The sequence below is a fragment of the Patiria miniata genome, unplaced genomic scaffold (assembly GCF_015706575.1).
Source record: "Patiria miniata isolate m_02_andy unplaced genomic scaffold, ASM1570657v1 HiC_scaffold_8, whole genome shotgun sequence".
Taxonomy (NCBI): Eukaryota; Metazoa; Echinodermata; class Asteroidea; order Valvatida; family Asterinidae; genus Patiria; species Patiria miniata.
In genome coordinates, this window is record NW_024037075.1 from 14,466,065 (window position 1) to 14,528,564 (window position 62,500).

At 38.3% G+C, this 62,500-nt stretch overlaps 1 protein-coding gene and 1 long non-coding RNA gene across 2 annotated transcripts; one reads left to right on the forward strand and one right to left on the reverse strand.

The window, feature by feature from the left end:
• The first annotated feature begins 9,648 nt into the window (after positions 1 to 9,648).
• On the forward strand, positions 9,649 to 12,880 carry LOC119719811. Its single transcript, XR_005270000.1, has 3 exons — positions 9,649 to 11,018; positions 11,282 to 11,347; positions 11,780 to 12,880. It is a non-coding gene; the product is annotated as an uncharacterized LOC119719811 (long non-coding RNA).
• A 4,423-nt stretch (positions 12,881 to 17,303) lies between these two features.
• On the reverse strand, positions 17,304 to 25,214 carry LOC119719544 (small subunit processome component 20 homolog). Its single transcript, XM_038189007.1, has 15 exons — positions 25,189 to 25,214; positions 24,952 to 25,076; positions 24,499 to 24,643; positions 24,019 to 24,135; positions 23,505 to 23,675; positions 22,839 to 22,970; positions 22,425 to 22,535; positions 21,808 to 21,957; positions 21,161 to 21,307; positions 20,618 to 20,812; positions 20,172 to 20,328; positions 19,502 to 19,844; positions 18,703 to 19,120; positions 17,957 to 18,102; positions 17,304 to 17,335 (listed from the first exon to the last, which is right to left on the reverse strand). The coding sequence occupies exons 2-12, from the start codon at positions 25,011 to 25,013 to the stop codon at positions 19,729 to 19,731; spliced, it is 1,503 nt and encodes a 500-aa protein (XP_038044935.1). The 5' UTR covers positions 25,014 to 25,076; positions 25,189 to 25,214; the 3' UTR covers positions 17,304 to 17,335; positions 17,957 to 18,102; positions 18,703 to 19,120; positions 19,502 to 19,728.
• Positions 25,215 to 62,500: the final 37,286 nt, after the last annotated feature.

Here is a 62,500-nt window from a genome sequence, read left to right on the forward strand (position 1 = left end):
AAAATTGATGATTTGGGCCAAAATCTTTAAAATATTGGGTGTTTGAATGCTGATTGATGCTCCTCTCACCTTTAAAAGTATTTCTGCATAGTTTGGAGAAAAGTCATTTTTTGGCCAAATTTCAAAAAAAAGTAAGGCTATAACCCCTTGTGTTTTTTTTTCAATTTTGGCCAAAAAATGAAATTGCTTAAAATTAGCTGGAAAGATGCCTAAAGGACTGTAGAACACCTTCCGATTCGATTTCCAGACAGATCAGCTTTTAAATAGGATATTTTGACAAAAGTTTGCGGGGAAAAAAACAATCTAAAATATCTTTTTTTTCCAATAAAAATTGATGATTTCAGCCAAAATGTTTCAAATATTAGGCGTTTGAATGCTGATTGATGCTCCTCTCACCTTTAAAAGGATTTCTGCATAGTTTGAAGAAAAGTCATCTTTGGGCCAAATTTCATCAAAAAAGTAAGGCTAACCCCTTGTGTTTTTTTTTCAATTTTGGCCAAAAAATGAAATTGCTTGAAATTTGCTGGAAAGATGCCTAAAGGACTGTAGAACACATTCCGATTCGAAATCCGGACAGATCAGCTTTTAAAAATGATATTTTGACAAAAGTTTGCGGTAAAAAAAACAAGAGTGTATATAATGATTAAGTGCCTGGCTTAAGGGCACAAACGGCGGGCTGGCCACGAGCGAAGCCAGCTGTTTCCGATCATTAGTTAGAGGGCACTATATCTAAAAACAAATACTCCAATCAAAGAATGAGGGCGCTGTTGCCTGTAATTTGAATTACTTAATATACACGTGGCGCTTTATATGGCTGCATCCGAATCAACTGCCTAGAGCTAGGTCTAGGTCTGTGCCCTTTGAAAATACGCGGAGACGCGCTGACAATAGACGTAGCCGTAGCTCTGGAAGCCCGTTTCGGACACGGCCATAGCAATTAAGCGGCCGAATCAACGGGGCGCCATTAAATGAGTCGAAGCATGCGTATATGACGATATACAAAATACAAATTGTGGATATATCCTGTCGTAATTCGATCAAGCACATAAACTTCCCTTCATCAATTCGTCAGAAATTACGGAAGCGTTAAAGGGACATAATACAAACTAAATAAATAATAATAGTTATAATTATGAATTTATATGAAGTCATAATCATGAGATTTAAGTCATTATGATTGAATAATTGCTAAGTCGTAATTATGAGATAAAAGTCATAATTAAGACTTAATACTAAGTCATTATTGTAAGTACATGTATAAGTCATAACAATGTCTTAATGATAAGTCATAAGTATGATTTTTTTAGTTTGTATTTTGTCCTTTTAACACCTCCGTAACACTGGTGAGAAATAGAACTTGCCGCGTTTTTTTTTATGTCAAAATCTGGGAACCAGACTAATAAAGTAATAGTACATAGTAGTACACCATAATGACGTTCGCCACAGACTTGGGCATTTTTTCTCAACTTGGATGATTATTTTGCGCTACAAAAATCCTACAAATCATCTCTCAAAAGGGTTGACTGTTTTGACCAGAACTCGAGGTGTCCTAAAGATAAAGATTACCGACTTCAGGAGTAACACCAACGAATCGGTTCCTCCCGCCACTGGCACGGGACATGGACTGGCCCAGCGGAGTCTGCTTGACGAGCCGGCTGAGACTGCATTTGTGACTTCAACCGTACCGTACCTCCCGACAAGATTCTGTCAAGTTTTACGTGCATGAAAAAAAACAGTGAACTGAGATTTGACGGGTCACTTAACTTCCTCCATTCAGACATTTTGCATTTGGAACTGGAATGTTGAACATGTTGAATCATGCTAAATCTGCAGTCTGCACTGTTGTGTTGCAGTGCATGTGAATAAGGTGAGTGAAACATTGATAACAATGATATACGCGCTCCTATTTTCCTATATATTGCAAGGCGTGCATCCTAAAAAATGACATACTTTCACTGGGGTCGTAATCTTTGATGCACGAACCTTACTGCAGCAGCCGAAACAAATCACACATATTGCTTTACCAGGAATTCAGGCAAAAAATGAAGGGAAAAAAAGTATGTTTTTTACAGCTATTCCTGCAGAAATCAAAAATATGACAGATAGTGACCTTTCTTGGTCTCCCACTGTCGTCAGTATTAAAGTTAATGTTTTGGAATTTTTTGGTCATAAGTTGTAAAATCCGACATCTTGAAAACTGTCTCTGTTGATTGGGATGATCATAATAACAATATTATCGGGATAGATACATTTCCTAGGTAAATATGTATAACATGTATTTAGCCTAGGCCTTTTGTATAAATTACCAAAACGAGGATACTGAACATAATCTGGGGAAATTACGAAAAGTGTATTGGCATTGAAAAAAGAAAGTAAAAAAAAAGCTAAAATATGTTTGAAAAGCTCAAGGAAATATATTTTCCTAAAGCCAAGAAGTCTAAGTTATAAAAAAAAAAAAATGTGTATTGAGTTACATGACCCGTACAGCACAGATTTTTCATGAAGCGTCCCCTGTCTACAACGCCAAAACTGCACGCTTTGGAATTCCCTGCTTTTTTTGTGGCAGACAAATAAAGAGATTTCGCTTTGTTAATTGGTATGGTGGAAATATTTTTCAACTACATGTACATGTAATTAAGTACTCCAAATTTACCATTTTTTCCCAGTCCAAAGTTTGTTTGCTAAGGACTACCGAAGTGTGACATCATTTAAAACTGGAAAATGAAGTGCAAACGAATGGAGTACGCGCGCGTGTTGGTTCACGGGCTGAATCAGGCGCTTAATGACTTTAACACATATTTTGTGTGCGTGACGTATTCACTTTGGTTAACTCCATTGGTTACAACATGTTCATGAACGGGAGCAAGCCACCTTACAATTTTCTGGCATCTATAAATTTAGTATCCATTTCATCTTAAGTGGAGTCAGGGAACCAGACTACCTTAACATTTTTGTTTTTCTTAGTTTTCTCAGCTTTTTGAACACAAAACCTCAACCATGTCTGTGAAATAATATTTGATCTATTGCAATATACTAACCCTTCAAATAAATCATTTCTGAAACTACAGCCAAAGTCAATGATGTACATTCCCTTTAATATGTATTGTATTAAAATATGGAAAATATAAGTATATTAATGTATTAATATACTTTACAGTACAATAAATTATTTTGTTAAAAAAAAAGCATCTTTTACGGTGTGATAAATTTCAGTAAATGTTCTTTGTACACATACAAGTTATTTCTGGCTTGATGACGTCAATATACAAAAATGGGAAGTAAATACTGTATTTACCTGTGTACTCCATCTCACCAATTATCTTTGCCGGGACGTGGAGGGTGACGGAGCAGGGAGCTGCGCTACCCGCTGGTTCATAAATGCTCCCTTTTTATGTCGAAGGATTTGTCCCAACAGGCCCTTGAAACTATTGACTGTTTTCAGTGAGATAGCTTCAGGAGGTAAACTGTTCCATGTCTATGATTCTCTGAGAAAAGCTGAATTTCCGGATGTGTTTGTAGATCTTGAATTGATGTCCCTACTTGTTGAGTTGCCGAAGGAGAAGAAATCACATGCCCTTAGTCGCTGCATGCCCTTCACAATTTTGAAGACCTCAATCAGATCTCTTCTGAAACGACAAGTCTGAAGGCTTGTGAGTGAGACCCAGCCTGTCCAGCCTCTGTTCGTACGGTAGGGGGCCTAAGTGTTGGAGCTCTGGAATTATCTTTGTGAAGCGACGCACAACTCTTTCCAGGACATCTACGTCTTTCTGTAACTATAGTCTCCATTGCCTGCATGGGAATTTGCTCAAAATGGGGCCAGATGAGTGACTTGTACAACTTCAGCATGATGCTTGCATTTTTGCATGAGAAGGTACGCTTGACCAAACCAAGGATACGATTGGCTTTGGAAGCTGCTGCTCCAACTTGCTTGCTGACACTAAGAGACTGATGAATTATTACTCCTACATGTAGGTCCTTTTCTTGTGATATAGATTGGACTGGATCACCCCCATGAAGTAGTCAAGATTTCGGTGCCCGAGAGAAAGACATTTACATTTCTCAGCATTAAACAACAAATGCCACTCCGAAGACCAATGATGCATGATATTAAGATCCTCTTGTAGGTTGTTAGCTTCCATTGCAGATAAAACCTTACGAAACACTTTTGTGTCATCTGCAAACTTTAACAAGTGACTGTCAACTTCCTGGCCGATGTTGTTGATGTAGATGATGAACACTGTTGGCCTAGGACAGAGCCCTGTGGTAACCCACTTTTCACTCAACTCCAGTTGGAGCTGCAACTGTTGATTATCACACGCTGTTGACGGTCAGACAACCACGTTTCAATCCATCTCAGGACATTAGATGAGATACCTTGGGCTTGGATCGTCTTGACAAGATGAACATGAGGGACCTTGTCAAACGCTTTACAGAAGTCAAGGTAAAGAATATCAACCGGGTTGCCTTCATCTACATCATTTGATATTTCCACCTAAAATATCAACAGATTAGTGAGACATGATCGACCGTTTGTGAACCCATGCTGAGACTCCTTGATCAACTTGAAATCATTACATGTAAGATGGTCGCAGGCGCGTTTCTAGAGCCGATATTTTTTAAGGGTCTAACAGGATGGATCCAGAATTATTTCCAGGGAGTCATGCTGAAATGTAGACCAGTTATTTTCTCCGGACGCTTAGACCTCCAAAAATCAGGGAGGGGGGGGGGGGGGGGGGGGGGGGGGGGGGGGGGTTGGCTCGCGCCATATTTTCAATGGGGAGCGCTCATAAAATCCTATAACCAGGCACACACTGCACACAACTGTATATTAACTTAAAGTGTACAAATGCACCCTTCTTACGACTATTTATTTTAATAGGGAAGACCGTTCGCTTGTATGTCACATTCTTACATTTTGCTAGTGCAATTTTTTTATGGATTTTTTTTTGGGGGGGGGGGGCTAGACAAAATAAACGTAAGCCCCCCACCCCCCTAGCCCCTAAGACTCCATAACCTTACTCAATTGTGATGTCAGGCTAACTGGTCGACAATTGGATTTACAACTCCTGGAACCCTTTTTAAACAACAGGGCTGCATCAACATGGCACTTCAGAACTTTTGAGGCTCTCGTTGAAGTTAAGCAACGTACTATGTTTAAAAACATGCAAAATATAAGTGTTTGTATTCATAACACCTAACATCCACTTTGATGATGTCACAGTATTTGGAAGCAAAAGGTGAACATTGTAATAGATCTATATCGCTATTTGGGCTACGAAGATATCAATATATATGAGATGGATTGGCATTTAAAAAAAACAGGGCCTCCTCCTTCCTTTTTTTTCAAAAGGAAAGATGCTAAACTGTTTCTTTTTTTCTTTGGCCTAATATTGATATGGTCTCCATCACTGTCATTTTACTAATAGGCAAATTTTAGAAGAAAAATTATCAAAAATCTCACCTATTTCTGCGACTATAGAAATCACAATTAACATACCTTTTTCTCTTGCGAAAATCATGGATTGCTTGGTCTCAATCAAAAGAGTGTTCTTTTTTCAACAATATTGACCCTCTATTGTTGAAAAGTGTACACCTCATGATGGATTTAATGACCCCAAAAGAAAACAGAAAACTAAATAAATTTTTTTTTTCAAATAAAGCTCACAGGGAACTGACTTGAAGATGAATTTTCAAAGGATATTTTCTACAACTTTTTCTTGGAAAGTAGACAAACCAAGCTTGCAGGAGCAGTTTTTTTTTTAAACTGCACTTGGATTTATTTATCAAGGATTGAAGTTTTGAGAAATAGAAGTATCATTTTCCTCTATTTTGTGATGGAAATTTGAGTTCCCCTCTGTTACGGTTCTTATGCTTCAAAGATTTTGTTTTTGGTTGACTATGAGGTCTTGTGTCGTTCCTATCCACCACTACAAATTTTCAAACCAAAAGATGAAACATCAGTCTTGCACCATTTTGAAAAAAAAAGATGATGAAATGTCCTGTCTGTCACAAAAACACATGTAAAACTTGTTTAGTTTTTACATGAAAAGATCTTTGTTCAAATTTGAATTATCTATCAAGGTGACTTCACCTAGACAGTAAAATGAAAATATCCTTTGAAGTATAGTCGATCTCATATTTCATTCATCTCAAACTCTGTCCTGTCTGTCACATGTTACCCATTTGTTAAGTATTTTTGTCCCGTCTGTCACAATGTTTTCAATCACCTGTTAAAAAAAATAGAACATACATTTTTGGAGACTCTTCTGGTTTTTAATATGCTATACATGCACATGTACATATGCACATGTACATGTCCTCAAAATAATAAATGCTTGTTCCTACATTTATTCAGCATATAAAAATGTCCCGTCTGTCACATCCCGTCTTTCACAACATTAATGAGTCTGTCATTTCCAGTTCTCTGTTTTGAATTACTAAGTAAAGTGTTTACTGATTATTGGCATAAAAGTGATTAATTTTAAAAGAAAAAAAAGTTTAATTTAACAGGGGAACAGAACTTTTTTCAACGAAAATCATATTCAAAATGTGGAGTGTAATTTCTGTCCTGTATGTCACGCTTTCACTTTTTCACTTATAATATACAGCCACTGAATCCCCTTGTTTCATGGATTGTTTTTTAATTTGAAATATAGAGTGTTTACGTGACTTCATACGTAACTTAGGTAGGCCTTTGAGAAAAATGGTAGTGTAAATCTGTACTGTCTGTCACGCCGGAATTGGCCAGATCATACACTGCTAAAAAATTATTTCCTTACATTTCTTAATACACATGTATAAAAAATAGTTTGTGTTTTAAGAAATATTTTCTTGTGTCACTCCCAAGAAAGTGTTCTTTGAAATTTTTTTTTTCTAGTTTAAGAATACCATTTTAATGTTTTCTTGAAAACATTATCCTGACGTCACAAGTTATAGAGCTCCCTTCTTTGTTAAACTGTCAATAAAAACAATTTTTAGAAGTTTTGAATTCCCATGAAGCAACACTATTGTGAATAAACATTAAGGGACGTAAAATTATTCAGAACAGAAAATGATTGCTGTGACCCATTTTAAACATTACCCATATGGGATACAATATAATATATTTGCACTTTTACAGATTTGGGATGATGATTTACATATGTAAGTACTGTATATTTAAATTCATCATGACAAGAAATGCAGTGGTCTATAATTATTGTCGATAAAATCTGTTCCTTAGAAATTTAAGTGTGGTGTCTCAAAAAATGTGTTGTTCTTTTTCAAGAAAATTGTACCTGTTTTGAACAGTTTGCATTTAAATACAGCCATTCTTTTAAGCAAACCCCTCATTTCTACATCCTGTCTCCTTTTTGTTCTTTGTATTAACAGCAAGGTAGCAGTCAGCCGGCCGGGGAGCCAGCCAGCCAGCCAGTCGGGGAGCCAGCCAGCCGGGGAGGGAGCCGGGGAGCCAGCCAGCCAGCCAGCCAGCCAGCCAGCTGGAAACAAGTCAGCTAGATGTGTTCACTAAGGTAGGACTAACCCTTTGTTTCAGCCATTAGCGCTCAAATTGAGCCAGTGAACACCCAAGACCCAGGATCTCAAGACCCAAGTACAGTTTGCAAGTGGAGTCGTTCGATGGATTACTCAGAGTGAGCCAGATTTTTCTTGTTCCCGTTCCATTATTGTGTGTACAACTGAAACCACCCTTGAGAAATGTAATTGCAAATCTTCTACGACATCTCTCATGAGTAGGGTTTACACTTTATAAACCTCTAAAGTACGGTTGAAAACAAATCAAAATTTTCATATGCTTTCAGAAAAAAAATTAACTCTCACTTTTCTCTTGTAGTGTGAGCATATTTTGTTTTGAGGATTGAAAAATAATCGTCATATAAAAAAAATGTATTGGAATTCTATTTTCACCGTAAGAATTTGACATTAATTTGACAAAAAATTAACTCTCACTTTTCTCTTGTAATGTGAGCATATTTTGTTTTGAGGATTGAAAAATAATCGTCATATAAAAAAAATGTATTGGAATGCTATTTTCACCGTAAGAATTTGACATAACATTTTTCCAGTGTGGTTCAGATAGGTGTTGTGTCCATGTGGGTTCAGTCATGTGGTTGCTAAGGCAAAGCTTCTGCCGTTGTGAAGCAAAGCTAATCTACTTAAGTACTTAGACGCTATAGCAGAGCAGTGAAATTCATGCACCACAAAAAAATCATGGCCTTTGGAACGTTGTGTTTCTTATGCAAAGTATGATTGAAAAGTTAAATGATAATGGAAGAAGAAATTCTTAGCTTCATGTCAGTAAAAATATTGCCGTTTTCATGGATGCCAAAACGTCAATACTGGTGACTGGTATAGCTGACCTTCGAAAACTTCCCCAAATCTCTGTATCTTTTTCTCTAGGAATTTCTCAAAATTGTTATTTCGCGAGAAGTTGAACACTTATATCATCTAAGTATATTCCGAATTTCAGCTTAATATGTTGTTGCAAACGCTAGTGCTACAATTTGAACCAACCATCTCCATGGAAAATATCGACGATGATTTCTGCCAACCCAAGTAACATGCATCGTTCAGCAAAGCTCCTTAGGTGCTACGGTTGACCGATTTTGGCCAAGCCACGCAATTTCGTATTGTAGATTAGCATATTCATCAGTGTCTCTCTGCGTGTTTTGGCACGAGTCTCGGTATCAACCAATGGAAGCTGGCGAAAAGGGTGATATTTATCAATTAACTCGTGAAGGAGGCTTTTCTCAAAATTTTGCTGCACACCATAATGATTAATATTCGTGAGGCTTGAAAAGAACAGCTGTTACAAACGTCAGTGTTACAATTCTCAATGATGCACGTACTTAGCCAGGACTATTTATCCAATTTTAACGAAAGTTATGAACACATCACAACGATTTTTAGCACATACTTGGATCATTATGAGTAAGGTAAGCCCTGAAAGTTTCATGAAGATACGGTTTTCGAAACGGGAGAAATCAATTTTCAAAGATGAAATGTTGTGTAACCTTAGAAATCGCCCTTGGCAACCACATGACTGGGTTGGTGGTGGTGCATGTATGTGTTTTGGGGTGGTGGTTTTTCCACAGGTCGTCGGCTCAAATTGAGCATGTGTCATCGGCTCAAATTGAGCGTACGCTGCAAACACTCCAGGATCAAGATGGATTATGGGATCTGTATATCCCTACATCCAAACGCAACACCAGCAGGACTATGGGATCATCTATATCCCCGTGTCCATCTAGGGGTGGATCTTGGGTGGCAATCGTGGGGGGGGGGGGGGGGGGGAATCTACTCCATGGGAAGCAAAATTTGATAATTTTTGGCCTCAGTACTATTAGTGGGAAACTTGCCCCCTGGATCCGCCCCTGCTGCAAGGCTCCAATAAATTTTACTTAATTAGCTTGTGCACTGCCTTTTTATGGCATAAACATTCTTTAGAAGTAAACCCCTCATTTTAGACTGTCATCTTCGAATCGATAGCAAGACAACAATCAGCCAAGCCAGCCGGGGAGCCAGCCAGCCAGCCAGCCATCGGAAAATGTTTTTTTTTTAAAATAAATTGGATCACCAATTAGTGAAATGAAAATTTCACTCCCTAAATAGGGTTTTTTTTTAGTTCAGGGGATCTGCTATATCCCGCTGAAAACTTATAAGGCTATGGGATCTCCTATATCCCTATGCCGTTAGGGCTTAGGGTGGTGCGGCGGTATCGATTACTAATTGGAGTCTGACTGGGTGCTTCAATTGAGGTGCGGCGAAAATCCAGCACAGATTCAAGGGGCGAGTTGCGTCCGCGTGGTAGGTCCGCCTTCCACGTGGGGCGTGGGTCCTACGCAGCGGCCTGGAAACCCTAGGATGCCGTGCCATAAAGGAGCAGGTAGTGCGTCCCTCTTTATAGGGGCGTGGCCCTGTATTCACAGCCGGCAAACGCTGCTACTTCCTATCAGACCGCATGAACCCGTAAGGGGGATGGACTTAGGGGGGCACGCATATAGGTTAGGGTGCTTTCCTGGTCCTTCGGGGCTGGGCGGGCGGACCGGACAGTCGATAACTGTGTCTGGCCCTCCGGGGCCTACCTTTTATCCAGCAATGGGCCTGACGATACTGAAAGCGTGTTGGGGCTGGTATCCTGGGACCTTCTCGTGGTGGCCCTGTTTAAACAGACCTTACCAGGATATTTGACCTGCTCAGTGAACAGGAATCAGTTAATCACAATTTGAATTCGTCATTGTTGGATTAACTTTAAAAAAAAAAAAAAAAAATCTGTTTTCTAATAACAAAAGATATAAATCTCTGAACACTATACCATTTTGGTCCAAATTTGGCATTTCCATTTCATCCTATTTGAAACCCATTTGAAAAATTGCTCCAAAAAGTTGTTTTCAGTAATTCTGAATCATGTTCACTGCGCGGATCACATCAATTCATATTTTATTTCCAAAAAGGATGGAAGATTAGGGGCTGATTGCCTTAAAACACCAAAAACTTTAATAAAAAAAAATTCAATTCCATGACAAGAGGAAGTTTTGCGAAAAGAAATTCAAATTTGCAGTCAAAATCCAATAAGATCTTATTAGCGATGAGATAACTGTGCTTCAGTTTTAAAAAATGAAATATTAAGAACATGGGAAAAAATAACCGGAAAAGAAATATTTGCAAAAGGAATTGAATTAAGAAAGAACATTAATTGTTGCTTTGAAAAAAAAAACATGCTTGGATCATTGTGCCAATTGGTGCACTCTTGAATATGGAATAGGGTTTGGTGTTGAAATAAAAAAGGATAAACAGTGCAAGAGAACTACCTAGAGTTGAAGAACATCTATCAAACATCACCGCAGAATTGTTTTTAATTTAAAAGACGATTCTGGTTAAAACATTTGGTAAAATTGTTGTATTTATTTATCTATTTCTTGAGGTAAATTTCATCTGACAGCACAAATGCTGGAGGCAGATGGCATCAGAGTCTAGAGAAAATTGTCTCATCAAAACTGAGCAGAGTGAACATCTTAGTGGTAAGCATAAGAATGAACAAACTTCTTTTTAACCTGGCTGATTTAATTAACAACTTTCCAAACCTAAAATCTAAATCCAATGTTTTACCACCAAAATTAGATCCTCCCAAGCTTACTTTTCTCCAAAAAAAGCCTCTTAAAAAAACAAAAAGAAATTAGCGCTTGAGAACCACACCTTGCCTTAATGTGTAAGAAAATACAATGTATATTGCAACTGTTAATTTGCATTGCTGATATTTCTTGATTTATTTTTGTATTTTCAGCAGGTGTACTGACTACGAAAAGGCAAAATTATGGAGACCTTGGAACAAGATTGTATGTTTACTGAGGTAACTATTCTCAGTTGTTGTTGAATTATTGACTGAAGCAATCTTAATGAGACAATTTTCACTTGTGACTCGTTCTTGCAAAACCTGAAGGTTCTTGTAGGCCAAGGCAAGTAAAACACTAGTGCACTTTAGACCATGGAAATGGTGTATAACTGCTCAAAATGTTTGTTTAATCAATTTTGATACAGTTGCATTTCTACACTGGATGGGGTGTTTTGCAAATGAATTTTCTAAAATTGCAGGAAGCAACCAAATTTTCATTTGTTTTTGAGACCTTTCAATAATGTATTTCCTTAAAATAATGTCTTTCCAATATATCTCTGGCAAACAGTTGAATTGACACATCTAGATTCAATTTCAATATGGGAAAAAGTGCCACAGATATTTTATTATAAATGATACTTAAAAACCGTTTGCGTTCTTTTCTTGAAGGTTTTCCGAAGACGTCTTCTGGCAGAAACATCTTGGAGGACATTGGCCAAGAAGGAGGTACAAACTACATGAGGCTACAACATGAAGCTTCACTCTAACCTATGATGTCTACTTTTGGAAATTTTTCATTTCTCTCAAAATGCTTCTCAATTTGGAAAGGCCTTTGTCTATAAAACTAGGAAACAGTCAAAATCAGGCACAACTGAACCCCCCCCCCCAATGTTATCATCTTTGCCCAAATATTCAAAACTGATTGGTAATGAGTGATATTAAATGTTTGACCACAAATCTCGGTAAAATGTAAAGTTAACCCCTTGTCATTTTTTGGCCAATTTTGCGTAATGAAAGTGAAATTGCTGCAAACTCACAGTGAAGATGCTCAACCTGAAGCACGTTTCTACACGTCTCCTGGATAGATAGGACAAAATCAATCAGTAATGAAATGTTTCTTCAAAAATCATTTACTTTTGTGCAATACATTCAAGTTGTTTATTGATGAATACTTAATGAATCTCCTCTTGCATCAACAGGGATTTCCGTGTCGTTTGTAAGAAAGTAACCCTTTGATCAATTTAGTGGAAAATGTAAGGTTAACCCCTTGCTATTTATAATTAAATTTTGCTACAAATCGCCTTGTCTTTATTTTAACCTGATATCAGAGGTGTCCTTGCTCACGTTTTGTAACCTTTGGAAAAGGCACTTTATAAATTATTATTACCTGTTGAAGATAAACATGTTTTTCTTCTCCAATATCTGATTAATTCAGAGATTCAATAAAACAAATATGATGAAAAAACAAGTATATTTTATACTGATATTCATTTGGCGTATTCTGAATGACAAGTTTGTTTCGTCAAAGTTACTTGTATGACATTCTTAATTCTTTTACCAACGGAAGTTGAAAACAAGTTTACTTATTGGTGTGTCAGAAGTTGAGTTATGCTACAAAACATGTACTTGTCCGTGTAAAATTTAAATCTACCTATTTTTATCCGACTTTATTTAATGAGTAAGATATTGAATAACAGCTGTTGAACTGTTTTTATTTAATGTTGAGAAACAAGTACTGGAATAAATACAGTAAAACTGATTTAAAGCCAATCTTTGGAGTCTTTATTATGAATGAATAATACAGTGAATTTAGCTCAAGGGGTGGTTGGGTTGAAAGACTTGGACACTGTTGATTGCCCTGGGAACAAGGTTTATGCCCTGGGAATGAGGTTAAAAGCCCTGGGAACAAGGTTGATACCCTGGGAAGGAGGTTAACAGCCCTGGGAACAAGGTTGATGCCCTGGGAAGGAGGTTAACAGCCCTGGGAACAAGGTTGATGCCCTGGGAAGGAGGTTAATAGCCCTGGGAACAAGGTTGATGCCACTGGGGATGAGGATGAAATATACTCACTAAAATATACAAACTTGTTCAAAACTCGTTTTTAAATTCAATCATTTATTTGTACCATAACGCTTGTATAAACCAGATAAAGAATTAATAAAACGGTTATCTTGCATTAATAAGTATTTCTAAGTTGTTTGCAGAAAAGTCAATTTTTGGCCCAATTTAACAAAAAATGTAAGGTTAACCCCTTGCAATTTTTTTCAATTTTGGCCGAAAAATAAAGTTACATAAAATTACACTAAAGATACCCAAGGGTCCCTTAAAGGGAATATACAACATTTGCAAACATCGAAAAATAAAACTACCAAGTTTTTACAAAATACCTTACCAAATGTCGGTAAAAATGTAAGGCTAACCCCTTGTTTTTTTTTCAATTGTGGCCAAAAAATAAAGTTGCTTAAAAATTACACTGGATTATTTTTGCCCAATTTCTCAAAATTCTCGATGTTTGAATACTGAAATGTGCTCCTGGTGCATCAAAAGGTATTTCTGAGTCGTTTAGAGAAAAGTCAATTTTTGGCCAAATTTCAGTAAAAATGTAAGGCTAACCCCTTGTTTTTTTTTCAATTTTGGCCAAAAAATAAAGTTGCTTAAAAATTACACGAAAGATGCCCAAGGGTCCCTTAAACACATTCCTACACATTTCCTGGACAAAAAGTGCCATTTAGAAGAAAGAATGCATCAATATTTTAAGCAAAATAAGTCCAAAATGATAATTTTTGACCAAAAACTGGATTATTTTTGCCCAATTTCTCAAAATTCTCGATGTTTGAATACTGAAATGTGCTCCTGGTGCATCAAAAGGTATTTCTGAGTCGTTTAGAGAAAAGTCAATTTTTGGCCAAATTTCAGTAAAAATGTAAGGCTAACCCCTTGTTTTTTTTTCAATTTTGGCCAAAAAATAAAGTTGCTTAAAAATTACACGAAAGATGCCCAAGGGTCCCTTAAACACATTCCTACACATTTCCTGGACAAAAAGTGCCATTTAGAAGAAAGAATGCATCAATATTTTAAGCAAAATAAGTCCAAAATGATAATTTTTGACCAAAAACTGGATTATTTTTGCCCAATTTCTCAAAATTCTCGATGTTTGAATACTGAAATGTGCTCCTGGTGCATCAAAAGGTATTTCTGAGTCGTTTAGAGAAAAGTCAATTTTTGGCCAAATTTCAGTAAAAATGTAAGGCTAACCCCTTGTTTTTTTATCAATTTTGGCCAAAAAATAAAGTTGCTTAAAAATTACACGAAAGATGCCTAAGGGTCCCTTAAACACATTCCTACACATTTCCTGGACAAAAAGTGCCATTTAGAAGAAAGAATGCATCAATATTTTAAGCAAAATAAGTCCAAAATGATAATTTTTGACCAAAAACTGGATTATTTTTGCCCAATTTCTCAAAATTCTCGATGTTTGAATACTGAAATGTGCTCCTGGTGCATCAAAAGGTATTTCTGAGTCGTTTAGAGAAAAGTCAATTTTTGGCCAAATTTCAGTAAAAATGTAAGGCTAACCCCTTGTTTTTTTTTTCAATTTTGGCCAAAAAATAAAGTTGCTTAAAAATTACACGAAAGATGCCCAAGGGTCCCTTAAACACACTCCTACACATTTCCTGGACAAAAAGTGCCATTTAGAAGAAAGAATGCATCAATATTTTAAGCAAAATAAGTCCAAAATGATAATTTTTGACCAAAAACTGGATTATTTTTGCCCAATTTCTCAAAATTCTCAATGTTTGAATACTGAAATGTGTTCCTGGTGCATCAAGAGGTATTTCTGAGTCGTTTAGAGAAAAGTCAATTTTTGGCCAAATGTCGGTAAAAATGTAAGGCTAACTAACCCTTGTTTTTTTTTTCAATTTTGGCCAAAAAATAAACTTGCTTAAAGGGAATATACATCATTTGCTTTTGCTGTAATTTTCAGAAATGGATGGAATTGGGGGGTTGGAAAAATATAGCAAATATAGTTACACTGACTTTTTTGAGGTTTTGGGTTCGAAAATGCTATAAAAACAATCATTTTCCTGTAGTCTGGTTCCCTGACTCCATTTAAGAAGAAATCACATATATGGGGAATTGTAAGGTCAGGGAACCAGTCTAGCTGGCTTGTACCCGTTCATAGGTGTGTAATCGATTGCAAACAAGTGCGATGGTCAACTGGGGCCAGTATTTGGAAAAAAGCCAGTTTTTTCCAACGCTGATCGGCCGATCAGCGTTGGAAATTGATACAAAAATACCACTTTTCTTGAAAATGACAGTATACCAGGTGCCATGATTTTACAGGATGCTTTACACTGTCATTCACTAACAGTCCAGCAAGGTATTTCAAAATGGTTTGGTAGTTTTATTTTTTGATGTTTGCAAATGTTGTATTTTCCCTTTAAAAACTACACGAAAGATGCCCAAGGGTCCCTTAAACACATTCCTACACATTTCCTGGACAAAAAGTGCCATTTAGAAGAAAGAATGCATCAATATTTTAAGCAAAATAAGTCCAAAATGATAATTTTTGACCAAAAACTGGATTATTTTTGCCCAATTTCTCAAAATTCTCAATGTTTGAATACTGAAATGTGCTCCTGGTGCATCAAAAGGTATTTCTGAGTCGTTTAGAGAAAAGTCAACTTTTGGCCAAATTTCAGTAAAAATGTAAGGCTAACCCCTTGTTTGTTTTTTCAATTTTGGCCAAAAAATAAAGTTGCTTAAAAATTACACGAAAGATGCCTAAGGGTCCCTTAAACACATTCCTACACATTTCCGGGACAAAAAGTGCCATTAAGAAGAAAGAATGCATCAATATTTTAAGCAAAATAAGTCCAAAATGATAATTTTTGACCAAAAACTGGATTATTTTTGCCCAATTTCTCAAAATTCTCGATGTTTGAATACTGAAATGTGCTCCTGGTGCATCAAAAGGTATTTCTGAGTCGTTTAGAGAAAAGTCAATTTTTGGCCAAATTTCAGTAAAAATGTAAGGCTAACCCCTTGTTTTTTTTTCAATTTTGGCCAAAAAATAAAGTTGCTTAAAAATTACACGAAAGATGCCCAAGGGTCCCTTAAACACATTCCTACACATTTCCTGGACAAAAAGTGCCATTTAGAAGAAAGAATGCATCAATATTTTAAGCAAAATGAGTCCAAAATGATAATTTTTGACCAAAAACTGGATTATTTTTGCCCAATTTCTCAAAATTCTCAATGTTTGAATACTGAAATGTGTTCCTGGTGCATCAATAGGTATTTCCGAGTCGTTTAGAGAAAAGTCAATTTTTGGCCAAATTTCAGTAAAAATGTAAGGCTAACCCCTTGTTTTTTTTTTCAATTTTGGCCGAAAAATAAAGTTGCTTAAAAATTACACGAAAGATGCCCAAGGGTCCCTTAAACACACTCCTACACATTTCCTGGACAAAAAGTGCCATTTAGAAGAAAGAATGCATCAATATTTTAAGCAAAATAAGTCCAAAATGATAATTTTTGACCAAAAACTGGATTATTTTTGCCCAATTTCTCAAAATTTTGATGTTTGAATACTGAATGTGTTCCTGGTGCATCAAGAGGTATTTCTGAGTCGTTTACAGAAAAGTCATTTTTGGGCCAAATTTCAGTAAAAATGTAAGGCTAACCCCTTGTTTTTTTTTTCAATTTTGGCCAAAAAAAAGTTGCTCAAAAATTACACGAAAGACACCCAAGGGTCCCTTAAAAACATTCTTACACATTTTCTGGACAAAAAGTGCCATTTCAAAGAAAGAATGCATCAATATTTTAAGCAAAATAAGTCATAAATGATAATTTTTGACCAAAAATTGGATTATTTTTGCCCAATTTCTCAAAATTCTCAATGTTTGAATACTGAAATGTGTTCCTGGTGCATCAAGAGGCATTTCTGAGTCGTTTAGAGAAGAAAAAAAACCATTTCCTATTGAGAAATAATTTGCTTAATTTAGTGATGTCAAAATAGAAACAATAATCTCCATGTGCGTGCAACTGGTAAGCACAATTCAAAACGTACCATGACAATGGCATCTAGGTTCCATCTGAGAGTTTCGCCTTTTTGACAATATGGTACGTGGGTCTTAGCTGCTGTAGTCGTCTCTTCTTGGCTTCCTTCTTGTTCTGATGCTTCTTCTCTTTAGGTTTTGCTGCTTGGACTGGATCAGCAACAGCCTGAACATGAGAGGGGGGGGGGGAGAACAAGACAATCAATGAATGAGGAAAACAGAGGAAAGGGGCAAAATCTGACTTAATCTTACGTCATGCAAGAGCGTTTTGGTAAGACATATGTGTCAACACACAGAACAATGAATACAACCAAACTGACCTTCACAAATTTTCAACAGTGTTTCTGTGTAACAGCTTTGTCATTCCCAAGTCTGATAGTTTTCTGCATCATTTAAAAGTTGAATTTAAATCACTTATTGAAAATTATTGCTGTGCTCTTTATTCTTCACAGTTCACAATTCACTTGGTTACAGTTTATTTGAATAGCTTGTGACTTGACTTGAGTCTGGATGACTTGTGATGACATGTGATGACTTGTGATGACTTGTGATGACTTGTGATGACTTGTGATGACTTGTGATGACTTATGATAACTTGTGATGACTTGATATGACTTATGGTGACTTTAATATCATCATATTAAAGTCCTCACAAGTCTAGAGTCCCTTAAACACGTTCTTACATGTTTCCTGGACAAAAAGTGCCAGTCCAAAGAAATAATGCATAAATTGATATGACTTGTGACTGACTCGATTACAGCTCCTAGGAAAAGTGACTCTAATTTACCTGTAGCGCCCTCTGTTGTTTGCTTTGGATTCTGGTCTGTGTGATGACCCTTTGGACGTCAGCATAAGCATGAGAGAATGTCTCCAATCCCACAAGGCCCTTGATGAGATCCAATGCTTCCTGACAAAGCTGACGAAGATCGTTGTCTGGTGGAGAAATCAAGACAAGAAAGTCTGATTACTAAAAACCAATCAAGAAAAGCATCGCTGTAGATCCAGAAAACAACAATCGTACTTGTTCATTCACAATGAGAGTAATAACAAGAAGTATCAGTTTCTTTATCAGTCTCAGTGAATTGACACGAACTGTGCTATACATGATATCAGAAACTACTTCTAAAAGATTTAATCAGTGGCTTCTAAAATTTCAATTCATAATTTACACAGATCTCACTTTTTTTTTATGGTTCAACACCTTATCAAATACAACAAAATCCCTGAATGCATAGTGAATAATATAGTAAAATATTTTTAATGGTATAATTTTAATTTCTCCTTTAAAATATAAGAACTCAAAAGGCTGCTGAAGCTGCATTTCAAACTGTAAATGAATATTCAAATCCGACAAGGCAAACCATCTGATGTAATCGAACATTCAGAATGAAACCGTGCTAAAATTGACATTTTTCCAGCTTTTGTATTCACAAATCATGCTTCTTACTGTTTCTGTTTGACATTGTTCATTGTTTAAAATATTCCCTCAAAAACTAGTTCAGTAGAAGTGTTCACACAATAGATGTGTCTCACCTGCGTGTGACTTTTGATCACCGATCTCCCGACACATCGGCTTCATCATTAGCTTCAGATAACTGGGCAATCTGTCTCCTCCTACATCCATTGCCATGGCAGCAAGCCACTTGACAACACAAGTCTGTCTCAGAGTCTGTTTGGGTGTCTTGGCTGCCTCTGAGGCAGCGATGCGACACATCCTCCTCAAGAACCAAGTCAAGTCAGCGGGGCTCGGAGTCCGACGTCCAAGTCCTTGTTTGTCCGTGTTGGTGGTATTCTGCTCTGCAGAGAGCTTGGGAGTCCTTTCATCATTTTCATCATCATTTTCATCTTCACTGTCCGATCTCTCCTCCATTTGGTAAATCTAAGTTTTATCCGGATACAAACGGTGATGACCTTGGATGACTTTTCCAAGGAACACAAGATTTCTCACAACCTGAAATGAATTCAGTCATCAGAATAATTCAATTATCATAATATTGTCAAAACACAAAACTGTCATAAACTAACCAGGTATCTTGTTAATAAAAATGTGAAGACTCAAGAATCTACCTTCTTGGGCTGCAAACATTTCATGTTTTAATGAAAATTGACACGAATTGGATAAATGTCACATCAAAATCACAATGGTCCAAGACATAATGTCGAGTCAATCATAATTTAGGTTACATGTCAATCACAAGTGAGTTCACGCATAAGACCAAAAGAACAATAAACCTAAATTACAATGCAAGTGCCCAAATTTGACTGAGAATTAGGCAGAAATATGCTCTCAAGTGCTTATGCTTGCAGTAGATAAATCTTAATGATTTCTTACCTGATCTCCAAGATCTTTGTTCAGCAAGGCCAACTGAAGCTGCTTGCAAAATGTAAAGACTAACTCCCTGACGATTTCCTGTCCATGGTTCAATGGATACTCCACCGCCTCCACTTTACCTGTGACTCCGCCCCTTTCTTTATCAGCCTTCCTCTTGCGTTTTGTCTTCTTCCCCATCCGATTCTCATTGGCCGAGGTGTTAGTAGTCTAGGTACCAGACGCAGCTTTCAGCATGGTCCTGGCAATGATGTCTGGTTGTTTTGAAGCAAACAGGTCTCCAAAGAGCTGGGCCGAAACCAGACGCACCCAGGAGTGCGGATGGAGAAGATGAGATTGGATGGATCTGAAGAAATCAGAAAAGATCAAATTATTTCAAAGTGAATGAATTTTTGGTTTATCCGTTGAGTTGGCATTGGGGTTTTGACTAAAACCCTCTGCACTGGTTAGTAGAATACTGGGGTTTCAGTTTTAGTCAAATAAACTTACGACTACTTGTTACATTTAGTTTGTTTTTCAACAGCTTTTAGAAGGGTGCAAATAAATATAAATGACAAAATTTATTCAGATTCAGACAACCTAGAAAAACTATTCTGATTGTTTTTGCAGGTTCCACTAGCCAAGCTAACCAGTGCTGGCATTTACTACTGCTTTATCTCACTCCAAATCTTACCCCAGATTGCATTCAGGGTGTCTGTGTACGCCTTGTTGCCGATGATCGAACAGTGTTTAATCATCTTGGCTAACGCTGATAGCAAGTTGAACAACATGTGATCTGTATGTCTCTCCTCCATAGATGTAACATCTGTCTCCATTGCAGACATGCCATCCTGAGCAAGGACAAAATAAAGAGAAATTCATCATCGTAACCATTTTGTTAGGGGGGGGGGGGTAGGGAGGTTGACGGGAAACAGTGTGGGACCAATGATTCTTACAAGCGGCGCCAACTCATCAATTTCAAGAAGTGTTGAACCCTTACTCTACTTCAGCCTCCAAAAATAAATATTCACTTGAAGAGAATGCCCAATTCCACCTGTTTCCAGGGTGAGCTTTACTATGTGGGTGAATAGCCACATGGCAAGCAATGTCAAGGCAATCGTCTGCTAAGCCCACGCCTACCTTCTGCAACCCATCTGGTTTGATATGTTCCTGCATCTGAGGAAGTATGTCATCCAACCGTCGCTGGAAACCTGCCTCCTCGGCATCGACAAAGATGCCACAAAGCTGTGAGGAAAGACGCTGATGGGCTGGTTTGTCGTCATGGAGCCAGTGGGTTGCCATGGTGAAGAGTTCGTCTCTCTTCTCTACCCATAACTGGAAACCAAAACAAATGACAAAAACAAAACATAAAAAGTAGGCCAAGAATTATGATAGGCCAATGAAATAAATAATAATCTGTATTCAATTTCTTCCAAATGATTAAAAACCTGGCTATTTCTGACACAATTTGAGGAGAAAAATTTACACTGGTTGCTCTGAAGTTAATTTCCATTCAATGGACAATTCTTTTGTAGGTTGAGGTAGCTTGCTCCAGTGGTAACTCTATTGTCTGAATGGTGCCCTATCTAATGACTTCATGAGTGAAAAAATAAAAATTCTACACTGTATGGCATTCCAATTTATATAATTTTTTTGGACATAATTAAAACATTTTTTCTTTACCTTCTGCAGCAATGACCTGATGGCCAATGCAGTGATCTTGCGACATTTAGCTGATTCATCGTTGACTAGTCTTGTTGCCATCGGAATAAAAAACATTCCTGCATACGTCTCCAGTGTTTTCTGTATCAATAACACCAAAATGTAGATCTAAAAATCAAAGAATGTTTTTCAGTATTAAATTGTTTTAACTGATGCTCAGAGTATTAAACTCCAAATGTTAACAAAAATTGTTGAGCATTATCTTATTAATTATATTCAATATCCTAAGATAATAGGGAGGTTTCGCAAGTGAACGGATACGCTTACACTTACGTTTAGCTATCCGTATCCGTTTTTTACTTACGTGTAGCGAGCGAGATATGCGTGTCGTCTGCACGTTTAGCGGATAGTGAGTGGCGTATGATGTCATACGTGCAGACGACACGCATATCTCGCTCGCTACACGTAAGTAAAAAACGGATACGGATAGCTAAACGTAAGTGTAAGCGTATCCGTTCGCTTGCGAAACCTCCCTAATATTCCATTGTTTAGGTAATAGTATCACACCTCTGAGTTATGGAACATTAATTTAATATGAAACTTACAAGTCTAAATATGATGAATTGAGCTCATCAATAGAAAATTCCCCAAAAAGGAGGATTTCTGACCTGTGGGAATGATGAGAAGATAGTGGCCAGCATCTCCAGCGAGGATTCACGGCCAGTCTCAAGGTCAAAGTTCAACTGTCTGACATAGAACTCTAGGTGGCGCTTCAGTTTGTTCCCAAGAGGGTAGTCCAGAAGGAAATTCAGTACAACCTGTGAAAGAAGAAACATGCAAGAAATATTGCTGGTTTGTGCAAAAGTGCAAAACATCAGAGTGCAAAATCAAAACATTAGATTTTGCTTACTTTTAAACTTATATTTTTTTGAGGTCTTTAGAATTAGACAGTCATTTTCAAATATTTCTTATTTCTCATCAATTTATGTCCACACTCCTTATTTAAAAACAACGACTAGATAAATGTCCAATAAATAATTGCAATCACAAAGATATAACCGCCAGTCAATTCAAAAGTATAGTCAAAAGGTTCATTTGAAAAGCTTGTGATGGGACTGGATGACTTGTGAAGACTTATGACAGACTCAACTACAGCCTTGCCCCAAAACTGTAAACATTCAAAAATCTATCTTACAATTCTTGAAATCTTACGTATGGTTAGGGTGGAACATTCTTGGTACAAAGAAAAGCTTGAAATCCTACTTATGCTCAGTCTTTACTATACCTGTCTGCATTGTAATCTGACTGAAGGACTCTCTGATGTAATCGATAGCTGAGCAACCTTCTTCATCACATCGTGCATCTCGGGTACAATCAACTTCCTCGACCGAATAGCCTGATGAAAACAAAACAGAATTGATTTTCAGGTGAATAAAGCTACTAGACAGAAGTGTGATTTGAACCTGCAACCTTCAAATACTGCACAGGTGTTTGACAGACTGAGCTATCAAGCCCTCAGTTTGCATTCTCTCAGGTGAGGAAAGTACCGCTATGGCAGTCTTAATGCCTCAGCATCATAGTAGGTGAGGCTGTGATCTCATTTTAAGAGAAGGATATTCTTGGACCATGCTTCTTTTTGTGAGTGCATAAGACGACCTTCTTCATGCCAAGAATAGAAAGCCAGGTGTTAACCATTTACCTTGAGTAGACCGAATGCCGTGGCTTGTCTGGTGTGATCATGCATGTCTTCCTCTGCGTAGGTCAGTAGAACCTGTAGTTGTTTCTCATCGATCATGTGTTGCTTCACATCACGGACTAGCACTGTGACAGCCTACAAACAATGACAAGTCAATCACAAGTCAGTCAAAAGTCAGTCACAAATAGAACACAAGTCAATCACAAGTCAATTGCAAGTGTATCACAAGTAAAGCACATGTCAAATACAGTACACGTAAATCACTAGTCAACCATGAGTCAATCATGGATGAATTTCAAGTCAAGCACAAGCCAATCACATAGCAATTAAAATTTTAACACAAGTTTATCACAAGTCAATCACAAGATGATTATCTTATGATTGACTTGTGAAAGAAGTAAAAAACAAGTCAATCACACATGTCAATCACAAGTCAAGCAGTCTTAAGTCAAGTCACAAGCTTTTCCAATAATTTGCAACATCAGGCATTCCTTTCTCACTGTTAATCCCCTAAACTTGAGACAAGTCTTGTGAGAGACTCAACTACAACTCTAAATTCAATTTATATTTATTCCATTCATTCTGCTAGAATAACATGGCTTTATAATTAATTTCTGATTTGAGGTTTTAAATGAACGATATCAAAAACATATGTTTCGTTCATCTGACCTTGAAACAGCTGACGACGATGTCAAAGTTAGCTCCTTTTGCTGCTCCCGCCATCGCGTGGGTGTGCAGGATTTTGAAGAGTATCTTCGTCAATCTGAATGCACTTTTGCTGATGGAGGGCAGAGGGTATCGTAGCATCCATGTGATGCAACGGAGGGCCACTACTGTCACCTAGACAAAGGATGCCATGGATGTCAGAAGAATGAAAAAAGATGAGTTCTGAGGCTCAGATGTGTTCTACCTTTAAAATATGAGAACAAGCAGACAATTGTATGCTGTCTTCTATGAAACTGTTGGACATTTTTACACGTCCATAAAAAATATTTCACATATCGGCAATGAGAAACGGTTGTTGAAGGCATCGTTTGGTCTAGAGAAGCAAGTATGGAGATGTGAGTTTGCAATTACTACCGTATCGATTCTCTAGTTGGAGAGCTAAATGCAGAAGAACCAGGGTTAAATGAAAAGAACTGGGTTCTAAATGAAGATCTGAGATGAGCAGGATTTAACTGACCTTGGTATATTTGGAAGTGAGTGAGTCCATGAGGATGGGAATAAATGGATCCAACATCCGAAGGTGTTGCTGGTTAGATGGAGACAGCTTGGATCGCTTCAGATTCATGTGCAACAACTGAAGTCAAATGCAAAAAGGACAAGTTACTTGCTATCAATAATTGTTTTCAAAGAAGGACCATGACACTACACATGCAAAATAAATTATCTGAACCATCAGTAACACACAGTTGAAAATCATACATTATATCAGAAGTGAAAATAATGAACTAATGTTAGCATACCAGTTTATTCCTAATCACACATTTTTAAACTGAATTTCCAATCGACCGTGAAAACAAACATGATTTTATAAACATTGTAAGGACTTTTAAGTACAAAATGAAATGAATACACATTTCTGTTCAAGTGCCAGCTCAAATTTACTTCATCATAAGCCAATAAAAATTGTTATGAAGTTTTTCGAGGTGGGTAGTCTTACCTGCAATCCAAACTCAACAATGAGGTGCATGTTGGTCTTTTTGCTGACTTTGGGTGCGACTCCGCCCTTCTTGGGGGTTGGTGGGAGGAGATAACAGCTTTCTGGGCCAGCCTGGGGGTCCGGTGGTTTGGTCTTGGCCTTGTCACTGTCAAATGCAAAAACAATTCCAGAAAATCGTTACAAACCAACATATATTTTGTGACGTAAATGAGTAAGAAAAATTCTTCATAAAGTGATTCTCATTCTTGAGACGCTTGATTGGGACAAGGGAAATGTTCCTTAGTATGTAGGATTAAATTTTTGGACTCCAAAAAAAGGTTACAAAGTAAATATTACAAAAAAGGCATTCAATGTTCAATTATATAAGGTGTTTATTTTCAATTAATGTTTACTTCATTAACAGTGATGAGCAGAGGTTTGTGTCATGTTCTGAGAACAATCAACGGTTCATACCTGTCACTGGGGTTGAGGAATGGAATGGTCTCTGTTGCCAGTCCGTGAATATAGATCAACATAGCATCCACAGTAATGCCTGGATTGGCTATCCAGTGCTTCTCAAGGGAGCTCTGGTCTGAGTCCGTACCATCCCTGTGAAGTATCAGCAAGGTATACATGCAGTGATGTACTTGGTGCGGTCCTTCTCCTGGGCCGTATAGTGCTTCTCAAGAGAGCTCTGGTCCGAGCCGAGTCTGTTCTAGCCGTGAGAAGCAGTCCTTCTCCTGGGCCTTATACTGTGCTTCTATAGTGCTTCTCAAGAGAGCTCTCTGATGTGAAGTGAGCTGGTAGATCTGCCATCACCTGGTCAAGAAAATTGAATATTGTCAATTTGAGAAAAAATGTTTGATACTGATTGAGACATTTACTTGTATTCATTATTAGCTACATGTATCCTGCAAACTCGAGTGGAACAACCCAGCAGGCACCGACCGTCAGACTGACGTTGTATAATGGTTGTTTTATGGTCGCAACGTCGGATCAACCATACATAACCGAAAATCAACGTTGTTTTAGTCGACCAAAAGCCGACGTTGTCATTATAACGTCTGCCAGACGTTGCTTTAGTGTCGACAATTTAACGTCAGAATTTAACGTAACAACAACGTCGAAATATAGTTGGAATTTGGTCGGGAATATTACCAAACGTAATTTCAACCATGGTATGACGTTGTTTTGTCAACGTCTATACAACTGACTGAAAAACAACGTTGTATTATTGTTATTTTTGCGTTTCCCTTCGCGACGTCGCAATTATGTCATGTATTCAACCAAGATATGACGTTTGCTTTCTAACGTCGTTTCAACAACTCAAAAAACGACGTTGAATTATGGTTGGCCGTCGGTTATAATATCCGACGTCGTACTTATGTCATGCTTTTGACTAAAATGCAACGTCCGTTTTTGACGTTTTTTGAACGACTCAAAAAGTGACGTTGAATTATGGTCGGCTGTTGGTTATAATATATGATGTCGTTATTTGGTCATGTTTTTAACCATTATTTTACGTCCGTTTTCTAACGTCGTGTCAACGAATGAAATAATGACGTTGTTTTCCGGTCGTTTGATGGTTATAATATTTAACGTCATTATTAAGTCACGGTTTCAACCAAACTATAACGTCAGTTCTCTGACGTCTTTTCAGCGACTCAAAAATGACGTTGGATTATGGTCAGCCGCTGGTTATAATATTTGACGTTATTTTTAAGTCATGTTTTCAACCATGATATTACGTTTGTTTTCTAACGTCGTTCCAATGACTCAAAATCGACGTTGTATTGTGGTTGGCTGTTGGTTATAATATCTGACGTCGTATGCTTTCAACCAAAACACAACGTCCATTATCTGACGTCATTTCAACATCTTACAAAGCGACGTTGAATTGTGGTCGGCTGCTGGTTATAATATTTGACGTCGTTATTAGGTCATGTTTTCAACCATGATATTACGTCCGTTTTCTAACGTTATTTCAACGAATCAATTAATTACGTTGATTTTTGGTCAGTGGATGGTTACAATATTTAACGTCATGGTTTTACCTAAAATATAACGTCCGTTTTCTGACGTCTTTTCAGCAACTCAACGTTGAATTGTGATCGGCTGTTGGTTATTTACATTACGTCGACAGTGTCATGGTTTCGACCAAAATATAACGTCTATTTTTCACTTAATTTATTCAGCAAATAAAACAAGTCATTAAACCGGAATGCATGTGCAACGTAGTAATTAATTCCCAAACGAAATTATCGGACGCCTTTTTAATTTGAACGACTAAAAAAAAGACGTTGAATTATGGTCACCTAGCTGATGGTTATAAATTTGATGTCCAATCGTTATCATCATTGTTTTAACCGAAATATATCGTCCATTTTGAAGATTTTTCCACTTAGCCGCGGCGCGCGCCAATTATAATTGTCTTGGCCCAGAGCCAAGTGCCGCGCGCGCAAAAACCGTATAGCCCAAACGTACGTACACTTAAGCATATGTATGCCCTGTGTGTGACCTCTTGCATTCCAACGAACTCCACTGCTGTACAAGTCTGGCCAGTTTGAATCATCCGTTAAACCAACAGTCACAACTGAAGCAGCTTTGGGAAGAGACATGTTGGCCCAAAATGAACAAGGTTTTTGGCACCTTTTGTGCACAATATTGTCAAGATTCGGTTCTGCGATGGAGTGCAGTTAACATTGGAGATGTTCCCACTCCTGATCTATAAATCCAAGTCAAGATACGACATCAAGATGTATAGGACAAGCACAAGTCAAGATTTCGATTGAACCGCAAGCAAGATGATCTGATTTTGCCATGTCTGAAAATGGTAAGTTTCAAACGCGAATGTTTCTGAGTTAGTGATTTGCAATTTCTTTGAAGGTCAATAGTTTGGAAATTGTATCTTTATTATTATTATGTACCCTACTAGTCATGTCAGTTGTAACTTTAAAATTCCATCAAAATACCTTAACTTCATTGTAGAAAGTTATTAATGTTAGACTAGATGTTGGATGCTATTGTCATTCCTTATCTTAAAAAGAAAGTTACACTAACGATGCCCTTTGTTTAAACATTGAAGATGTAGAAAATCCAAACTAATCAGCAGTCATGCTAGTTCTACCTGCTTTCTATCATCACGTCCAATCTTTATTTAGGCCTAGGAAAAATGAGGTCATTCTAAAGCATATCTCATTATGAGACGACTTCCCACACGTACTGTGTTGATTGAAGATTTAGAATATTAAATTTATTGTGAATTTAACCGCCCCACAACATATTCCGCATCCATCACTAACTCAAACGATCGAAACGCCTCTTTCATTTTGATGCTGATATTTTGAGACAAATACGTTTTCAATCTAGTTTACGGTGTTCAGAGTTTTGGGAATCACGTATAACGATACATTATGCCACTTTTCTTTTGTCGTGTACTCTATTTCATGTTTTATTAATACCAGTATTGGCTATAAAATTGGTTTGTTGTAGTCTTTGCAAAGCACTTAGAAACACGGCGTACGAAGCGCTATTAATGTTAATTTTTATCCTTATAAAGAAAGTTACGGTGCTTGCAATTTTAAAATTCTTCATTAATTAATTTCAGTAAAATTCGTTTCTTGGAATCGCATGAAATCGCCCATTAGAATTAAAATAGGCCTATGCTTCGACTTGTCTTCTTCATACATGTAAGAATTATTTTTAATACTTTTTTGGATTTCTAAAAATTAAACTCAAAGAATCTGTTTTGTTTTAATTATTTACGAGTCACCATTATTTGAAAAATGTGTTGGTATTCAAGAAAATTAACGACGTTGTTCATTTTCCCCCTTTTCCAGCTCTCTGCTTTGGTCAGTTGAGGGAGACGAATACACTACCCAAGCCCTACTTTACGTGGCCCCATGCACCATCAGGATCCACATCAACCGCCTGATGTCTTCTATACCTGCACAAATATTCACAAAAGAGATTAGAGATCATGTCTGTGTTGGTTGTGATTCCGCGTGGTAATGAAATCTGATGTCAAAATAAATTGATCGGCCTATTAACATTGAACATTTGAAGCGTCTAATTGACATTATTTAAGCCTGTCAGACTGACGCCACTATTTTGAATATTGACTAACGTTAGAAAACTTACTTTTTTCACTGTTATTTCGGTTGTGTATTATAAGAACCTAGCCAACCAGTTTATTAAAAAAAATGAACAAGTTGTGTAATATTATACACAAGTTGTGTAAACAACGGTTTACACAACAGGTTGCTAGCTTCATATATTACACAACCGTTTGATTTTTACACAACCGAAATAACAGTATTCAATGTCTACAAAAATAACATTTGCAACCATGTACTGACCTAACTTCAATCATGGAATTCAAACATTGAAAGGACGTTATTACGACGGTCAGATAGACGTCAATTTTGACCTCACACAGACGTTATAATTTGGTCATTTTTCGACGTCTAAATAACTTCAACTGCGACGTCCTGTCGACGTCCATTCAACCAGACAAATCATGGTCAGACTGACGTCATAATTTGACTATATATGGACGTTAGATTTCGGTCAGGTTTTCGACGTCTAAATAACTTACTTTTTCAACCATATTCTGACCTAAATTCAACCAACAATCTGACGTCCTGTAGACGTCCATGTAACCAGGTAATCATGGTCAGACTGACGTCATAATTTGACTATAATCGGACGTTAGTTTTCGGTCATGATTAGCAGTTAATCATGGTCAGACCGACGTCACAATTTTGACCACATATCGACGTTAGAATTTGGTCAGGTTTTCAACGTCTAAAAAACTTACACTTACAACCACTACGGCAACCAAAAAACAACGTCGGAGTTGGTCGGAATCTGACGTCAGATAGACGTTAAATCGACCAAAAATGCCTGCTGGGAAGGTTAAAAAAATAGGTTAACCAGTTTGCGTCGGACAACGTGTATACAACCAAAGATTTTGCGGTATTCGTAGCGGATGACAGATGAACAAGCAATGATAGCTGAGTCCTATAAATAAAGATGTCAAATTGGTTCAGAGAACTCTTGGAGTTTTTAAGAATAAATTATTGTTTCACTGAAGAAGAAGTGTCTTTGCTCCCTTATTAGTCCCATCCTTGTAGATAGGATAGGATGCCTGGTTATATATCTTTGATACAAACAAATCCGGGAAATATAAATTTATAGTGACTTGGCATCATTACATCTTGCAAGGTGACAGAAGAAAGTCCTGAATAGCGCCCTCTACCCTCTACCTCATCACCCGGCCGCAGCATTACATGACAAAAACAATGAAACAAGCCCATTGGTTTTACTTTAAACATGCCAGACCTTACTCCATATTTTTTATACGTGTTAATTTGGAATTTTCCAAGATTTATTCAAGTGTGCCACGTCAGGGAACACTCCGCCTATTTGTGCCCAATTTCCGGATGCCACCGTTTTTGAATTTCGGATTAAATTTTATGAAACCGAATTTGTTCACAGAGGTTAAATAGCAAGCATTAATAAGGTAAAAGTACCAGCATTTCACTGCATGAATTTGAGGTTTGTCCACAAAGAGGTTTGGCAACAGTACACGAGGAAAGTCGGGTAAGCTTCGAAGTGCGCCATTTTAGGAAACACGACTATACCCATGTTAGTTTTACATATGCTATGTGGACATTCCTTTGTTTTCGTGTAGTTAAGAAAATTCGGTACAAAAAATAACTTTACTTAAACTGTGAAAACTCTCTCAACCCAATTTTTTTTCTATGATTCCCTATAGGCCATAGTGTTTCTCTTCATTCTGCTTAGCCCCATAAATGTGGCCTATTTACTGGACTGCCTCCGTAAACATAGGCCACACATCCACATGTACAAAAAATCGTATCGACTTTGCCAAATTTTGATTTTCACATTTAGGCTTAGTTTGTAGGATTTTTTTGCGTTAGAAGCATACTCACCCTCTTTATAGGCTAATCAGAAAGTGCTGCCTTTTTCAGATGTATATTTTTCGTGAAATTTCCAGATTCATTTTTACACGTTTGCGTATCAAAATTTCAACATGAAATTTCACAAAAATTTGACATCTGAAAAAGGCAGCACTTTCTGACTAGCCTATAAAGAGGGTGAGTATATGCTTCTAAAGCAAAAAAATCCCACAAACTAAGCCTAAATGTGGAAATCAAAATGTGGCCAAGTCGATATGATTTTTGTACATGTGGATGTCAGTGTGGCCTATGTTTACGGAGGCAGTCCAGTAAATAGGCCACATTTATGGGGCTACATTCTGCTAAGGATAAACCTAACCCAAAAATGCCTTTAGGCTCTAAACCTGTTTTCCAGAATGGGCAAAACGTAGCTGGAGTTACCCAGCCCTGAGTTTTATCATTGGGTTGTCATCTAGGGCTGGAGCGAGTTTTTCTCGTAACTTGTAGTATAGGCAAAATTTTTTGGAAAATGTTCAATTTTGTCCCCGTATTTTGCAACTGCAACTCACCCCAAACTTGCCTGGAATAACCATTACACAGGTCCTTGAAGTAAAAAACGATCCACGATGAAGATTCAGCCTACAATTGCAGTGAAAACAGGAGGAATAACCGCTAACCTGACAACCTTGCTGGCATGGCCAGGACTGCAATTGGTTTGTGCACAAAAAAAAGTTGTGTACAATGAATGGCGGTCGATTATCGGGCACAGAGCGCTGTCAACTACTCGTTTTTGCCGGCTGCGCTAGCTGTTGGCGCATGACGTCACGTGGAAGCGTAACACCCGATGACTGTTTCATGCACAATCGGTTGCGGTTCCAGTACCAAAGCTGTGATGCGAGTGGTAAACCTCATATTAGTGCATGAAACAGTCATGTTGCAATTAGTGTGTAACGGGGACAAAATTGAACATTTTCCAAAATTTTTGCCTATACTACAAGTTACGAGAAAAACTCGCTCCAGCCCTAGATGACAACCCAATGATAAAACTCAGGGCTGGGTAACTCCAGCTAGGCAAAACGTTATGTGGACACGGCTTAGTCCACATAACGTCAACACAACCTGCATTATGTGGACATCTTTTGTTCACAAGTGAATGTAAAGACAAACTCAGACACACACACCCACAATCACAGAAGTGTCGTCAGGATACAACATTTAGGCAAACACTGACATCAAGGGAACTTTTCTACCTTGGGATTATCTGCACCGCCGTCATGACATGCGAAATGATGCGATCGGCGATGACATTGGCTATGAGTATGGCTCATCCAACAACAACAGAAGATGATCAAGCCCACGTGAAGGTTTGCTAGCTACACATGCCAGAACTTCAGAAGTAAACGCGAGTTCCAAAGACTCCTCAATATTCCAAAGGAACGGAGAGACAGAGGTTGTACACCATGTCTGCAGTCCTATGAATATTAGAAATATGATAATGAAATAAGAGCATGAAACTGGAGTGGGAGGGTCTCAACCAAAGACCCATAATCACAAACGCAGAAAGGTAAACAAACTACACACCAAGCAAGACAGCTGCTGCGTGTTTGGCAATTAAACTGTGTTTGGCGCCCTCAATATTGAGGGCGCCAAACACGTTTCATTGATTGCACCAAACCATTGTGGTAGCAGACAAATAAACTTCCATAGACCCCAATGGTAAATGCTCCCACTTCAAAAATTCGGGAAAAATACTCACAACTCTCCAAGGTGTTCGAGACACACATCAAATTCAAACTTATTTCATCATCTTTCATTTTGTTTTCAATTTTCGGGGGGTCAACTGATGATTTTTAGGAGAAATGTCCATCTGAAGATGATCACCCCTGAAAATAGTCCTGAAGCCCATCGCCATTTTGAAAAACGATGCCTACACTCCATTGCAAAATAGAGCGCTTTTAGGGTCCAAATTACATCAAAATTACACAGAACTGCAAGCTCCCAGTCCTGTGCACGGCTTCCACCCATATTTTTTACAAACCCTCAAGTTCATGGCCCACAGCATGCTCAAATACCGAAGATTTTGAGGGCATGCAAATCGTGATTTGGCCGGCGCAGGCAATTTCGGACCGATTTACTGGTCTGCACCCTATAACACAGTCTCAGATCAATGGCACAAACCACCAAAGACATAAACGCACTATAATAGAGGGCGCGCCACATAAATAGTGGTCTCAACAACGCATCAACACAGATGCTTCACAACTGAACAAAAAGAACAACCTCGTTTCCGATGAACTACTCAAGAAATACAAAATGGATTAAACTGAAATTTGGTGCAATTAGTTTTCACGATGTGTAGCATAAGTAGTTTGAATGGCGTGAGAAACCGTGGAGCTATAAATATAATATGATCGTAACAATCTAGTGTTTTAAACGTTAAAAATCCATGTTGACTTGCATTAGGATTGTACTTGTCGCAAAGAAAACTCAGCAGTGTTACGGTCATAATATCTTGATTATTGGACGTTTTTTTATGAAATTAAATCTTTTGATGTCAAACATCATGCAAAATGAGTGTGCGAAAATTCAGTTTAATGTAACGTGTATTTCTTGAATTGTTGGCCCCAAATCGAGTTTGGTTGTGGAGATCGAGACCACTATAATAGAGGGCGCGCCACATAAATAGTGGTCTCAACAACGCATCAACACAGATGCTGCACAACTGAACAAAATGAACAACCTCGTTTCCGATGAACCACTCAAGAAATACAAAATGGATTAAATTGAAATTTGGTGCAATTAGTTTTCACGATGTATTATATTACATTCATTTTTCGGCAGTTCCTGTCAAGATTCTAGAGTTTGGTGTCAAATACCATGGCAAAATATTACAGGAAATGTCATTGCAATACAATGTGTATATCTTGAGTTCCCAATTTCACAATAACTGTGTTGACATGACGAGAAAATACGGAGTGTCCCTACGGGTGCAACAGTGTATTAAAATTCCCATAGACACTAGTGCTAAATGCCCATACTTCTAAACTCTTTTAAAAATACTCAGAACTCTCACATGTATTTAAGCTGCACACAGAAATGGTGATCGAAATGTCATCTCAGTTTTCTTTTCTTTTCAATTTTTGGTGGGTTGACCCGTTACTGTCTTTTCGTGAAATTCTTACCCAAAGAAGACGACCCCTATTTTCCCAAAGCGGAAAAAAAGTAGCCATCTTGAAAAACGATCCCTCTACATCATGAAAAAAATAGCGCCACTTTCGAGCTCCATTGCATCCAAAGTGCTCAGAATTGGAAGTCCCAAGTCTGGGCCAGTGGTTCATTGCCATATTTTTTTTAATTCCCCAATTTTACGGCCCTCAGAACTCTCTAATATAGAATATTTTGAGGGTATAACTGCTTTTCATGAGCTCGGCGGATGGGTTTAGGCCTATTAACAGGTGTGCACCCTGACACGTCACCACTGGTGTTGCAAATGATCTAGGACAATCCAGGAGGTGTGCAAAAAAGTGTATTGATTAAAATTCCGATTCGAATGAAAGTCACTTTTAATGGGAGACAATGAATGAAGAAAACACATTCCAATATTGGATCATAATATCATAACATAAAAAGATTGTAATATATTTACGGAAACTGTGGCAAACAAAAAACATTGCAAGAATAAAAACTAGTCTATGTTACCACCATCAAATGTAATCGTCAATGCCGAACCTGACATGCCCAATTAAGGTCATAACCATTGAGCTCGAAATAGAAGAAAAATAATTCCCAGTCATAATCACAAAATGTTAACTTTTTGTCACCGAGTTAATGACAAACAAAAGAGTCCCAAAGTGCAAGAGGGAACTTACGGTCTTTACAACAGGTTCGCCCTTTAGCACAGGAAGTCGTAGTCAACATGACGAGAGTAGCGCTGCAATAGCTGTGAACTGAAGGCACCCGGCGCCGCTGTTGCTGTTTTCAAGCGGATGACTGGTTTGAAAATTGGAGCGTATTTATATGGATCTTAACACAAAGCACCCACGAAAGCATCACAATACACATTCCTACCATTCACTGATCATGGCTATAATAACTGACCTGAGACGTTTTGAAGTCTGGAAATGATTATTTTCTGTACTGTGACTTCCTTAAAACGTTGAGAATTTTGGCTTGTTTGGGTAGAGTGCCAAAAATAATATCTAGCGTAATTAATTATGTGTTGTTCCATTAATTATTTTGGCGGGAGGGGATGAAACTGCTTTAGCTTCTTAAAAACTTCCCAACGGGCAACACTTTGGTTGAAATACAGTACTTTGTTAAGATTTTGTTGCGAGGACAGTCACTCTTCCAAGCCCAATCTTCCCTGATAATTTGTTTTCTCTCCATCAGAACTGTAAATGTAACTAGAAAGTCCCCGCCTTTCAATCCTTTTTTAACTCAAAAACTACTGAGCACCTCTCGCTCAACTAACGACTAATCAGTACAGACATTCCTGATCATTCCAGCCATACTTTCTTATGCCCAAAAGAGTGATGATGTGTACGAATTCATGCAATTTCTGACAAATGATACCGAAAACAGTTGCACTTTTGTATACGTGCAAGTTGTGGTTGACACGAAACTCACACGTATACAAAAGTGCACGTTTTTTCTCGGTACCATATTTTGTCATCAATTGCATTTGGTACACTATTTTGGCCAAACAAAGATAATGGCTGGATGATACTCTGCTTGTGTAATGTTTACGCAAATGCTTATTATTGTGCTTGTAAATGGAAAGTACACGTTTGGTGGTTTTGTGAAAGAGTTATGAGGAAAATGTTTGTCAGTAGATGAAGAATACTCAGTCTGTTTTAAATGCAACAATTGATGCTATTGTGACGAAAGATGACAAGCTAGTGTACTTTTGAAACTGTTGTTCAATAAATGGTAGAATATAGCGCAGTATTAACAAGACGGATATTGTCGAGTTATAGCCTAAGAAGGGTAAGAAAGGATAGGGACTTGTTGATCAAAGTGGGAGTTGAAATTGAAATAGGTAATGAATATTAACAACAGTGATGTAGTGCCTTGATGCTGGGCCTTGGCCTTAAGGCTGCCTTAAGGCTGGATTTTAGGGCCTTGGCCTTGGCCTCGAGGCTTGGAGCAAAAGCCTTGGCCTTGGCCTTGGCCTTGAGGGTTCAGGGCCTTGCAATTTTGAGTCAAGGCTCTTCAAGGCCCATTACATTTTCACATTTTCCAGATAAATCTGTTCGAAATTTTGCTGTTACCATTTTAATCGTATTACCATGGAGGAGAGAAGCACCCTATAGATTTGTGTGTTGGGCACACTTCCACTTTTTTAGCATCACATTTTACCATTGTAGTAGATTTGCTCCAAAAATATTCCGTACACTTGTGTGGCTAATGAGATGATCACTTTAATTGCATATAACTATGGAATAGATCTGATTGGTCTTATATGTCTCCCTGATAAGTGCTAAAGATTTGCATGTATCTGTTTTAGATAATGCTGATATTTCTGATCATGTTGGGCCAGCAAATAATAATTTCCCAAATCAGTTTCTTGGATCCCTTTTGTTACACTTGGGAGCATTGTGTGTCAATATAGAAGTAAATCATTATTTTGTTTAGTTTAACCATATTGAAGACCTGAACTTATACTTTAATACCCGGTAGATACAGTGCAGTCATAAAACGGTGTAGGCTTATGCGATCATGTTGATTGCAATTAAAGAAATGTTGTTCTTCGTAACGAGCAATTCGTGATGATATTATCATCACGAATTGCTCGTTACGAAGAACAACATTTCTTTAATCAGGGGGCCAAAAGGGGCCATGCCCCCCCCCAAAAAAACCAAGCCATTTTTTATGTGACGTCGTAATAAAGGCAGGCAATGAGTACACCACCATCTTTTCCTCAAAAACATCGGTTAAAATGGTCAGAAATTGCCTCAAATCGCACCACCGAGCATCTCGAATCCAAAATTTTTTCGGCGCCCTTAATCTAGCCCCGAAGCCCAAGCCGTAAATTTTTGACCCACTTTTTTTTGGGGGGGAGACCAAAATTTCTTTGCCCTCCCCCCCGAAAAAATTGTGTTCTGGATCCGCCCTTGCGAGATGATGTGTCACTCATGTGACTATAATTAGTTCAATATCAGTGGTCATTTCATAAAACAGGGCCTTGGCCTTGGCCTTGGCCTTGAGGGTTAAGTCTTGGCCTTGGCCTTGAGGCTTGATGGTCAAAGCCATGGTCTTGGCCTTGGCCTTGAGGGTCAAAGCCTTGGCCTTGGCCTTGGCCTTGAGGGTCAAAGCCTTTGCTCCAACACTGATTAACAATGTCACCGAGCATGCGCTGTTGTAGAATAAAAGCTAGTGTCTATTGAAAAAAAAATGGCAAACAGTGATGTGAGAACAGGAAAAAAGGGCATATATATATGAACTTGACATGGGGTGGGTGGGTGGGGCGAACGAGAAGGGGGAATTAAGCAGTTGTAGGAAGTTGTAGGAAGTTGTAGGAAGTTGTAGGAAGTTGTAGGAAGTTGTAGGAAGTTGTAGGAAGTTGTTGTAGGAAGTTGTTGTAGGAAGTTGTAGGAAGTTGTAGGAAGTTGTAGGAAGTTGTTGTAGGAAGTTGTTGTAGGAAGTTGTTGCAGGAAGTTGTTGCAGGAAGTTGTTGCAGGAAGTTGTTGCAGGAAGTTGTTGCAGGAAGTTGTTGCAGGAAGTTGTTGCAGGAAGTTGTTGCAGGAAGTTGTTGCAGGAAGTTGTTGCAGGAAGTTGTTGCAGGAAGTTGTTGCAGGAAGTTGTAGGAAGTTGTAGGAAGTTGTTGTAGGAAGTTGTAGGAAGTTGTAGGAAGTTGTTGTAGGACGTTGTAGGAAGTTGTACGAAATTGTTGTAGGAAGTTGAAGGAAATTGTAGGAAGTTGTAGGAAGTTGTTGTAGGAAGTTGTTGTAGGAAATTGTAGGAAGTTGTTGTAGGAAGTTGTAGGAAGTTGTAGGAAGTTGTAGGAAGTTGATGGAAGTTGATGGAAGTTGTAGGAAGTTGTAGGAAGTTGTAGGAAGTTGTAGGAAGTTGTAGGAAGTTGTAGGAAGTTGTAGGAAGTTGTAGGAAGTTGTAGAAACTTGTAGGAAGTTGTAGGAAGTTGTAGAAGTTGATGGAAGTTGTAGGAAGTTGTTGGAAGTTGTAGGAAGTTGATGGAAGTTGATGAAAGTTGTAGGAAGTTGTAGGAAGTTGATGGAAGTTGATGGAAGTTGTAGGAAGTTGTAGGAAGTTGTAGGAAGTTGTAGGAAGTTGTAGGAAGTTGTAGGAAGTTGTAGGAATTTGAAGGAATTGGTAGGAATTTGATGGAAGTTGTAGGAAGTTGATGGAAGTTGATGGAAGTTGTAGGAAGTTGTAGGAAGTTGATGGAAGTTGATGGAAGTTGTAGGAAGTTGTAGGAAGTTGTAGGAAGTTGTAGGAAGTTGTAGAAAGTTGTAGGAAGTTGATGGAAGTTGATGGAAGTTGTAGGAAGTTGTAGGAAGTTGTAGGAAGTTGATGGAAGTTGTAGGAAGTTGTAGGACTTTGATGGAAGTTTATGGCAGTTGATGGAAGTTGTAGGAAGTTGAAGGAAGTTGTAGGAAGTTGTAGGGATTTGATGGAAGTAGATGGAAGTTGATGAAAGTTGTAGGAAGTTGATGGAAGTTGATGGAAGTTGTAGGAATTTGATGGAAGTTGATGGAAGTTGATGGAAGTTGTAGGAAAATGTAGGAAGTTGTAGGAAGTTGTAGGAAGTTGTAGGAAGTTGATGGAAGTTGATGGAAGTTGATGGAAGTTGATGGAAGTTGTAGGAAGTTGTAGGAAGTTGTAGGAAGTTGATGGAAGTTGTAGGAAGTTGTAGGAATTTGATGGAAGTTGATGGAAGTTGATGGAAGTTGTAGGAAAATGTAGGAAGTTGTAGGAAGTTGATGGAAGTTGTAGGAAGTTGTAGGAAGTTGATGAAAAATTGTAGGAAGTTGTAGGAAGTTGTAGGAATTTGATGGAAGTTGATGGAAGTTGATGGAAGTTGTAGGAAGTTGTAGGAAGATAATGGAATTTGATGGAAGTTGTAGGAAGTTGTAGGAAGTTGATGGAAGTTGTAGGAAGTTGTAGGAAGTTGTAGAAGTTGATGGAAGTTGTAGGAAGTTGTTGGAAGTTGTAGGAAGTTGATGGAAGTTGATGAAAGTTGTAGGAAGTTGTAGGAAGTTGATGGAAGTTGATGGAAGTTGTAGGAAGTTGTAGGAAGTTGTAGGAAGTTGTAGGAAGTTGTAGGAAGTTGTAGGAAGTTGTAGGAAGTTGTAGGAATTTGAAGGAATTGGTCGGAATTTGATGGAAGTTGTAGGAAGTTGATGGAAGTTGATGGAAGTTGTAGGAAGTTGTAGGAAGTTGATGGAAGTTGATGGAAGTTGTAGGAAGTTGTAGGAAGTTGTAGGAAGTTGTAGGAAGTTGTAGGAAGTTGTAGGAAGTTGATGGAAGTTGATGGAAGTTGTAGGAAGTTGTAGGAAGTTGTAGGAAGTTGATGGAAGTTGTAGGAAGTTGTAGGAATTTGATGGAAGTTGATGGAAGTTGTAGGAAGTTGTAGGAAGTTGTAGGAAGTTGTAGGGATTTGATGGACGTAGATGGAAGTTGATGGAAGTTGTAGGAAGTTGATGGAAGTTGATGGAAGTTGTAGGAATTTGATGGAAGTTGATGGAAGTTGATGGAAGTTGTAGGAAAATGTAGGAAGTTGTAGGAAGTTGTAGGAAGTTGTAGGAAGTTGATGGAAGTTGATGGAAGTTGATGGAAAATGATGGAAGTTGATGGCAGTTGATGGAAGTTGTAGGAAGTTGTAGGAAGTTGTAGGAAGTTGTAGGGATTTGATGGACGTAGATGGAAGTTGATGGAAGTTGTAGGAAGTTGATGGAAGTTGATGGAAGTTGTAGGAATTTGATGGAAGTTGATGGAAGTTGATGGAAGTTGTAGGAAAATGTAGGAAGTTGTAGGGAGTTGTAGGAAGTTGTAGGAAGTTGATGGAAGTTGATGGAAGTTGATGGAAGTTGATGGAAGTTGTAGGAAGTTGTAGGAAGTTGTAGGAAGTTGATGGAAGTTGATGGAAGTTGTAGGAAGTTGTAGGAAGTTGTAGGAAGTTGATGGAAGTTGTAGGAAGTTGTAGGAATTTGATGGAAGTTGATGGAAGTTGTAGGAAGTTGTAGGAAGTTGTAGGAAGTTGTAGGGATTTGTAGGAAGTTGTAGGAAGTTGTAGGAAGTTGATGGAAGTTGTAGGAAGTTGTAGGAAGATGATGGAATTTGATGGAAGTTGTAGGAAGTTGTAGGAAGTTGATGGAAGTTAATCGAAGTTGTAGGAAGTTGTAGGAAGTTGTAGGGATTTGATGGAAGTTGATGGAAGTTGATGGAAGTTGTAGGAAGTTGATGGAATTTGATGGAAGTTGTAGGAAGTTGTAGGAAGTTTATGGAAGTTGTAGGAAGTTGATGGAAGTTGATGGAAGTTGTAGGAAGTTGTAGGGATTTGATGGAAGTTGATGGAAGTTGATGGAAGTTGTAGGAAGTTGATGGAATTTGATGGAAGTTGTAGGAAGTTGTAAGAAGTTGTAGGAAGTTGATCGAAGTTGATGGAAGTTGTAGGAAATTGTAGGAAGTTGTAGGGATTTGATGGAAGTTGATAGAAGTCGATGGAAGTTGTAGGAAGTTGTAGGAAGTTGATGGAAATTGTAGGAAGTTGTAGGAAGTTGTAGGAATTTGATGGAAGTTGATGGAAGTTGATAGAAGTTGTAGGAAGTTGTAGGAAGATGATGGAATTTGATGGAAGTTGTAGGAAGTTGTAGGAAGTTGATGGAAGTTAATCGAAGTTGTAGGAAGTTGTAGGAAGTTGTAGGGATTTGATGGAAGTTGATGGAAGTTGATGGAAGTTGTAGGAAGTTGATGGAATTTGATGGAAGTTGTAGGAAGTTGTAGGAAGTTTATGGAAGTTGTAGGAAGTTGATGGAAGTTGATGGAAGTTGTAGGAAGTTGTAGGGATTTGATGGAAGTTGATGGAAGTTGATGGAAGTTGTAGGAAGTTGATGGAATTTGATGGAAGTTGTAGGAAGTTGTAAGAAGTTGTAGGAAGTTGATCGAAGTTGGTGGAAGTTGTAGGAAATTGTAGGAAGTTGTAGGGATTTGATGGAAGTTGATGGAAGTTGATGGAAGTTGTAGGAAGTTGTAGGAAGATGATGGAATTTGATGGAAGTTGTAGGAAGTTGTAGGAAGTTGATGGAAGTTGTAGGAAGTTGTAGGAAGTTGTAGAAGTTGATGGAAGTTGTAGGAAGTTGTTGGAAGTTGTAGGAAGTTGATGGAAGTTGATGAAAGTTGTAGGAAGTTGTAGGAAGTTGATGGAAGTTGATGGAAGTTGTAGGAAGTTGTAGGAAGTTGTAGGAAGTTGTAGGAAGTTGTAGGAAGTTGATGGAAGTTGTAGGAAGTTGTAGGGATTTGATGGAAGTTGATGGAAGTTGATGGAAGTTGTAGGAAGTTGATGGAATTTGATGGAAGTTGTAGGAAGTTGTAAGAAGTTGTAGGAAGTTGATCGAAGTTGGTGGAAGTTGTAGGAAATTGTAGGAAGTTGTAGGGATTTGATGGAAGTTGATAGAAGTTGTAGGAAGTTGATGGAAGTTGATGGAAGTTGTAGGAAGTTGTAGGAAGATGATGGAATTTGATGGAAGTTGTAGGAAGTTGTAGGAAGTTGATGGAAGTTGTAGAAAGTTGTAGGAAGTTGTAGAAGTTGATGGAAGTTGTAGGAAGTTGTTGGAAGTTGTAGGAAGTTGATGGAAGTTGATGAAAGTTGTAGGAAGTTGTAGGAAGTTGATGGAAGTTGATGGAAGTTGTAGGAAGTTGTAGGAAGTTGTAGGAAGTTGTAGGAAGTTGTAGGAAGTTGTAGGAAGTTGTAGGAAGTTGTAGGAATTTGAAGGAATTGGTAGGAATTTGATGGAAGTTGTAGGAAGTTGATGGAAGTTGATGGAAGTTGTAGGAAGTTGTAGGAAGTTGATGGAAGTTGATGGAAGTTGTAGGAAGTTGTAGGAAGTTGATGGAAGTTGATGGAAGTTGTAGGAAGTTGTAGGAAGTTGTAGGGATTTGATGGAAGTTGATGGAAGTTGATGGAAGTTGATGGAAGTTGTAGGAAGTTGATGGAATTTGATGGAATTGGTAGGAAGTTGTAGGAAGTTGATGGAAGGTGATGGAAGTTGTAGGAAGTTGATGGAAGTTGATGGAAGTTGATGGAAGTTGTAGGAAGTTGATGGAAGTTGTAGGAAGTTGATGGAAGTTGATGGAAGTTGTAGGAAGTTGTAGGAAGTTGTAGGGATTTGATGGAAGTTGATGGAAGTTGATGGAAGTTGATGGAAGTTGTAGGAAGTTGATGGAATTTGATGGAATTTGTAGGAAGTTGTAGGAAGTTGATGGAAGGTGATGGAAGTTGTAGGAAGTTGTAGGGATTTGATGGAAGTTGATGGAAGTTGTAGGAAGTTGATGGAATTTGATGGAATTTGTAGGAAGTTGTAGGAAGTTGATGGAAGTTGTAGGAAGTTGTAGGGATTTGATGGAAGTTGATGGAAGTTGATGGAAGTTGTAGGAAGTTGATGGAATTTGATGGAAGTTGTAGGAAGTTGTAAGAAGTTGTAGGAAGTTGATCGAAGTTGGTGGAAGTTGTAGGAAATTGTAGGAAGTTGTAGGGATTTGATGGAAGTTGATAGAAGTTGTAGGAAGTTGATGGAATTTGATGGAAGTTGTAGGAAGTTGTAGGAAGTTGATGGAAGTTAATGGAAGTTGTAGGAAGTTGTAGGAAGTTGTAGGAAGTTGTAGGGATTTGATGGAAGTTGATGGAAGTTGATGGAAGTTGTAGGAAGTTGATGGAATTTGATGGAAGTTGTAGGAAATTTATGGAAGTTGATGGAAGTTGTAGGAAGTTGTAGGAAGTTGTAGGAAGTTGTAGGAAGTTGTAGGGATTTGATGGAAGTTGATGGAAGTTGATGGAAATTGTAGGAAGTTGATGGAATTTGATGGAAGTTGTAGGAAATTTATGGAAGTTGATGGAAGTTGTAGAAAGTTGTAGGAAGTTGTAGGGATTTGATGGAAGTTGATGGAAGTTGATGGAAGTTGTAGGAAGTTGATGGAATTTGATGGAAGTTGTAGGAAGTTGTAGGAAGTTGTAGGAAGTTGATGGAAGTTGATGGAAGTTGTAGGAAGTTGTAGGAAGTTGTAGGGATTTGATGGAAGTTGATGGAAGTTGATGGAAGTTGATGGAAGTTGTAGGAAGTTGATGGAATTTGATGGAATTTGTAGGAAGTTGTAGGAAGTTGATGGAAGGTGATGGAAGTTGTAGGAAGTTGTAGGGATTTGATGGAAGTTGATGGAAGTTGTAGGAAGTTGATGGAATTTGATGGAATTTGTAGGAAGTTGTAGGAAGTTGATGGAAGTTGTAGGAAGTTGTAGGGATTTGATGGAAGTTGATGGAAGTTGATGGAAGTTGTAGGAGAATGTAGGAAGTTGTAGGAAGTTGATGGAAGTTGTAGGAAGTTGTAGGAAGTTGATGGAAGTTGTAGGAAGTTGTAGGAAGATGATGGAATTTGATGGAAGTTGTAGGAAGTTGTAGGAAGTTGATGGAAGTTAATCGAAGTTGTAGGAAGTTGTAGGAAGTTGTAGGGATTTGATGGAAGTTGATGGATGTTGATGGAAGTTGTAGGAAGTTGATGGAATTTGATGGAAGTTGTAGGAAGTTGTAGGAAGTTTATGGAAGTTGATGGAAGTTGATGGAAGTTGTAGGAAGTTGATGGAATTTGATGGAAGTTGTAGGAAGTTGTAGGAAGTTTATGGAAGTTGTAGGAAGTTGATGGAAGTTGATGGAAGTTGTAGGAAGTTGTAGGGATTTGATGGAAGTTGATGGAAGTTGATGGAAGTTGTAGGAAGTTGATGGAATTTGATGGAAGTTGTAGGAAGTTGTAGGAAGTTTATGGAAGTTGTAGGAAGTTGATGGAAGTTGTAGGAAGTTGTAGGAAGTTGTAGGAAGTTGTAGGAAGTTGTAGGAAGTTGTAGGAAGTTGTAGGAAGTTGTAGGAATTTGAAGGAATTGGTAGGAATTTGATGGAAGTTGTAGGAAGTTGATGGAAGTTGATGGAAGTTGTAGGAAGTTGTAGGAAGTTGATGGAAGTTGATGGAAGTTGTAGGAAGTTGTAGGAAGTTGTAGGAAGTTGTAGGAAGTTGTAGAAAGTTGTAGGAAGTTGATGGAAGTTGATGGAAGTTGTAGGAAGTTGTAGGAAGTTGTAGGAAGTTGATGGAAGTTGTAGGAAGTTGTAGGACTTTGATGGAAGTTTATGGCAGTTGATGGAAGTTGTAGGAAGTTGTAGGAAGTTGTAGGAAGTTGTAGGGATTTGATGGAAGTAGATGGAAGTTGATGAAAGTTGTAGGAAGTTGATGGAAGTTGATGGAAGTTGTAGGAATTTGATGGAAGTTGATGGAAGTTGATGGAAGTTGTAGGAAAATGTAGGAAGTTGTAGGAAGTTGTAGGAAGTTGTAGGAAGTTGATGGAAGTTGATGGAAGTTGATGGAAGTTGATGGAAGTTGTAGGAAGTTGTAGGAAGTTGTAGGAAGTTGATGGAAGTTGTAGGAAGTTGTAGGAATTTGATGGAAGTTGATGGAAGTTGATGGAAGTTGTAGGAAAATGTAGGAAGTTGTAGGAAGTTGATGGAAGTTGTAGGAAGTTGTAGGAAGTTGATGGAAATTGTAGGAAGTTGTAGGAAGTTGTAGGAATTTGATGGAAGTTGATGGAAGTTGATGGAAGTTGTAGGAAGTTGTAGGAAGATGATGGAATTTGATGGAAGTTGTAGGAAGTTGTAGGAAGTTGATGGAAGTTGTAGGAAGTTGTAGGAAGTTGTAGAAGTTGATGGAAGTTGTAGGAAGTTGTTGGAAGTTGTAGGAAGTTGATGGAAGTTGATGAAAGTTGTAGGAAGTTGTAGGAAGTTGATGGAAGTTGATGGAAGTTGTAGGAAGTTGTAGGAAGTTGTAGGAAGTTGTAGGAAGTTGTAGGAAGTTGATGGAAGTTAATGGAAGTTGTAGGAAGTTGTAGGAAGTTGTAGGAAGTTGTAGGGATTTGATGGAAGTTGATGGAAGTTGATGGAAGTTGTAGGAAGTTGATGGAATTTGATGGAAGTTGTAGGAAATTTATGGAAGTTGATGGAAGTTGTAGGAAGTTGTAGGAAGTTGTAGGAAGTTGTAGGGATTTGATGGAAGTTGATGGAAGTTGATGGAAGTTGTAGGAAGTTGATGGAATTTGATGGAAGTTGTAGGAAATTTATGGAAGTTGATGGAAGTTGTAGAAAGTTGTAGGAAGTTGTAGGGATTTGATGGAAGTTGATGGAAGTTGATGGAAGTTGTAGGAAGTTGATGGAATTTGATGGAAGTTGTAGGAAGTTGTAGGAAGTTGATGGAAGTTGATGGAAGTTGTAGGAAGTTGTAGGAAGTTGTAGGGATTTGATGGAAGTTGATGGAAGTTGATGGAAGTTGATGGAAGTTGTAGGAAGTTGATGGAATTTGATGGAATTTGTAGGAAGTTGTAGGAAGTTGATGGAAGGTGATGGAAGTTGTAGGAAGTTGTAGGGATTTGATGGAAGTTGATGGAAGTTGTAGGAAGTTGATGGAATTTGATGGAATTTGTAGGAAGTTGTAGGAAGTTGATGGAAGTTGTAGGAAGTTGTAGGGATTTGATGGAAGTTGATGGAAGTTGATGGAAGTTGTAGGAAGTTGATGGAATTTGATGGAAGTTGTAGGAAGTTGTAAGAAGTTGTAGGAAGTTGATCGAAGTTGGTGGAAGTTGTAGGAAATTGTAGGAAGTTGTAGGGATTTGATGGAAGTTGATAGAAGTTGTAGGAAGTTGATGGAATTTGATGGAAGTTGTAGGAAGTTGTAGGAAGTTGATGGAAGTTAATGGAAGTTGTAGGAAGTTGTAGGAAGTTGTAGGAAGTTGTAGGGATTTGATGGAAGTTGATGGAAGTTGATGGAAGTTGTAGGAAGTTGATGGAATTTGATGGAAGTTGTAGGAAATTTATGGAAGTTGATGGAAGTTGTAGGAAGTTGTAGGAAGTTGTAGGAAGTTGTAGGAAGTTGTAGGGATTTGATGGAAGTTGATGGAAGTTGATGGAAATTGTAGGAAGTTGATGGAATTTGATGGAAGTTGTAGGAAATTTATGGAAGTTGATGGAAGTTGTAGAAAGTTGTAGGAAGTTGTAGGGATTTGATGGAAGTTGATGGAAGTTGATGGAAGTTGTAGGAAGTTGATGGAATTTGATGGAAGTTGTAGGAAGTTGTAGGAAGTTGTAGGAAGTTGATGGAAGTTGATGGAAGTTGTAGGAAGTTGTAGGAAGTTGTAGGGATTTGATGGAAGTTGATGGAAGTTGATGGAAGTTGATGGAAGTTGTAGGAAGTTGATGGAATTTGATGGAATTTGTAGGAAGTTGTAGGAAGTTGATGGAAGGTGATGGAAGTTGTAGGAAGTTGTAGGGATTTGATGGAAGTTGATGGAAGTTGTAGGAAGTTGATGGAATTTGATGGAATTTGTAGGAAGTTGTAGGAAGTTGATGGAAGTTGTAGGAAGTTGTAGGGATTTGATGGAAGTTGATGGAAGTTGATGGAAGTTGTAGGAGAATGTAGGAAGTTGTAGGAAGTTGATGGAAGTTGTAGGAAGTTGTAGGAAGTTGATGGAAGTTGTAGGAAGTTGTAGGAAGATGATGGAATTTGATGGAAGTTGTAGGAAGTTGTAGGAAGTTGATGGAAGTTAATCGAAGTTGTAGGAAGTTGTAGGAAGTTGTAGGGATTTGATGGAAGTTGATGGATGTTGATGGAAGTTGTAGGAAGTTGATGGAATTTGATGGAAGTTGTAGGAAGTTGTAGGAAGTTTATGGAAGTTGATGGAAGTTGATGGAAGTTGTAGGAAGTTGATGGAATTTGATGGAAGTTGTAGGAAGTTGTAGGAAGTTTATGGAAGTTGTAGGAAGTTGATGGAAGTTGATGGAAGTTGTAGGAAGTTGTAGGGATTTGATGGAAGTTGATGGAAGTTGATGGAAGTTGTAGGAAGTTGATGGAATTTGATGGAAGTTGTAGGAAGTTGTAGGAAGTTTATGGAAGTTGTAGGAAGTTGATGGAAGTTGTAGGAAGTTGTAGGAAGTTGTAGGAAGTTGTAGGAAGTTGTAGGAAGTTGTAGGAAGTTGTAGGAAGTTGTAGGAATTTGAAGGAATTGGTAGGAATTTGATGGAAGTTGTAGGAAGTTGATGGAAGTTGATGGAAGTTGTAGGAAGTTGTAGGAAGTTGATGGAAGTTGATGGAAGTTGTAGGAAGTTGTAGGAAGTTGTAGGAAGTTGTAGGAAGTTGTAGAAAGTTGTAGGAAGTTGATGGAAGTTGATGGAAGTTGTAGGAAGTTGTAGGAAGTTGTAGGAAGTTGATGGAAGTTGTAGGAAGTTGTAGGACTTTGATGGAAGTTTATGGCAGTTGATGGAAGTTGTAGGAAGTTGTAGGAAGTTGTAGGAAGTTGTAGGGATTTGATGGAAGTAGATGGAAGTTGATGAAAGTTGTAGGAAGTTGATGGAAGTTGATGGAAGTTGTAGGAATTTGATGGAAGTTGATGGAAGTTGATGGAAGTTGTAGGAAAATGTAGGAAGTTGTAGGAAGTTGTAGGAAGTTGTAGGAAGTTGATGGAAGTTGATGGAAGTTGATGGAAGTTGATGGAAGTTGTAGGAAGTTGTAGGAAGTTGTAGGAAGTTGATGGAAGTTGTAGGAAGTTGTAGGAATTTGATGGAAGTTGATGGAAGTTGATGGAAGTTGTAGGAAAATGTAGGAAGTTGTAGGAAGTTGATGGAAGTTGTAGGAAGTTGTAGGAAGTTGATGGAAATTGTAGGAAGTTGTAGGAAGTTGTAGGAATTTGATGGAAGTTGATGGAAGTTGATGGAAGTTGTAGGAAGTTGTAGGAAGATGATGGAATTTGATGGAAGTTGTAGGAAGTTGTAGGAAGTTGATGGAAGTTGTAGGAAGTTGTAGGAAGTTGTAGAAGTTGATGGAAGTTGTAGGAAGTTGTTGGAAGTTGTAGGAAGTTGATGGAAGTTGATGAAAGTTGTAGGAAGTTGTAGGAAGTTGATGGAAGTTGATGGAAGTTGTAGGAAGTTGTAGGAAGTTGTAGGAAGTTGTAGGAAGTTGTAGGAAGTTGTAGGAAGTTGTAGGAAGTTGTAGGAATTTGAAGGAATTGGTAGGAATTTGATGGAAGTTGTAGGAAGTTGATGGAAGTTGATGGAAGTTGTAGGAAGTTGTAGGAAGTTGATGGAAGTTGATGGAAGTTGTAGGAAGTTGTAGGAAGTTGTAGGAAGTTGTAGGAAGTTGTAGAAAGTTGTAGGAAGTTGATGGAAGTTGATGGAAGTTGTAGGAAGTTGTAGGAAGTTGTAGGAAGTTGATGGAAGTTGTAGGAAGTTGTAGGACTTTGATGGAAGTTTATGGCAGTTGATGGAAGTTGTAGGAAGTTGTAGGAAGTTGTAGGAAGTTGTAGGGATTTGATGGAAGTAGATGGAAGTTGATGAAAGTTGTAGGAAGTTGATGGAAGTTGATGGAAGTTGTAGGAATTTGATGGAAGTTGATGGAAGTTGATGGAAGTTGTAGGAAAATGTAGGAAGTTGTAGGAAGTTGTAGGAAGTTGTAGGAAGTTGATGGAAGTTGATGGAAGTTGATGGAAGTTGATGGAAGTTGTAGGAAGTTGTAGGAAGTTGTAGGAAGTTGATGGAAGTTGTAGGAAGTTGTAGGAATTTGATGGAAGTTGATGGAAGTTGTAGGAAGATAATGGAATTTGATGGAAGTTGTAGGAAGTTGTAGGAAGTTGATGGAAGTTGTAGGAAGTTGTAGGAAGTTGTAGAAGTTGATGGAAGTTGTAGGAAGTTGTTGGAAGTTGTAGGAAGTTGATGGAAGTTGATGAAAGTTGTAGGAAGTTGTAGGAAGTTGATGGAAGTTGATGGAAGTTGTAGGAAGTTGTAGGAAGTTGTAGGAAGTTGTAGGAAGTTGTAGGAAGTTGTAGGAAGTTGTAGGAAGTTGTAGGAATTTGAAGGAATTGGTCGGAATTTGATGGAAGTTGTAGGAAGTTGATGGAAGTTGATGGAAGTTGTAGGAAGTTGTAGGAAGTTGATGGAAGTTGATGGAAGTTGTAGGAAGTTGTAGGAAGTTGTAGGAAGTTGTAGGAAGTTGTAGGAAGTTGTAGGAAGTTGATGGAAGTTGATGGAAGTTGTAGGAAGTTGTAGGAAGTTGTAGGAAGTTGATGGAAGTTGTAGGAAGTTGTAGGAATTTGATGGAAGTTGATGGAAGTTGTAGGAAGTTGTAGGAAGTTGTAGGAAGTTGTAGGGATTTGATGGACGTAGATGGAAGTTGATGGAAGTTGTAGGAAGTTGATGGAAGTTGATGGAAGTTGTAGGAATTTGATGGAAGTTGATGGAAGTTGATGGAAGTTGTAGGAAAATGTAGGAAGTTGTAGGAAGTTGTAGGAAGTTGTAGGAAGTTGATGGAAGTTGATGGAAGTTGATGGAAAATGATGGAAGTTGATGGCAGTTGATGGAAGTTGTAGGAAGTTGTAGGAAGTTGTAGGAAGTTGTAGGGATTTGATGGACGTAGATGGAAGTTGATGGAAGTTGTAGGAAGTTGATGGAAGTTGATGGAAGTTGTAGGAATTTGATGGAAGTTGATGGAAGTTGATGGAAGTTGTAGGAAAATGTAGGAAGTTGTAGGGAGTTGTAGGAAGTTGTAGGAAGTTGATGGAAGTTGATGGAAGTTGATGGAAGTTGATGGAAGTTGTAGGAAGTTGTAGGAAGTTGTAGGAAGTTGATGGAAGTTGATGGAAGTTGTAGGAAGTTGTAGGAAGTTGTAGGAAGTTGATGGAAGTTGTAGGAAGTTGTAGGAATTTGATGGAAGTTGATGGAAGTTGTAGGAAGTTGTAGGAAGTTGTAGGAAGTTGTAGGGATTTGTAGGAAGTTGTAGGAAGTTGTAGGAAGTTGATGGAAGTTGTAGGAAGTTGTAGGAAGATGATGGAATTTGATGGAAGTTGTAGGAAGTTGTAGGAAGTTGATGGAAATTAATCGAAGTTGTAGGAAGTTGTAGGAAGTTGTAGGGATTTGATGGAAGTTGATGGAAGTTGATGGAAGTTGTAGGAAGTTGATGGAATTTGATGGAAGTTGTAGGAAGTTGTAGGAAGTTTATGGAAGTTGTAGGAAGTTGATGGAAGTTGATGGAAGTTGTAGGAAGTTGTAGGGATTTGATGGAAGTTGATGGAAGTTGATGGAAGTTGTAGGAAGTTGATGGAATTTGATGGAAGTTGTAGGAAGTTGTAAGAAGTTGTAGGAAGTTGATCGAAGTTGATGGAAGTTGTAGGAAATTGTAGGAAGTTGTAGGGATTTGATGGAAGTTGATAGAAGTCGATGGAAGTTGTAGGAAGTTGTAGGAAGTTGATGGAAATTGTAGGAAGTTGTAGGAAGTTGTAGGAATTTGATGGAAGTTGATGGAAGTTGATAGAAGTTGTAGGAAGTTGTAGGAAGATGATGGAATTTGATGGAAGTTGTAGGAAGTTGTAGGAAGTTGATGGAAGTTAATCGAAGTTGTAGGAAGTTGTAGGAAGTTGTAGGGATTTGATGGAAGTTGATGGAAGTTGATGGAAGTTGTAGGAAGTTGATGGAATTTGATGGAAGTTGTAGGAAGTTGTAGGAAGTTTATGGAAGTTGTAGGAAGTTGATGGAAGTTGATGGAAGTTGTAGGAAGTTGTAGGGATTTGATGGAAGTTGATGGAAGTTGATGGAAGTTGTAGGAAGTTGATGGAATTTGATGGAAGTTGTAGGAAGTTGTAAGAAGTTGTAGGAAGTTGATCGAAGTTGGTGGAAGTTGTAGGAAATTGTAGGAAGTTGTAGGGATTTGATGGAAGTTGATAGAAGTTGTAGAAAGTTGATGGAATTTGATGGAAGTTGTAGGAAGTTGTAGGAAGTTGATGGAAGTTAATGGAAGTTGTAGGAAGTTGTAGGAAGTTGTAGGAAGTTGTAGGGATTTGATGGAAGTTGATGGAAGTTGATGGAAGTTGTAGGAAGTTGATGGAATTTGATGGAAGTTGTAGGAAATTTATGGAAGTTGATGGAAGTTGTAGGAAGTTGTAGGAAGTTGTAGGAAGTTGTAGGGATTTGATGGAAGTTGATGGAAGTTGATGGAAGTTGTAGGAAGTTGATGGAATTTGATGGAAGTTGTAGGAAATTTATGGAAGTTGATGGAAGTTGTAGAAAGTTGTAGGAAGTTGTAGGGATTTGATGGAAGTTGATGGAAGTTGTAGGAAGTTGTAGGAAGTTGATGGAATTTGATGGAAGTTGTAGGAAGTTGTAGGAAGTTGATGGAAGTTGATGGAAGTTGTAGGAAGTTGTAGGAAGTTGTAGGGATTTGATGGAAGTTGATGGAAGTTGATGGAAGTTGATGGAAGTTGTAGGAAGTTGATGGAATTTGATGGAATTTGTAGGAAGTTGTAGGAAGTTGATGGAAGGTGATGGAAGTTGTAGGAAGTTGTAGGGATTTGATGGAAGTTGATGGAAGTTGTAGGAAGTTGATGGAATTTGATGGAATTTGTAGGAAGTTGTAGGAAGTTGATGGAAGTTGTAGGAAGTTGTAGGGATTTGATGGAAGTTGATGGAAGTTGATGGAAGTTGTAGGAAGTTGATGGAATTTGATGGAAGTTGTAGGAAGTTGTAAGAAGTTGTAGGAAGTTGATCGAAGTTGGTGGAAGTTGTAGGAAATTGTAGGAAGTTGTAGGGATTTGATGGAAGTTGATAGAAGTTGTAGGAAGTTGATGGAATTTGATGGAAGTTGTAGGAAGTTGTAGGAAGTTGATGGAAGTTAATGGAAGTTGTAGGAAGTTGTAGGAAGTTGTAGGAAGTTGTAGGGATTTGATGGAAGTTGATGGAAGTTGATGGAAGTTGTAGGAAGTTGATGGAATTTGATGGAAGTTGTAGGAAATTTATGGAAGTTGATGGAAGTTGTAGGAAGTTGTAGGAAGTTGTAGGAAGTTGTAGGAAGTTGTAGGGATTTGATGGAAGTTGATGGAAGTTGATGGAAATTGTAGGAAGTTGATGGAATTTGATGGAAGTTGTAGGAAATTTATGGAAGTTGATGGAAGTTGTAGAAAGTTGTAGGAAGTTGTAGGGATTTGATGGAAGTTGATGGAAGTTGATGGAAGTTGTAGGAAGTTGATGGAATTTGATGGAAGTTGTAGGAAGTTGTAGGAAGTTGTAGGAAGTTGATGGAAGTTGATGGAAGTTGTAGGAAGTTGTAGGAAGTTGTAGGGATTTGATGGAATTTGTAGGAAGTTGTAGGAAGTTGATGGAAGGTGATGGAAGTTGTAGGAAGTTGTAGGGATTTGATGGAAGTTGATGGAAGTTGTAGGAAGTTGATGGAATTTGATGGAATTTGTAGGAAGTTGTAGGAAGTTGATGGAAGTTGTAGGAAGTTGTAGGGATTTGATGGAAGTTGATGGAAGTTGATGGAAGTTGTAGGAGAATGTAGGAAGTTGTAGGAAGTTGATGGAAGTTGTAGGAAGTTGTAGGAAGTTGATGGAAGTTGTAGGAAGTTGTAGGAAGATGATGGAATTTGATGGAAGTTGTAGGAAGTTGTAGGAAGTTGATGGAAGTTAATCGAAGTTGTAGGAAGTTGTAGGAAGTTGTAGGGATTTGATGGAAGTTGATGGATGTTGATGGAAGTTGTAGGAAGTTGATGGAATTTGATGGAAGTTGTAGGAAGTTGTAGGAAGTTTATGGAAGTTGATGGAAGTTGATGGAAGTTGTAGGAAGTTGATGGAATTTGATGGAAGTTGTAGGAAGTTGTAGGAAGTTTATGGAAGTTGTAGGAAGTTGATGGAAGTTGATGGAAGTTGTAGGAAGTTGTAGGGATTTGATGGAAGTTGATGGAAGTTGATGGAAGTTGTAGGAAGTTGATGGAATTTGATGGAAGTTGTAGGAAGTTGTAGGAAGTTTATGGAAGTTGTAGGAAGTTGATGGAAGTTGTAGGAAGTTGTAGGAAGTTGTAGGAAGTTGTAGGAAGTTGTAGGAAGTTGTAGGAAGTTGTAGGAAGTTGTAGGAATTTGAAGGAATTGGTAGGAATTTGATGGAAGTTGTAGGAAGTTGATGGAAGTTGATGGAAGTTGTAGGAAGTTGTAGGAAGTTGATGGAAGTTGATGGAAGTTGTAGGAAGTTGTAGGAAGTTGTAGGAAGTTGTAGGAAGTTGTAGAAAGTTGTAGGAAGTTGATGGAAGTTGATGGAAGTTGTAGGAAGTTGTAGGAAGTTGTAGGAAGTTGATGGAAGTTGTAGGAAGTTGTAGGACTTTGATGGAAGTTTATGGCAGTTGATGGAAGTTGTAGGAAGTTGTAGGAAGTTGTAGGAAGTTGTAGGGATTTGATGGAAGTAGATGGAAGTTGATGAAAGTTGTAGGAAGTTGATGGAAGTTGATGGAAGTTGTAGGAATTTGATGGAAGTTGATGGAAGTTGATGGAAGTTGTAGGAAAATGTAGGAAGTTGTAGGAAGTTGTAGGAAGTTGTAGGAAGTTGATGGAAGTTGATGGAAGTTGATGGAAGTTGATGGAAGTTGTAGGAAGTTGTAGGAAGTTGTAGGAAGTTGATGGAAGTTGTAGGAAGTTGTAGGAATTTGATGGAAGTTGATGGAAGTTGATGGAAGTTGTAGGAAAATGTAGGAAGTTGTAGGAAGTTGATGGAAGTTGTAGGAAGTTGTAGGAAGTTGATGGAAATTGTAGGAAGTTGTAGGAAGTTGTAGGAATTTGATGGAAGTTGATGGAAGTTGATGGAAGTTGTAGGAAGTTGTAGGAAGATGATGGAATTTGATGGAAGTTGTAGGAAGTTGTAGGAAGTTGATGGAAGTTGTAGGAAGTTGTAGGAAGTTGTAGAAGTTGATGGAAGTTGTAGGAAGTTGTTGGAAGTTGTAGGAAGTTGATGGAAGTTGATGAAAGTTGTAGGAAGTTGTAGGAAGTTGATGGAAGTTGATGGAAGTTGTAGGAAGTTGTAGGAAGTTGTAGGAAGTTGTAGGAAGTTGTAGGAAGTTGTAGGAAGTTGTAGGAAGTTGTAGGAATTTGAAGGAATTGGTAGGAATTTGATGGAAGTTGTAGGAAGTTGATGGAAGTTGATGGAAGTTGTAGGAAGTTGTAGGAAGTTGATGGAAGTTGATGGAAGTTGTAGGAAGTTGTAGGAAGTTGTAGGAAGTTGTAGGAAGTTGTAGAAAGTTGTAGGAAGTTGATGGAAGTTGATGGAAGTTGTAGGAAGTTGTAGGAAGTTGTAGGAAGTTGATGGAAGTTGTAGGAAGTTGTAGGACTTTGATGGAAGTTTATGGCAGTTGATGGAAGTTGTAGGAAGTTGTAGGAAGTTGTAGGAAGTTGTAGGGATTTGATGGAAGTAGATGGAAGTTGATGAAAGTTGTAGGAAGTTGATGGAAGTTGATGGAAGTTGTAGGAATTTGATGGAAGTTGATGGAAGTTGATGGAAGTTGTAGGAAAATGTAGGAAGTTGTAGGAAGTTGTAGGAAGTTGTAGGAAGTTGATGGAAGTTGATGGAAGTTGATGGAAGTTGTAGGAAGTTGATGGAAGTTGATGGAAGTTGTAGGAAGTTGTAGGAAGTTGTAGGAAGTTGTAGGAAGTTGATGGAAGTTGTAGGAAGTTGATGGAAGTTGATGGAAGTTGTAGGAAGTTGTAGGAAGTTGATGGAAGTTGATGGAAGTTGTAGGAAGTTGTAGGAAGTTGTAGGAAGTTGTAGGAAGTTGATGGAAGTTGATGGAAGTTGATGGAAGTTGATGGAAGTTGTAGGAAGTTGTAGGAAGTTGTAGGAAGTTGATGGAAGTTGTAGGAAGTTGTAGGAATTTGATGGAAGTTGATGGAAGTTGATGGAAGTTGTAGGAAAATGTAGGAAGTTGTAGGAAGTTGATGGAAGTTGTAGGAAGTTGTAGGAAGTTGATGAAAAATTGTAGGAAGTTGTAGGAAGTTGTAGGAATTTGATGGAAGTTGATGGAAGTTGATGGAAGTTGTAGGAAGTTGTAGGAAGATAATGGAATTTGATGGAAGTTGTAGGAAGTTGTAGGAAGTTGATGGAAGTTGTAGGAAGTTGTAGGAAGTTGTAGAAGTTGATGGAAGTTGTAGGAAGTTGTTGGAAGTTGTAGGAAGTTGATGGAAGTTGATGAAAGTTGTAGGAAGTTGTAGGAAGTTGATGGAAGTTGATGGAAGTTGTAGGAAGTTGTAGGAAGTTGTAGGAAGTTGTAGGAAGTTGTAGGAAGTTGTAGGAAGTTGTAGGAAGTTGTAGGAATTTGAAGGAATTGGTCGGAATTTGATGGAAGTTGTAGGAAGTTGATGGAAGTTGATGGAAGTTGTAGGAAGTTGTAGGAAGTTGATGGAAGTTGATGGAAGTTGTAGGAAGTTGTAGGAAGTTGTAGGAAGTTGTAGGAAGTTGTAGGAAGTTGTAGGAAGTTGATGGAAGTTGATGGAAGTTGTAGGAAGTTGTAGGAAGTTGTAGGAAGTTGATGGAAGTTGTAGGAAGTTGTAGGAATTTGATGGAAGTTGATGGAAGTTGTAGGAAGTTGTAGGAAGTTGTAGGAAGTTGTAGGGATTTGATGGACGTAGATGGAAGTTGATGGAAGTTGTAGGAAGTTGATGGAAGTTGATGAAAGTTGTAGGAAGTTGTAGGAAGTTGATGGAAGTTGATGGAAGTTGTAGGAAGTTGTAGGAAGTTGTAGGAAGTTGTAGGAAGTTGTAGGAAGTTGTAGGAAGTTGTAGGAAGTTGATGGAATTTGATGGAAGTTGTAGGAAATTTATGGAAGTTGATGGAAGTTGTAGGAAGTTGTAGGAAGTTGTAGGAAGTTGTAGGGATTTGATGGAAGTTGATGGAAGTTGATGGAAGTTGTAGGAAGTTGATGGAAGTTGATGGAAGTTGTAGGAAGTTGATGGAATTTGATGGAAGTTGTAGGAAGTTGTAAGAAGTTGTAGGAAGTTGATCGAAGTTGGTGGAAGTTGTAGGAAATTGTAGGAAGTTGTAGGGATTTGATGGAAGTTGATAGAAGTTGTAGGAAGTTGATGGAATTTGATGGAAGTTGTAGGAAGTTGTAGGAAGTTGATGGAAGTTAATGGAAGTTGTAGGAAGTTGTAGGAAGTTGTAGGAAGTTGTAGGGATTTGATGGAAGTTGATGGAAGTTGATGGAAGTTGTAGGAAGTTGATGGAATTTGATGGAAGTTGTAGGAAATTTATGGAAGTTGATGGAAGTTGTAGGAAGTTGTAGGAAGTTGTAGGAAGTTGTAGGAAGTTGTAGGGATTTGATGGAAGTTGATGGAAGTTGATGGAAGTTGTAGGAAGTTGATGGAATTTGATGGAAGTTGTAGGAAATTTATGGAAGTTGATGGAAGTTGTAGAAAGTTGTAGGAAGTTGTAGGGATTTGATGGAAGTTGATGGAAGTTGATGGAAGTTGTAGGAAGTTGATGGAATTTGATGGAAGTTGTAGGAAGTTGTAGGAAGTTGTAGGAAGTTGATGGAAGTTGATGGAAGTTGTAGGAAGTTGTAGGGATTTGATGGAAGTTGATGGAAGTTGATGGAAGTTGATGGAAGTTGTAGGAAGTTGATGGAATTTGATGGAATTTGTAGGAAGTTGTAGGAAGTTGATGGAAGTTGTAGGAAGTTGTAGGGATTTGATGGAAGTTGATGGAAGTTGATGGAAGTTGTAGGAGAATGTAGGAAGTTGTAGGAAGTTGATGGAAGTTGTAGGAAGTTGTAGGAAGTTGATGGAAGTTGTAGGAAGTTGTAGGAAGATGATGGAATTTGATGGAAGTTGTAGGAAGTTGTAGGAAGTTGATGGAAGTTGTAGGAAGTTGTAGGGATTTGATGGAAGTTGATGGAAGTTGATGGAAGTTGTAGGAGAATGTAGGAAGTTGTAGGAAGTTGATGGAAGTTGTAGGAAGTTGTAGGAAGTTGATGGAAGTTGTAGGAAGTTGTAGGAAGATGATGGAATTTGATGGAAGTTGTAGGAAGTTGTAGGAAGTTGATGGAAGTTAATCGAAGTTGTAGGAAGTTGTAGGAAGTTGTAGGGATTTGATGGAAGTTGATGGAAGTTGATGGAAGTTGTAGGAAGTTGATGGAATTTGATGGAAGTTGTAGAAAGTTGTAGGAAGTTTATGGAAGTTGATGGAAGTTGATGGAAGTTGTAGGAAGTTGATGGAATTTGATGGAAGTTGTAGGAAGTTGTAGGAAGTTTATGGAAGTTGTAGGAAGTTGATGGAAGTTGATGGAAGTTGTAGGAAGTTGTAGGGATTTGATGGAAGTTGATGGAAGTTGATGGAAGTTGTAGGAAGTTGATGGAATTTGATGGAAGTTGTAGGAAGTTGTAGGAAGTTTATGGAAGTTGTAGGAAGTTGATGGAAGTTGATGGAAGTTGTAGGAAGTTGTAGGGATTTGATGGAAGTTGATGGAAGTTGATGGAAATTGTAGGAAGTTGATGGAATTTGATGGAAGTTGTAGGAAGTTGATGGAAGTTGTAGGAAGTTGTAGGAAGTTGATGGAAGTTAATGGAAGTTGTAGGAAGTTGTAGGAAGTTGTAGGGATTTGATGGAAGTTGATGGAAGTTGATGGAAGTTGTAGGAAGTTGATGGAATTTGATGGAAGTTGTAGGAAGTTTATGGAAGTTGATGGAAGTTGTAGAAAGTTGTAGGAAGTTGTAGGAAGTTGTAGGGATTTGATGGAAGTTGATGGAAGTTGTAGGATGTTGATGGAATTTGATGGAAGTTGTAGGAAGTTTATGGAAGTTGATGGAAGTTGTAGAAAGTTGTAGGAAGTTGTAGGAAGTTGTAGGGATTTGATGGAAGTTGTAGGAAGTTGTAGGAAGTTGTAGGAAGTTGTAGGAAGTTGTAGGAAGTTGATGGAAGTTGATGGAAGTTGATGGAAGTTGATGGAAGTTGTAGGAAGTTGTAGGAAGTTGTAGGAAGTTGATGGAAGTTGATGGAAGTTGTAGGAAGTTGTAGGAAGTTGTAGGAAGTTGATGGAAGTTGTAGGAAGTTGTAGGAATTTGATGGAAGTTGATGGAAGTTGTAGGAAGTTGTAGGAAGTTGTAGGAAGTTGTAGGGATTTGTAGGAAGTTGTAGGAAGTTGTAGGAAGTTGATGGAAGTTGTAGGAAGTTGTAGGAAGATGATGGAATTTGATGGAAGTTGTAGGAAGTTGTAGGAAGTTGATGGAAGTTAATCGAAGTTGTAGGAAGTTGTAGGAAGTTGTAGGGATTTGATGGAAGTTGATGGAAGTTGATGGAAGTTGTAGGAAGTTGATGGAATTTGATGGAAGTTGTAGGAAGTTGTAGGAAGTTTATGGAAGTTGTAGGAAGTTGATGGAAGTTGATGGAAGTTGTAGGAAGTTGATGGAATTTGATGGAAGTTGTAGGAAGTTGATCGAAGTTGTAGGAAGTTGATCGAAGTTGGTGGAAGTTGTAGGAAATTGTAGGAAGTTGTAGGGATTTGATGGAAGTTGATAGAAGTTGTAGGAAGTTGATGGAATTTGATGGAAGTTGTAGGAAGTTGTAGGAAGTTGATGGAAGTTAATGGAAGTTGTAGGAAGTTGTAGGAAATTGTAGGAAGTTGTAGGGATTTGATGGAAGTTGATAGAAGTTGTAGGAAGTTGATGGAATTTGATGGAAGTTGTAGGAAGTTGTAGGAAGTTGATGGAAGTTAATGGAAGTTGTAGGAAGTTGTAGGAAGTTGTAGGAAGTTGTAGGGATTTGATGGAAGTTGATGGAAGTTGATGGAAGTTGTAGGAAGTTGATGGAATTTGATGGAAGTTGTAGGAAATTTATGGAAGTTGATGGAAGTTGTAGGAAGTTGTAGGAAGTTGTAGGAAGTTGTAGGGATTTGATGGAAGTTGATGGAAGTTGATGGAAGTTGATGGAAGTTGTAGGAAGTTGATGGAATTTGATGGAAGTTGTAGGAAGTTGTAGGAAGTTTATGGAAGTTGTAGGAAGTTGATGGAAGTTGATGGAAGTTGTAGGAAGTTGTAGGGATTTGATGGAAGTTGATGGAAGTTGATGGAAGTTGTAGGAAGTTGATGGAATTTGATGGAAGTTGTAGGAAGTTGTAGGAAGTTTATGGAAGTTGTAGGAAGTTGATGGAAGTTGATGGAAGTTGTAGGAAGTTGTAGGAAGTTGTAGGAAGTTGTAGGAAGTTGTAGGAAGTTGTAGGAATTTGAAGGAATTGGTAGGAATTTGATGGAAGTTGTAGGAAGTTGATGGAAGTTGATGGAAGTTGTAGGAAGTTGTAGGAAGTTGATGGAAGTTGATGGAAGTTGTAGGAAGTTGTAGGAAGTTGTAGGAAGTTGTAGGAAGTTGTAGAAAGTTGTAGGAAGTTGATGGAAGTTGATGGAAGTTGTAGGAAGTTGTAGGAAGTTGTAGGAAGTTGATGGAAGTTGTAGGAAGTTGTAGGACTTTGATGGAAGTTTATGGCAGTTGATGGAAGTTGTAGGAAGTTGTAGGAAGTTGTAGGAAGTTGTAGGGATTTGATGGAAGTAGATGGAAGTTGATGAAAGTTGTAGGAAGTTGATGGAAGTTGATGGAAGTTGTAGGAATTTGATGGAAGTTGATGGAAGTTGATGGAAGTTGTAGGAAAATGTAGGAAGTTGTAGGAAGTTGTAAGAAGTTGTAGGAAGTTGATGGAAGTTGATGGAAGTTGTAGGAAGTTGTAGGAAGTTGTAGGAAGTTGTAGGAAGTTGTAGGAAGTTGTAGGAAGTTGTAGGAAGTTGATGGAATTTGATGGAAGTTGTAGGAAATTTATGGAAGTTGATGGAAGTTGTAGGAAGTTGTAGGAAGTTGTAGGAAGTTGTAGGGATTTGATGGAAGTTGATGGAAGTTGATGGAAGTTGTAGGAAGTTGATGGAAGTTGATGGAAGTTGTAGGAAGTTGATGGAATTTGATGGAAGTTGTAGGAAGTTGTAAGAAGTTGTAGGAAGTTGATCGAAGTTGGTGGAAGTTGTAGGAAATTGTAGGAAGTTGTAGGGATTTGATGGAAGTTGATAGAAGTTGTAGGAAGTTGATGGAATTTGATGGAAGTTGTAGGAAGTTGTAGGAAGTTGATGGAAGTTAATGGAAGTTGTAGGAAGTTGTAGGAAGTTGTAGGAAGTTGTAGGGATTTGATGGAAGTTGATGGAAGTTGATGGAAGTTGTAGGAAGTTGATGGAATTTGATGGAAGTTGTAGGAAATTTATGGAAGTTGATGGAAGTTGTAGGAAGTTGTAGGAAGTTGTAGGAAGTTGTAGGAAGTTGTAGGGATTTGATGGAAGTTGATGGAAGTTGATGGAAGTTGTAGGAAGTTGATGGAATTTGATGGAAGTTGTAGGAAATTTATGGAAGTTGATGGAAGTTGTAGAAAGTTGTAGGAAGTTGTAGGGATTTGATGGAAGTTGATGGAAGTTGATGGAAGTTGTAGGAAGTTGATGGAATTTGATGGAAGTTGTAGGAAGTTGTAGGAAGTTGTAGGAAGTTGATGGAAGTTGATGGAAGTTGTAGGAAGTTGTAGGGATTTGATGGAAGTTGATGGAAGTTGATGGAAGTTGATGGAAGTTGTAGGAAGTTGATGGAATTTGATGGAATTTGTAGGAAGTTGTAGGAAGTTGATGGAAGTTGTAGGAAGTTGTAGGGATTTGATGGAAGTTGATGGAAGTTGATGGAAGTTGTAGGAGAATGTAGGAAGTTGTAGGAAGTTGATGGAAGTTGTAGGAAGTTGTAGGAAGTTGATGGAAGTTGTAGGAAGTTGTAGGAAGATGATGGAATTTGATGGAAGTTGTAGGAAGTTGTAGGAAGTTGATGGAAGTTGTAGGAAGTTGTAGGGATTTGATGGAAGTTGATGGAAGTTGATGGAAGTTGTAGGAGAATGTAGGAAGTTGTAGGAAGTTGATGGAAGTTGTAGGAAGTTGTAGGAAGTTGATGGAAGTTGTAGGAAGTTGTAGGAAGATGATGGAATTTGATGGAAGTTGTAGGAAGTTGTAGGAAGTTGATGGAAGTTAATCGAAGTTGTAGGAAGTTGTAGGAAGTTGTAGGGATTTGATGGAAGTTGATGGAAGTTGATGGAAGTTGTAGGAAGTTGATGGAATTTGATGGAAGTTGTAGAAAGTTGTAGGAAGTTTATGGAAGTTGATGGAAGTTGATGGAAGTTGTAGGAAGTTGATGGAATTTGATGGAAGTTGTAGGAAGTTGTAGGAAGTTTATGGAAGTTGTAGGAAGTTGATGGAAGTTGATGGAAGTTGTAGGAAGTTGTAGGGATTTGATGGAAGTTGATGGAAGTTGATGGAAGTTGTAGGAAGTTGATGGAATTTGATGGAAGTTGTAGGAAGTTGTAGGAAGTTTATGGAAGTTGTAGGAAGTTGATGGAAGTTGATGGAAGTTGTAGGAAGTTGTAGGGATTTGATGGAAGTTGATGGAAGTTGATGGAAATTGTAGGAAGTTGATGGAATTTGATGGAAGTTGTAGGAAGTTGATGGAAGTTGTAGGAAGTTGTAGGAAGTTGTAGGAAGTTGTAGGGATTTGATGGAAGTTGATGGAAGTTGATGGAAATTGTAGGAAGTTGATGGAAGTTGATGGAAGTTGTAGGAAGTTGATGGAATTTGATGGAAGTTGTAGGAAGTTTATGGAAGTTGATGGAAGTTGTAGAAAGTTGTAGGAAGTTGTAGGGATTTGATGGAAGTTGATGGAAGTTGATGGAAGTTGTAGGAAGTTGATGGAATTTGATGGAAGTTGTAGGAAGTTTATGGAAGTTGATGGAAGTTGTAGAAAGTTGTAGGAAGTTGTAGGAAGTTGTAGGGATTTGATGGAAGTTGATGGAAGTTGTAGGATGTTGATGGAATTTGATGGAAGTTGTAGGAAGTTGATGGAAGTTGATGGAAGTTGTAGAAAGTTGTAGGAAGTTGTAGGGATTTGATGGAAGTTGATGGAAGTTGTAGGAAGTTGATGGAATTTGATGGAAGTTGTAGGAAGTTTATGGAAGTTGATGGAAGTTGTAGAAAGTTGTAGGAAGTTGTAGGAAGTTGTAGGGATTTGATGGAAGTTGATGGAAGTTGTAGGATGTTGATGGAATTTGATGGAATTTGTAGGAAGTTGTAGGAAGTTGATGGAAGTTGATGGAAGTTGTAGGAAGTTGTATGGATTTGATGGAAGTTGATGGAAGTTGATGGAAGTTGATGGAAGTTGTAGGAAGTTGTAGGGATTTGATGGAAGTTGATGGAAGTTGTAGGAAGTTTGTAGGAAGTTGTAGGAAGTTGATTGAAGTTGATGGAAGTTGTAGGGTTAGGGTTAGGGGTTAGGGTTAGGGTTAGGGTTAGGGTTAGGGTTAGGGTTAGGGTTAGGGTTAGGGTTAGGGTTAGGGTTAGGGGTTAGGGTTAGGGTTAGGGGGTTAGGGTTAGGGTTAGGGTTAGGGTTAGGGGTTAGGGTTAGGGTTAGGGTTAGGGTTAGGGTTAGGGTTAGGGTTAGGGTTAGGGTTAGGGTTAGGGTTAGGGTTAGGGTTAGGGTTAGGGTTAGGGTTAGGGTTAGGGTTAGGGTTAGGGTTAGGGGTTAGAGTTAAGGGATCTTCTGTAGGCCGACCTCGGAGTATAAGGTTGGTGACCCTGAGGTCAAAGGTCATGACCCCCCGCAACTGTTGGTGGGGTCACAAGGTTATGCTCCCTAGGGGTCAAAGGTCACGGGGTCAAAGGTTACTGCACAAAGTATAGGAAAAAAACTTTGAGAGGTCATAACCTTTGACCCCTGGGGAGCATAACATTGTGACTATGTCAAAAACTTTCGGGGGAGGTCATGACCTCTGACCCCAAAGGTCAAGGTCATAGGTCATTGGGGTCAGGAGTTATGGCCAAAAGTTGTCTATTTCCGACACCCCAAAATAAAGAAAAACATAAGAAATTCTAAAATGGTCTGAAACGTGTAAAAAACATATAAGTCAATATGGGTCAAATATAAGGGAATGGGTTAGTACTTTGTCGTTTTTTCAAGTGTGTGTATGCGTTAACGCATAGGGCAAGGGCTTGTGCAC

Bases quoted from the DNA above. Each gene is read 5' to 3' on its own strand.
- LOC119719544 (XM_038189007.1), bottom strand. From the start codon at position 25,013: ATGTTGATCTATATTCACGGACTGGCAACAGAGACCATTCCATTCCTC. The intron at 22,536-22,838 runs GTAAATGGTTAA...TGTTTTCATCAG, and splicing joins CGGCATTCGGTCTACTCAAG to GCTATTCGGTCGAGGAAGTT. The intron at 21,958-22,424 runs GTATAGTAAAGA...CTTCTTTCACAG, and splicing joins TCAGATTACAATGCAGACAG to GTTGTACTGAATTTCCTTCT.